The following is a 72,089-nucleotide window of genomic DNA, read 5'->3' on the forward strand; positions in this document are numbered from 1 at the left end:
AAAAAAATTAGCATCTTTAACATTACCCTTATGTTATTATTTAATTTTAAATTTTTTTTTAATTATTTATTTAGCCCGCACATCGCATGGGGTTCATATGCTAATATAAATAAACTAAATCTGTTTTTTTAATTATACCATTAAAATTATGTTTTTGCCCTCAACTCCTGCTATTTTTGTCTCTAATTCATTTCCCCAATTTATTGAGATCCCTTAAAAAAAAAATTTCCTTCAATTCCCTTGATTTCTTGCAATAATTCAATCTCGCGAACTTTATGTTGTGAACCGTTGGTCTTTTTCCTCGAAATTACAGAAAACTTGCTCGCTCCATTCGTCTAGAGTAATTTTCAATCCCTGAAATGCTCTATCATTTTGTCTAGGTCTTAGTAAATAAATTTATTGTTTAATAAGTTTTGGGAGAATTAATTTTTTTTATCAAATATTATGAAAAAAATGTCACTAATTATTAATTTTTAACAACAATTTAAAATTTTTGTTACAAGAAATGTTACTAATTATAAGTTTTAGTGACAGTTTAAAAAAATTATCACAAAAAAAATCATTAATTTTCAACTTTAAGAGACAATTTGAAAAATTCGTTACAAAAAAAGTCAGTAATTGTAAGTTTTAGCGACAATTTGTAAAAATAGTGATAAAAAAGTCACCAATTGTTAATTTTTAGCTACATGTAAAAAATCATCACAAAAAATTATTTTTAACGACTATTTTATTATGACTTATTTTCAATAAAATTTGATAAAAATTAAATCTAATTATTTGGAATTATTAATATATATATATATATATATATATTTTTCCTGGACGTGATCATGTGATATAAGTTAAACCTCTTTTATGAAACTACGTATGGATGAAAGTTGTCATGTTGCTTGCGAAATTGGTAGCCAAAAATCAATTAAATTTTGGTTTAAAAAACATCTTAATTTTGAAAGACCATTGGATCCATAAATTCAAATTAACATTTCCTTTACCCAAAGATCCACGCTCTGAAACATTATCTCCATAAGGACAAATTTCTATTAAAATGACTAAAATACCCATCCACTTTATTTTGTCTCTGTAATTTCCGTCTCTCTTTCTCTCTTTCTCGCTATGACGACCTCATATAATAATTAGTAATTAATTAATTAAAAAGATTTAAATTTTAATTATCAATTATTCTAATTTAATTTGAGATTTATAAAAATTATGAAAACTGATTCATATATGATTTTATTAAGGATTTGTTTTGGAATTAGAAATTGGAAGCCTAAATGGCTCAAGACATTATAAATTGATGAATTGAATTATTTTAATTTGAGTATCGGATCATATAGGAGTTTAATTAAATATTTGATTCAGATTTGTAAAATTAAGATTTGACTAATTGGGTCCAAAATGAAGTTAATTAAGTTATGAGGATTAGGAATTAAGATTATTATGAATTAAATTTATTTATGAGGTATTCAATTGATTATGTAATTTATTGGCGAAGATTTTGAGCTTGGTGTGAAATTGAAGGCCTTAATAATGTGAGAAGCCAAAATTGATATTGGAAATAAGTTTAATTTGATATTTGGAGCCTTTTGAAAATTTGATTAAAAATCTAATTTAGATTGTTAAATTTAAATATAATTAATTGGGCTCTAAGGGAAGTTAATTAAATTATGTGGGACTGATGATTAGTTATGATTAATTTAATTATGTGTTAATCAAGAATTATTAAGATTAAGAATTACTTAATTAAATTAATTTTAATCATAAATTGAATTGTGGAATGGTCTAGAATTGAGGGTGAATTTGGGTGTGGGCGTGGGTGTGCAGAGAAATTCTGTGTGTGCAGAGAAGTCTGTGTATGTGTGTGCATGTGGGTGTTGTGTTGGAAGCTCAAGAAGTGTGCACGTGTGCTGGTGTAGGGGCAACAAGAGAGGCATATGTGTATAGGCGTATGTAGAGTTAAGAATGTGGGATCATTCATTTGTTGTACTGGAAGAAAGGAGGAGAGAGAGAGAGAGAGAGAGAGAGAGAGAGAGTTCAAATCAGCTCCTACTTGCTGGAAATGGAGAAGAAAAATTACGGAAAAATAAGAAAGAAAAGAAAGAAGACTTAAGAATTTGTGAAAATATCGAATCATTCAACAACTCTGAGTAAGATTTCTAACTCCAATCTCGTAGAAAACCCTCCCCTACCTCTCAAATCAAAAAGAAACAGAATCTAATTGTATGTAATTTTGAATATAATGAAAAGAAAAATTAGGCTTAAGAATTAAGAAATTAATTTAAGAAATTTACTAATTGAGTATAATTTGTGTTATTTTTTCATGAATTTGGACTCCGTCTTTACATGCATCATGAATTTGGAAGGAATTTAAGTTGTCCAATTTTACACTATGAAAAAGAGAAAGAAAAAGTTCTGAAAATATTGAGTTCATGAAAAGTGTTTAATCATAAAGCTAGATGAGGTTTTGATTTTGATTTGAAACCTAAAAATTAGTTTGATTTTAATCCATAATCCATGCACGTAATGTAATATAATAGTTTTATTTAATTTAAACAAATTTTGGAATATATATTAAATTAGTTAGTTTTATTTGAATTATATACATGCAATGATTGCTAGAAAAACTGACAAGAAAATGAAAAACTGGAGCTACGTTCAAGTCTATTTAGAAATTAATTATTTTGGGTTTGATTTTGAAAGTTATAGTTAAATTAAACTTCATAAATTACATGCAAATATCTTCTAAGAGTTTTATAGATTTAATTTCATGTTTTGAAGCTCAAGAGAAAAAGAATTTAAAATCTGTGCATGAATGAATAAATAACTTAAGTTTTGACACCATTGTTGAGTTTTGGAAAATTGATCTCTAAAGGATCATGTAATAGTATTTTCCAAAGTATTTTCATGTTTTCAAGCAAGCCATGCATTACTCCAAGTCTTGGAACAAAATTTGGAAGCCAATCTATAGTTTTAAAAATCCAAAAAATTTACAGACCGCTCGAGTGATCAATTGGTGGCTCGAGCGAACCCATCTTTTGTTTGCTAGTCACTTGAGCGACTAAATGTTGGCTCCATCATACTTTCGACCCGTCCAGTATTTTTGCAGACAACACAGTCTGCTCGAGCGACTAAGTGGTGGCTCGAGCGGTCAGGCTATTTTCAGCATGTTTTGAAAAATCACACTTTGTTTATATTTTCATCTTGTCTCCTCCCAAAGCATTCTAGGCATGATTTATGGGTCATTGAAGATTAATAAGCTAACAATCAACATAAATTAGTTGGTTAAAGAATAAGTTATTAATTTAGTAGTAATTAATTAAGAAGCCAAGTAAGAAATCAGTCTACTTGAGAAAGAAGAATTTAGTAATGAAAGAATATGTGAAATGAAAACTTGATTCATTTGAATAAAGAAAGAATAAGTGTAGTAGAATTTCAGATTACTTAACCCGAAAAAGACAACAAAAGTCTAGTTTGATCAAAGAAGTGATATTGTGTTTTAATATGTTATATGTTTGTGTATGTCACGTACTATCGTCTGCCTGATCTATCTGATTTGTCAAATCTGTCTGATCTGCTTCTGGAGCTATCTATGAGGAGCGTGGACTTGGTCAACAGGATTATACGAGGAGAATTATTTCCTCCCCGCACAATTGGCGCCGTCAGTGGGAAGAACAGACAAGAACAAAAACCTCTTGACTAAGCTTCTCCTTTTTCTCGATCAATGGCACACATTGAAGAACTACCGCAGTCCGCCGTCGACGGACTAACTCCAGAAGGGGGCGCAAGGCGTGAAGGATTACCTGCTGTCCCTCCCATGGCGGACTTGGAGCCCCAAAGACATGCCTCCAGGAGGGAGGCTAGAGGGAGACGGACTCACAGCCCCCGTCAATCCCATTCTCAAAGTCCCGACAGATAAAGACGGAGGATTGACCCTCAAACTCTGGAAGATCGCGTGAAGGAACAAGATGAATTGATAAGAAAGATGGCGGCGGACATGGAGGCTTTGAAACGCCAGATGAAGGCCAAAGATGTGGCGACAGGAGAGGGGCGCAAGACGCCCCCTCGCCACTCAGAGAATCGTAGCAGGAATACTACACCCTCCCAAGGAGAGAGCAGAAGCCTCAGGACAGGCGACACTCATTCCTTATCTTCCAGGACTCGTCACTCCAGGTCTGAGAGGACGAGATCCGGAAGATCATACACTGAAGGAAGCACGTATTGGCCTTCACATTCACACCAAACCAGATCTAGACAAACAGAGCTGCCCAGGTCATCCGACTTACGAACCGTGCTCGAAGAAAAAGCACGATGCAAGGAGGATGCCAGGGCAAGGGATCCACACCGAGTCTCGGCCTTACAACGGTTGGCTCCTCGGACGCATGGAAGCGTCGAGGTTGGAATGCCAATACCGCAACCGGCCTACGAACCAACGGACAAAGCATTGGCAAGACTACAGACTTCGCCGTTTGTCCCCGCAATTGAAAACGCGCCCCTACCATCAGGCTTCCTTCAGCCGAAATTCACTACATATGAAGGGAAGACGGACCCATATTCACACTTGAGCCACTTTCGCCAAGTCATGGCTGTGTACAGGCGAAACGAGGCCTTGATGTGTATACTCTTCCCGTCAAGCCTTGGCGACTTGGGCTTGACTTGGTTCGAGAAACTCCCAGAAGGCAGCATAGCCTCCTGGGCTCAACTGGCGGAAGCATTTGTAACAAGATTTCGAACAAACACTAAAACGCCGGTGGAGATAGACCAATTACTCTCCATCGACATGGGTGAAAAAGAGACCCTCAGATCTTATAACAGTCGCTACTGGGAGACATTCAACCAGATTGGAGACTGCCCCACCAATCTAGCCATTGCGCAATATAAAAGAGGCCTACCAGTAGGGAACAGACTAAGGGACTCAATCACCATGACGCCACCCCTCACCATGGAGGCCCTGATGGAAAGAGTGCATCAGCACATCAGGGTAGAAGAAGATGGCGCACGCGCCAAAGCAAAATCTAGTTCGACCGCAGTACCGGAAAAGAAAACCTCAGCAAAGGTTAATTCAGTAGACCGGCAGAATAGAAACAGACGTGGCAAACAAGATAGTGGAGAGGACCCAGACATGAGATGGTTAAGAATCCGCACCGCTATAACAACGGTGTTCAAAAAACCAATATATCGGATTCTGAGCGAAATAAAAGACGAGCCTTTTGTCAAGTGGCCAGCCAAGCTAGGGGAAGGTCAGAAAAATTACGACGACAGATCACGGTGCACCTTCCACAAAGAAAAGGGGCACCGAACTGAGAATTGCACGCCACTGAGACAGCACTTGGAAGAATTGGTGGCAGCAGGCCACTTGGACAAATACATTGAAGGAGGAACGCAACCGGCCCCCAAGGTCATAATGACCATCCCAACAGAATGCCAATCGATGCTCCGCCTCAAGGTATTATCAATGTCATACATGGAGTTTTTGAACCTGAGCGTGTATGCGAGCTCAAGGGATCAATTAAAAAGGCTGAGCACTTTAGGGAAGTAAGAAGTGCCCAACCTGTTATCAAGAAGGGGAAGACAGAGGCAACAAACATCATGTCCTTTTCGGACAGGGACTTGGATCGAATTTATTGCCCCCATAATGATGCCTTGGTCGTCACTCTCCGAGTCAAGGATTTTGACGTCAAGCGGATTCTGATTGACCAGGGTAGTTCATGTGAGATCATGTACTACGACACATTCAAGCAACTGAAGCTGCAAGACAAAGACTTGGCGCCTGCAGTTTCTCCCCTGATTGGATTTAACTCCATACCAGAGTGGCCTGTCGGCAAAATAATCCTTCCAGTCAGAGCAGGGAGTGTGACAAAGCAAGTGGAGTTCTGGGTGTTAAAAGTCCCCTCCACCTACAACATCATCTTAGGAAGAACATGGCTGCATGCCATGCGATCGGTGGCGTCTTCCTACCACCAAGTAATGCGGTTCCCCAACGACACCGGCATAATTGAAGAAGTCTATGGAGATCAGATCATGTCAAAACAATGTTTCGCCACGGTGAATGGCAGCCGCGCTGCCAAAGGATATGTTCATTCAGTGGAAGAACCAGAAAGTAATGAACTATTCGCGGACGTCGGTAAAGAGGCTGATCAGAAAGCGGTGGAGGACTTGGTGGAGGTTAAAATAGATGAAAAGAACCCGGATAAGTTCTTCTTGCTTGGCTCATCGTTGTCCAGCACTGAGAGATTAGAGGTCTTGGAATTCTTGACCTCTAACATTGAAGTGTTTGCCTGGACACCCTACGACATGCCAGGCATTGATCCAAACTTCATCAGCCACCAACTCAATGTCCACCCATCCGCCAGACCAGTCATTCAACGCACGCGTAGATCGGCACTCCACCACGCGGAAATAGTGGCGGAAGAAGTAGGCAACCTGCTGGAGACAGGATCAATTAGAGAAGTGCACTACCCAAAATGGATCTCCAACACAGTTGTAGTGCCAAAAAAGAATGGTAAATGGCGTGTCTGCGTTGACTACAAAACAGTCAACAAGGCGTGCCCAAAAGATAGCTTTCCTCTACCAAGGATAGATCAACTGGTGGACCTAACGGCAGGGCATAACCGACTTAGCTTTCTGGATGCATACAGAGGCTACCACCAGATCGCTATGCATGAACCAGACCAGGAGGTCACATCCTTCACAACACCAAGGGGGTTATATTGTTACAAGGTCATGCCCTTTGGCCTGAAGAACGCAGGGGCGACATTCCAAAGGATGGTCACCAAGATGTTCGAACCATTGTTAGGCAGAACAATGGAGGCTTACATCGACGACATGGTAGTCAAAAGCAAGGATAAGAATGACCATCTTAAAGACCTAGGCGAAATGTTCCAAATCCTGAAGAAACACAAGTTGCGCCTTAATGCGTCCAAATGCGCATTCGGAGTCGGATCTGGCAAATTCTTGGGTTTCCTGGTGACCAACCGAGGTATAGAAGCAGACCCCTCTCAGATCAAAGCAATCCAGGAGTTGGAGAGACCAAACTCAGTCAAAGAAGTGCAGCATCTCACTGGTATGGCGGCTGCACTCAACCGGTTCATAAGCAGGTCGTCGGACAGACTCCGACCGTTCTTCCAAGCTTTAAAAGCCAAATTTGAGTGGGATGAAGAATGCGACCGAGCTCTGGAAAGCTTGAAGGAGTACATGTCTTCCCCACCACTACTTGTTACTCCAGTACCTGGTGAAGAACTCTTTTTGTACCTGGCAGTCTCTCAGCACGCAGTTAGCGCAGTGTTGGTTCGCGCAGAAGGAATACAACACTTGCCCATCTTCTATGTCAGCAAGACATTGTTGGAAGCCGAAACAAGGTACTTGCCCTTGGAGAAACTAGCATTAGCATTAATGATGGCATCCAGAAAATTGGCACACTACTTTCACGCCCACACTATAGTCGTCCTCACAGCCTTTCCATTAAAAGCTCTGTTTGAAAGGGCGAACTTTAGTGGACGAATTTTGAAGTGGGCAGTAGAGTTGGGACAATTCGACATCAAGTTCCAACCCAAGACCGCAATAAAAGCCCAATCTTTGGCAGACTTCGTCGCAGAGTTTACTCCTGGAAGTCATCATATCTGCCCAGTCGACCTGACTGACACAACCGAACTAGGGACAGAAGTTGACGCCGGAATAGCGCAACCCCTAGTAGAAGGTAGTCAATCAAGCACCAAGGCAGACCGTACTAAGGACAACTAGGAAGAGACAAACAAAGGCTCACCAACAGTTCAAACAGAGGACGAAGGACAGATAGCCAACATGGACCATGAAGAAGACACCATTCTTAACCCCACGGCATCATCTGATCCTTCCACTTGCTGGAAGTTATTCGTTGGAGAGATGTGGAAGCTCTTTGTGGATGGAGCATCCAACCGGCATGGTGCAGGACTGGGCATAGTCCTCATCTCTCCAGACGGCCTGGTTGTAGAGCAAGCAATCAACCTTGGCTTCCCAGCATCCAACAATGAAGCGGAGTATGAGGCGCTTCTCGCAGGACTCAAGTCAGCACACTTCATGAAGGCAACCGAACTAATGGTATACAGTGACTCTCTGCTGGTGGTAAATCAAATTTCTGGCGAATACGAAGCGAAGGATGACAGAATGGCCAAATACCAAGAGTTAGTCAGAACAGAGATCAAGAAGTTTGATGTGGTAAGGATAGAACAAATTGGCAGGGAGGAAAACAGCCGAGCGGACGAGCTAGCAGGCCTTGCCTCAATGGTAGATACATCAATCCCTCATCCATTACTCATCGACTTCTTACCAAGACCAAGCATAGAAGACCCCGAAGCAGAAGAAGTATGTTGCACAGAATTAGGCCCTTCTTGGATGGATCCCATCATCCTATTCCTAAAAGACGGCATCCTACCAGAAGAGAAAAAAGAAGCCAACAGAATAAGGGCAAAGTCGCAGCGATTTTGGCTATCTCCATCTTTGGCATTATACAAGAAGTCGTTCTCTGGGCCTTATCTCAAGTGCGTTCATCCCAGCAAAGTAGAAGCATTCCTGTTCGAAATACACGAAGGGGTGTGTGGAAGTCATCAAGGGGGAAGGTCGCTCGCTTACAGGGCTATTTCGCAAGGATATTGGTGGCCATATAGGCAAGCAGACTCAGAGAAATATGTGAAGAAGTGTGAAAAATACCAGAAATTCGCACACCAAATACATCAACCAGCAAGAGAACTCCTACCCTTAACTAGCCCATGGCCTTTCGCAATGTGCGGCTTGGACATAGTAGGACCACTTCCAACAGCACCCGGCGGCAGAAAATTCTTTCTTGCAGCAACAGACTACTTCACAAAGTGGGTGGAAGCAGAAGCATTGGCGTCAATCAAAGAAAAAGATGTGAAGAAGTTTGTTTGGCAGAATATCATCACTCGGTTTGGCATACCAAAAGCACTAATCTCAGACAATGGTACTCAGTTCGACGGCAGAATCTTTAGAAGCTTTTGTGAAGAGTACAAGATAGAGTTTTACAATTCTACACCGGCATATCCTCAAGCAAATGGGCAAGCTGAAGCATCAAATAAAGTCATCTTGGATGGACTAAAGAAAAGGCTAGAGAAAGCAAAAGGCAAATGGGCAGATGAACTTCCTCACGTCTTATGGGCTTACCGCACCACGCCTCGGCGATCAACTGGAGAAACACCATTCTCCTTAGCCTATGGAATAGAAGCAGTAATCCCACTCGAAGTTGGCCTCCCCACAATTCGAAGCGAAAATTTTGATCCAGACTTAAATGGAGAGGCCATAGCCTTAGAACTCGACCTTGCAGAAGAAAGAAGAGAAAGAGCACTAGTCCACATCGCCTCATACCAACAAGAGTTAATCAGAAAATACAGCAAAAAGGTGCATCTAAGACAATTCAAGATTGGGGATTGGGTACTACGCAAAGTAATGGGAAACACCTTGATCCCAGGAGACGGCAAGTTAGGCCCAAATTGGGAAGGTCCTTACAAGGTGGTTGGGTTAGCAGGCAAATGGGGCATACCACCTAGAAGACAAGGATGGCAAGGCAATCCCTAGGCCATGGAATACGGCCAATCTCAAGTTATTTTACTTTTAGCTTTTCTCTTTCCAACATATGTAATTTTTTCTTCCTTCAATAAAACAAGCGATTCTTTTTTAGCACAAGTTATTCTTTGTAAGAGTTAGCCTTGGTATAGATTAGGTTTAGTGCAGGCATTTTATTCTAAGTTAGCTGGAAAAACTAACTTAGAGGTTGGCTGGAATAAACCAACACTTGTTACTCTTCAGCCGAAGTAAGTGCATGACTGAAGAGTGGTTGGCTGGAATAAACCAACTCTTGTTACTCTTCAGCCGAAGTAAGGGTATGGCTGAAGAGTGGTTGGCTGGAATAAACCAACTCTTGTTACTCTTCAGCCGAAGTAAGTGTATGGCTGAAGAGTGGTTGGCTGGAATAAACCAACACTTGTTACTCTTCAGCCGAAGTAAGGGTATGGCTGAAGAGTGGTTGGCTGGAATAAACCAACTCTTATTACTCTTCAACCGAAGTAAGTGCATGGCTGAAGAGTGGTTGGCTGGAATAAACCAACACTTGTTACTCTTCAGCCGAAGTAAGTGTATGGCTGAAGAGTGGTTGGCTGGAATAAACCAACACTTGTTACTCTTCAGCCGAAGTAAGGGCATGGCTGAAGAGTGGTTGGCTGGAATAAACCAACTCTTGTTACTCTTCAGCCGAAGTAAGTGTATGGCTGAAGAGTGGTTGGCTGGAATAAACCAACACTTGTTACTCTTCAGTCGAAATAAGTGTATGGCTAAAGAGTGGTTGGCTGGAATAAACCAACACTTGTTACTCTTCAGCCGAAGTAAGGGTATGGCTGAAGAATGGTTGGCTGGAATAAACCAACTCTTGTTACTCTTCAGCCGAAGTAAGTGTATGGCTAAAGAGTGGTTGGCTGGAATAAACCAACACTTGTTACTCTTCAGCCGAAGTAAGGGTATGGCTGAAGAGTGGTTGGCTGGAATAAACCAACTCTTGTTACTCTTCAGCCGAAGTAAGTGTATGGCTAAAGAGTGGTTGGCTGGAATAAACCAACACTTGTTACTCTTCAGCCGAAGTAAGGGTATGGCTGAAGAGTGGTTGGCTGGAATAAACCAACTCTTGTTACTCTTCAGCCGAAGTAAGTGTATGGCTAAAGAGTGGTTGGCTGGAATAAACCAACACTTGTTACTCTTCAGCCGAAGTAAGGGTATGGCTGAAGAGTGGTTGGTTGGAATAAACCAACTCTTGTTACTCTTCAGCCGAAGTAAGGGTATGGCTGAAGAGTGGTTGGCTAGTAAGTATAGTTTAACCAGCCAAAACCGAAATAACAGTTGGAGTAATAGAAGACATTACAAAATACAGGCATACATATCACAACCGGAATAAGAGTTGAAGCAAATTTTTCATTCATTGCAAAACCATTACAAGGGAAGGGGCATAGCCCGGTTATAAAGAAAAGACAACAACAAAAGAGAAAGTACAAAATCAAGAAAAAAGATCTTCGATTTCGGCGTCGAAGGCAGCATCGGCGTCGACCTGAAGACCGGTTCCAGGCGCAAGGACGTTTTCGGTAGGAAGAATGGTTTCGGCCGGAGCCACGGTTTCACTTGGTTGATCAATAGTTAAATCTTCCACCATGGGCTCCGACCGAACTACTTGATCTGCATTCACAACCGGAGTATCCTCAGGGGCAGAGTCTTCGTCAGAGTCTTCATCGTCTGAGCCCTCAAGAAACTCCTGTTGCTTGGCATTCGCATACTCCAAGAGGGAGTTCGGTATGAAGTAGGCTGGAGGGTTGAAAATCTCGGTCTGAGGATCGTGACCGAGGTGCTCAACGGCCCCCCTCCAGCCGCACTTAAAGAAGAGATCTTTGGCGGCCTCACATTGCTTGGCATAAGCATCTTCGGCCTTCTTGTAACCTTGCTTATACCCCTCCTTTTCGGCTTCCTCCGCGCTCTTTTTGAGTTAGCTTATTTCGGTATCTTTTCTCTTCTCTAGCTTTACCAGCTCACGCAGATATTTGTCTTTCATTGCAATGGCCGCTTTCTGCCTTTCTGCCTCGGCCGAACTAACCAGATCGGCAAGACGGCCGTTCTCCGCTTGTAGCTCGGCCATTCTCTTTTCGGCCTCTTCTAGTTCGGCCTCCTTTGCTTCGGCTTCAGCCATTGCTTGCCTTGTGGTTTTTCTTAGTTCTTGGACTTTCTTGTATGTGATGTTGTTCTTCTGTAAGGCCTGGCAAAACAAAGATTTCTTTTGAGCCGAAGTAAAAGTTGGAAAATTTAGGCAGAAGAAGCGGATAGAGTTACTTACCAAAATCATGGACTTGGATGCAGACCGAATTGACTTCATTTCGGTGTTCAATTGCTTTAAGTGGTGCTCCATGTCCCTGGGGAGGCACACACTTTTGGCCAGGTTAAAGGCCAACTGGTGATCTTTTTCGGCCACAACCGAGTCAGTGGCTTTGATGTCTCGGTCGTTGAAGGTCAGCGGCGGAGCCCACTTCGGAGAGTCAGCCCGGTTAGTTTGCTCCGGTTGGGGGGAAGGTTGAGGACTTTGGGGGATGGATTCAACCTCATCGACAAGTTACTGTTCGGTCGATGTAGATCGGGCGCGTTTGGAAGGGCGAGATGAAGAAGGCTGCTGAGAAGGGAGGGCCACAACGGCAGGCTGCGCCTCGATGGATGGCTGTACTTCGGCTCTGGTTGCTGCAGTCAGAAGGGCCCTAACTCTGCTCTTCTTTGCCATCTCTTCTTCAGCAGTTAATGGGACAAGTCTTATTTCGGACAAGTTTGGGTCCGGTTCAGGGGCTTCCTCGAGAAGGAAATCGGTCACTCGAGCCTTCCGTCGACCGCTATATCGGTAGGTCGGTTCAAAGTTTAGAAGCTTAGCCCAACTCCTTTCTTGACACCGTAGTGCGGCTCGCAAAATCGCAAGGTTGGGATAGCTATATAGGGAACGGAGGTGGGCGAAATCTGCAAAAAAGAGAAGTGTTAGTTCGGCCAATAGACTAAAAAAACCGAAATAAAATACAAGGAAGAAGACTGAAGTTAAATTACCAGGCTCTCCCTTTTTCCAATTTATAGGTCGGCCAGGAATTTGGGCTTGAAAATCCTCAAAGTTCCCAGAGACCCAGAAGAAATCATCGTCATTAAGATCTTTGTCCGGTGTATGTTTAACTATCTTCTCTCGGCGGCGGCGGATCCTAAGGTAATAGACCCACCCAGTATCTTTTGAGCCGATGGAGTATTGATGGAATATTTCGGCAAGGCCAAGGTTTAAACCGGTTTGGTGGTTTAGTGCGGCTATTCCCATAATAATGCGGTATGTATTGGTGGACAGTTGGGTGGGGCATAACCTAGTCTGCCTAAGAAATTCGCAGATCAACGGTTGTACAGGAAACCGTAGTCCGGTTTCTATTATGGATTGAAGGGTAAAAGGGACGAAGCCTTCATTTTCCTAAGGAATAACATCTTTTTTGGCCAACGTCAAATGGAAGTCATCAGGAATTTGGTAATCTTTCCTAAATTCGGCCATGCCACCCGGGGTCTCAACTAGATACCTATACTTACCCATCTGATGAATAATTTACTTATAAATTATATCGGTGCAAAAATCGTGCTCAGTAGCTCGGTTGAGCGCACGCAGGAGTGCCTGGGTAACCTAAGTCTGCAAAGTAAAAAACAGAGGGGGTTAAAGCACTGATCAATGGACCGTGCTACAATTTAAAAGCAAGGTATAAGAGCCCTACTTCGGCCTAAAAAAAACTGGTTCTATCTCGGTTCATCAAAAGGGTGGTAGCTCGGTTTGAGCAGTTTGCTCGGTAGACCGGTTTAACGTCTAGGGGCAGCATTCTAAGTCCGGTTTAAAAAACTAAGAAAGATGGTTTAGCCCCAAGGCCTGAATCGGTTGCAGTGTGAATAGAATTACCTCGGTTAAGCCTCTAGGGGCGGCTTTCTGAGTTCGGTTTTTGAACCAAGAAAGCCGGCTTGGCCCCAAAAGCTTAGTTCGGTTGACAACCGAGGTTCCTAGTTTGCTATATTCAAAACTTGGTGATCTTATTTCGGCTAAAGTGAGTCAGGCTCTGGTAACCCTTTGAAACTTTCAAGTTCTAGTTTGGTTATTGACTACAGTGATCTACCTATTTGGGGCAAACAGGATCCTAGTTCGGTTGCTATCTAATTTTGGATCTATGACAAGTTTTTTACAGGAGTTCATACACGTACAAGTTCTATGGTTTTTTTTTTCATGAAAATACAGAAGCAAACCAGAAATGGACAAAATGTTTGCAAAAAACATACGAGACAAGATATACAGATGCATAAAACAAATATGAAAGCAAAAAACATGAAGGGAAAGTGGATTAGCTTACCAGGTTAAAGGAGAAGGGACTGAAGTTAAAAATCTGTTGCAGTAAAAGGAAGAACATGAGCCGCAAGAGAGCGGAGAGAGAAGATGAAGGAATAGCAAAAGTGAAGGGACCCTAGCCTCAGGGATTGTTTTTGTTAGAAAGCCCAAAATTTGGGCGGGACTGTTCAAAATTCACGAAGTACGAAAAACGGCGTGACAGCCGTCCTCAGCCTATCAGAATCTGCCACGTGTCATTGGAAAGGGAAGCGTTACAGTCGCTGTGATTGAAGAGACGTTTTGACCGGACATAGTGAAGCCCGAAGTAAAATTAGCTCGGTTGGAGAGCCCGAGGGTTTTTCGCTCGGCTGGAGAGGCTAAAGGGTTTTTAGCTCGGCTGAAAAGGCTTAATAAACTCTAGCTCGGCCAGTAGACTGGTAATCCCAATCATGTTGCGCAGATGGAATTAAGGGGCAATTGAGAGGGTAATTTTTGGGAAAAATTGGGCCGAGCTGCGAGTTGGGCTTTGAGGCCCAAAATGCGAAGGACTAAGTAAAAAGGGCGTAATGGATACTCCGGCCCAGGAGAGCAGGGTTACTCCGGCCCTGGAGAGACAAAGTTACTCCGGCCCAAGGAGGTGAAATTACTTCGGCTCACAAATGATAGAGTTACTTCGGTTAAAGGATTGTAAATGTACTTCGGTCTGGGAGCAACTTGAAGTTAGACCGGCCTTGAAGTTATACCGACCTTAGAGGTATACCAGTTTGGGAATTATACTGGTCAAGAGTCGTTGGTTCGGTCCAAACACACCATGGGTTGAACAGATGAGAAACCGATATTAGGAAGAGTAAAGGGAAGGGCTGAACTAAGGATAGTTCGGCCTACTTTACCTCGGTCAAATGGTAGTTCGGCCATGGAGAAAACCATCCCACTTGGTTTAAGCAGTGGGGGAGGGTGTAAAAGGATAAGCATTATCCTTAGGAGTATGAATCCTAGGAGGACTCTGCAAGTAGAAATACAAGTCCTACTAGGATTGTGCCACGGGAAACTTATAAAAGCCCACAAACATCACCTTGGTGGAGGTAATTAAACACAATTCTTTCTGAGAACATAAAACTTTGTCTATTTGTCAAGCTTACTGACTTAGGCATCGGAGAGGTTTCCGGCACACACCCGCCGGCTAGCTCACGTTTGTGTTTTCAGGTGCTAAAGCGACGTCGCACGGAGGAGCGTGGACTTGGTCAACAGGATTATACGAGGAGAATTATTTCCTCCCCGTACAAGTAATAACTCTGTAAAATTATGTTTAACTTTAATTATTTTCTAATGATATGAAACGATCAGTTTTTCTAAAATTCTATGTTTTGCATGAATGAATGATTATCCAAGTTTTTAAAAATGTATTCGTGGCATCCTTAGCATCATGTGATATCTTGCGTCCTTTATGGTCATTAGAAACGTCTTTGTTCACATCGGTCATCAGTATGCCTTTATGGCCATCCCAATTATGCGTCATCGAATTTACTAGCGCTAATGGATGTACCATGTATGACTATTTGTGAATTATGATTTCTGAATATGAATATGAATATGAATCTGTTTCTGAATCTGGTATGGACATTATTCATTAAAATCCTTTACTCAGTTATTATTCACTAGGCTCTAACTCACTGTATTATTTGTATGTAGGTGATCAGGTGTGTGACGAGGCTTAGAGAATCTGTTTGGAATATGTTTTTGTCAGCCAACCTATGTGCCTCCCGTGAAGGTTCCAGATATGTCAAGTGGATATGGCTATGTAATTAAAGTTTAAGTTTTGTTTTCTTGTTTGGTTAAATAAGCCTTTATTTATTTTATGAATAGGGCTAAGTCTCATTTTGTCTTATTTCTATATATAATGACGTTGGAAATGATGTGATGATATATGTATATGAAAAGTATTAATTTTTTTTTTGTCTCATCTAAGTCTGCACAGCTCAATGGATATTGTATATTTGTTATTTGCTTCCGCTAGCTCCCTAATAATTTGATTTTTGTTTAAGAGGCCTTCGGTAATCTACGGATTACTGGCGGGTTACAATGCTAAACCTATAGGGGCAGGTTTGGGTCATGACACTCATGGCCACCGCCGTAGAAGGTCCATTTCCCTCTCTCTCTCTCTCTCTCTCTCTTTCTCTCTCTCTCGGTTTTGTTGAAAAATAAAATTTTTTGACAACTTTAACTCGCAATTAAAGTGGGACCCAACCGCCAGTTGAGATGGGTTTGAGTGGTTTTGTATTCTCTCAAGTGAGATGATTACAATATAAAAATGATAGACCAAAACCATTGAGTCATGAATAAGAATTGTCTCATAAAGTGGGCATCAATAAAAGTTGGGCTTAGATTTGAAATTAGTCTTAGTTTGGACTAGGCCTAGACTTGTGTTTGTGTTAGTGCTTGTGCATATGTTGGGTTTGGTCTTGGACTTGGACTCAGACTTAATCTTGAGCTTGGGCAAAGCTATATTGTGTTAGGCTTAGTTTGTGCATGTGTTTGAAAATTAGGCGTGGATCGGGTTATGACCCAACATTAGTATCCATTTTATGACCTATCTAATTGGTTTATTCAAACATCATTATATACATATTTATTTGTACATATTAAGCACATGGGAGGTTTAGACCTTTGTAACTCTCATCTTTTGATGATGGAGTTGATGACCATTGTAACGCCTCAAAATAAATACGATAAACCCATCTTATAAGCAAAAGTATAATTAACGTCATGCTTTCATGAATCCGAGTTTGATATACATTTCCTAGATGATAACAAAAGAAAGCTATACAATTAGTCATATGCCTTGGTGACTTACATCTTTCCAAGTCACTACCTGGATACAACAAAAGTGAGTTTTAAGCTCAAAACAAATAAAGCTCGAGGCTTATACAAACAATTGAAAAGAAAAATAAACAAGATGAGAACGGTCCTCCCAAGCTAAGCCTTTGGCAGAGGCATATCACCAACACTTGAAAATGGTTTTCCCATATAGGGTGAGCCAAAACCCAGTAGAAATAATCCAATACAACATATGAAACTTAACAAAGATATAAGGATAATATGCAAGCACAATGCCATTGATAAATCGTGTCATAATTCTTTTGCAAAACCATGCAGTACCAACTGTGTATTTCAATTCATGAAATCAGTTCAATTTCATTCAGACCACCAAACTGAGAACACAACTCAATAGGTTTCTAACCAATAAAACCATCATACAATCACTTATATTTGCCATGTTGCAGATATTTCATCCACGGGAATCGGCACCCATGTATACACGTGGTTTTCAAGACTTTCACACTAGACACACAGGCCAACTTAATTGTCACGACCCAAACCCGCCCCTATAGGTTTAGTGTCGTAATTGGCCATGTAACGCCCTCAGAATAATACATAAAACCCAACAATTAAACATGCATTGATAAAAGAGAAATCAACCATTTCTATTCATCAGAGTAGTTCTTTCTACAGTATTACATGTTAACAACAAATGCAAATGCCCTACGGGCTTACAGCTTTCCAAGTCAACACTTGGTTACACAAAAGAAGAGTACTAACTCTATACAAAAGAAGCCCTTGGCTTGATGTACATGTAATACAAACAAATAAACAAAAAAGAGTCTTCGACCCTCATCATCATCCAAGCTATGTCCTTGGAGGTGGCATGCTACATGTACCTGAAAATAATGTCCCATATAGGGTGAGCCAACGCCCAGTAGAGATATGCTAAACACAGTATGAGCAATAACTAAGACGTTAGCAATTGATAAATGTTTAATTTTCATAAATCAATTCATAACCCATTTCCATCCAATTTCCCATTTACAACAACGACTCAGAACCTGGCCAACAATTTCCATGAGACAGTGACTCATATTGAACGTTTCCTATTTTACAATAGATAAACATACTAGTTGTATCAACATCTCAACAGATAAGTATACAAGCTGTATCCACATTTCAATAGATAAGCATATTAACTATATCAACACTTCCAAAGATAAGCATATGAGCTGTATCAGTGGAGTCCATCCCCTATCTCCTCCCAAACAACATTCGGTTTAGAGGTCCATCCCCTATCTTCCCCTAAACCGTGGAGTACATCCCCTATCTCCTCACACACACACAATGTATATACACATAGGTCATATACACCATCCAGCAATACATAACATTAATGTATTCTATCAACCGTCATACTCTATGACATAACCAATTGATTAGTTTTTGTTTGCCTAATCACCATGCATTGTCTACAACAATCAAAACTACCCTCCACCGGTAGCCCAAGCAATTATTTCTAAACAGATAATAAAAGCTCCAACAGATAAAATATCAATGTTTTCAAAAGTGAGTGATTGACAAATCTAACTCCACCATTCTACCATATAATGAGCCAATTTCATTATTTCCAACTCAATTCCAAATACCAACACTTTTCCCAAATTAATTATACCCATTAATTTATACAACAAATTAGGGTTCTTACCCCCTCTTTCCAATATTGACCCCATGGTCCATATATCAACAACCAACATGAATAACCTCATTTTGAAACCCAAAATACACATTTTAGAATCAAAATAACAAAACACACTTTTAGTATTTTGAAACCCTAAGTCCCAAAATTTCCCAACTTCAACATTTTATCAAAATCACCAAAAATCCATGTCAAAGCCCATAAGGGTGAGTAGGAATCCCTACCTCAAATTCGGAGCCCAAGAGAAGAAGATGAAGAAAACCAAAATGCTCCAAACTCCAAGATCCACGGGTCAAAACGAAGCCCTCGACGATCAACACAACTTTTACAAAGGGTAAAGGGAAGGAAAGCACTCTAACTAGACCAAACCCTAGAGAGAAGGGAGTTTCTAGAGAGAGAGGCTCTCAAAATATCCTTTTTAGAAAGTAAGAGAGAGAGAGAAAGTGTAGAAAGTGATTCAAAAGTGCCCAGCTGCCCTCTGTTATACGACATTCCCGCTCGAGCGGAAAACACGACGCTCGAGCGTCAAGCACAAAAATCTGGACACGCTCGAGCGCAAGAAGGCCTGCTCGAGCGCCAAGACACAGGAATATAGTACACCCGCTCGAGCGAGAAAACCAGTCCGCTCGAGCGTAGATTCTCCCTTCCTAGAACTTACACCAAAACAGAGCTACCCGCTCGAGCGCCAACAATCCCGCTCGAGCGTTACCCGCTCGAGTGCAAGAAACCCGCTCGAGTGTAGAAAACACATCTGCAGAAGTTTTGCAGGGACACGAAATACTGAGAGTGTGCAATCTCCGCTCAAGCGTCAGAACACCCGCTCAAGCGGTAAACTAGAAACCAAACTCCGCTCGAGCGCAGAATGACCCGCTCGAGCACAACACCAAAAACCTGGGCAACAAGGATTTAGACCAAGGCTTAACCCACCTGTTCAACACGAGCCCAACACATCCTAAAACTCAAAAAGATTTAAAGGATAGCATCAAGATAGATACAACTACCAACTCCACGGAACCGAGTCCGGAATACAACAGAACAGTAAAGGGACAACCGGGATCGCTATAGGCCAGTAATCCGTGATTACCGAAGGCCTGTTTAAACAATAATGACAATAATATAATATAAAGGGGCTGGCAGAAGCCAATCAATAATAATCTACATCGTCCAATGAGCTGTGAAGACCTGAATAGAAAAAGAACTTTCGCACATATAGCCATATTCGCAAACACTTATAATAACAATGCAAATACAAAATAGGGGCATAACCCCATCATCCAAAACTGTACAATCAAAGGTCTTAGACATTCTTTACACTTAGCAAAATGGTGAATAATATCATCCAAAAAGCCTTGGCTCATGTAGGTTTGGAACCTTGCTATGAGGCACAGCGGCTGACTTGACAAAACGTGAACTTGGGTCGACACGTCTAACTTTGATCCGGTGCCTGGCCGCCTATATATATATATATATAATAAACTGTGAGCTAAAGCCCAGTGAATAACGAATGTGTAAAGGGGTTAAGAATGAATGTCCTTTTAGTAATTAAAACAGTCAATTGCATCTGTAGATCAGTTATTCAATCAATGTCTCATATTTCATGTCATATCAGTCATTTAGAAATCATAGTAGTCATACGTGGTACATCCAATAGCAGAATAGTATAGTAGGTCGTAATAGACCGAACAATCAGTTGATGGTCATCAATATAGTAACATTAGTTCCAAGGATAGGAACTGACAGAGATCTCTGTAACAGTAGCAGTAACAGTAACAGTAATAGTAACAGTAGCAGTAACGGCCAGTTGCTATGGATGCCACGAGTGCAGTTCATAAAATATGACAAACATTCGTTCAGTAAACAATATCATTTCAGAAAGCATTGCGGTTAATTATTCAGAAAATAATGATAATTGAACATAGCTTTACAACATTGTTACTCACAAATAACAGGGTCGTAAGCAGGCTATTCAGTTTCCTTGGGTGCGAAACCTACACAATTGCAAAATGAACGCACACTAAATTATACACCTGGAATTGATAACTTAGTTCTTTCTACTTGTGTTGGTGTGGTTCTACCTCATTATCCTTATTATGATGTCTGAATCATGGCCTAGGAATGCCTAAGATGAAATGAGGATGCAAAAATGTACTTAAAAATATTTTTCAAAACTTACTAAAAATAGGGGTCTCGCTCGAGCGTAGCTTTCTTCGCTCGAGTGAACATACTGAATGTGAGTGGTTGCTTGAGCGCACACTCCTTCGCTCGAGCGGTTTGCGAAATATGAAAAAATTCTGGTTGGGTGCAATCTCCGCTCGACGGTCGCTCGACGGTCGCTCGAGCGTGAGACACAGGTCCTCACTCGAGCGCAAGTCTTGTCGCTCAAGCGTGCTTTAAAACACGCAACTTCTGAGAGCATGCAATTTACACTCGAGCGAAAGTGTGAAAATGAAGGTGGTCGCTCGAGCGTAGAATCCTTCGCTCGAGCGTGGAAGCAAAATTCTAGGTTTTCCAGATTTTCTCCCAAATCTTCATACTCTCTCCCTCTCTCACGTTTGCTCATCAAATTAGGGAGAAAATAGGCATAAAGTTGAACTAGTGGGGTTAATAAAATGACTCATTACGTAGTAGATTACAAGGTTAATCACATGACGTTAAATTAATCCAATTTAATCATTCCGAATCGAGTTTCAATTAAATCTATCATAAAATTCGATAAATTCTAATTAGCGTATAAAACAAGTCAATGTCTGAATTGGTTGCCGATAAGGCTTTCAATTCGCAAATCGAAATTAAAACATGAACAGATCTTTCTATATCAAACAGATAAAAATGCATTTAAAGCAACACACTCATGTAATTAATTTAGGATTTCGTCTTAATCATTTACTTAGCATGCTTAATCATGAATTAGCGTTAATCATGAGTCGAGGTTGTCACAGTCTTCCCCCCTTAAAGGAGTTTGGTCCTTCAAACTCGAATTATCTTCATTTTGGAAGAACATCGGATTCAAAGGAAACAATTCCGGATATCTTTTCATCATGTCGTCTTTCCTTTCCTAAGTTGCGTAAACGGCACCATGGTTTTGCCAATCCACTTTGACTAACGGGATTTCTTTATTTCTCAACTTCTTGATTCGTTGGTTTACAATCTGAATAGGCCGTTCTTTATAAGTGTAGTCGTCACTCAATACCACATGGGTAGGCTCAATAACGTGAAAAGGATTCCGGAGGTAGTCCCGCAACATCGACACATGAAAGACATTATGCATATGTTCCATCTCGGGAGGGAGTGCTACTTGGTATGCCACTGGATTAATCCTTTCAATGATTTCATACGGCCCAACATACATTGGTGCTAGCTTGCCCTTAGTTTCAAAGCGAGTCTGTCCCTTCATTGGTGTTACTTTAATAAAATATGATCCCCCACTTTATATTCCCTGTCTCATCTTCATACGTCCGCATAGCTTTTTTGTCGACTCTGTGCAGTTTTCAATCTTTGTTGAATTAATTTCACATTTTCTGTTGTTTCATGCACCATCTCAAGCCCAAGTAAAGGTCCATCTCCAACTTCTGCCCAACAAATAGGTGACCGACATTTTCTGCCATATAAGGCCTCAAAAGGCGCCATACCAATACTCGAATGAAAACTATTGTTGTAGGCAAATTCAGCTAAAGGCAAGTGACTTTCCCAATTCCCTTGGAAATCAAGCACACACATACGCAATAAGTCCTCTAGAGTTTGGATTGTTCTTTTTGATTGGCCATCTGTCTGAGGATGGTATGCACTACTCAATCTCAATTCGGTACCCAAGGTCACGTAGTAGTTCTTTTTGCCCGGTGAGTAAGCAAGCCAAATTCCCAATTGATTTCTGACTAAGTGCATCAGCAACGGTGTTAGCTTTCCCCGGATGGTACAAAATTTGCAAGTCATAGTCTTTTATCAATTCTAACCATCTCTGCTGTCTTATGTTCAACTCTTTCTGTGTAAAGAAATATTTTAAGTTCTTGTGGTCTGTGTACACTTCACATGTCGCCCCATACAAGTAGTGGCGCCAAATTTTCAATGCAAATAATACTACAGCAAGCTCCAAATCATGAGTTGGATAATTCTTTTCATGTGGCCTCAGTTGTCGGGAAGCATATGCAATGACTTTACCATTCTGCATCAATACACATCCCAAACCCTTATAAGAAGCATCACTAAAAATAGTGAATCCATCCGTACCTGAGGGTAAGGTGAGAATCGGTGCAGTCACAAGTCGGGTCTTCAATTCTTGAAAGGCTGATTCCCTTTGGTTGGTCCAGTCAAATGGTACCCCTTTCTGTGTCAACTGAGTCAAAGGCAAAGCAATTTTGGAGAAATCTTTCACAAATCTCCTGTAGTACCCGGCTAAACCCAAGAAACTTCGAACTTCAGTAACATTAGTCGGTTTAGGCTAATTCACCACTGCTTCAATCTTTTGTGGATCAACTGAAATGCCATCTTTACTAATCACATGCCCCAAAAACATAACACTATCAAGCCAAAATTCACGCTTTATTAGTTTTGCATATAGTTTCTTTTCTCTCAAGGTCTGCAAAGCGATTCTCAAATGATGTTCATGTTCCTCCTTACTCTTGGAATAAATCAAGATATCATCTATAAAAACAACCACAAATTCATCGAGGAACGGTTTGAAAATTCTGTTCATAAGATCCATAAATGCAGCAGGCGCATTAGTAACTCCGAAAGGCATAACAAGAAATTCATAATGTCCGTACCTTGTTCGAAAAGCAGTCTTTTCAATGTCTTCAACTTTGACTTTTAATTGGTGGTATCCAGATCTAAGGTCAATTTTGGAAAAGACTTGAGCACCTTGCAGTTGGTCAAATAAGTCATCAATGCGAGGCAATGGGTACTTATTTTTCACTGTCACTTTGTTCAGTTCATGGTAGTCAATACAAAGCCGTAAGGAACCATCCTTCTTTTTCACAAATAAAACTGGAGCACCCCACGGTGATGTACTAGGCCTGATACACTTTTTGTCCAACAACTCTTTCAACTGGGTTTTCAACTCTTTCAGTTCAGTAGGTGTTATTCTGTACAGAGCCTTGGAAATTGGTTGTGTACCCGGTATCACCTCAATAGTGAACTCAATCTCCCTGTCAATCAGATCCCCTGGCAAATCATCTGGAAAAACATCTGGGAATTCTCTGACTATAGGAATACTATTCACATTAGCTTTAGCATCAGCAGGCACAGTCAGTACACAACATAGATACCCCTTACATCTCTTTTTATTAATTTAAATGCTTTCATAGATGAAATCAAGTATAGCGGAGGTATAACACCAACTCCATTAAACATAAATTCAGGCAATCCAGGTGGACGAAAGATAACTTGCTTTGTTACATAGTCAATGAAGGCATGATATTTTGTTAACCAGTCCATTCCCAAAATTACATCAAAATGATCAAGATTTAGAGGTAGCAAATCAACATATAAAAGCACATCCCCAATAACAATCTCACACGCAGGATACATATACGCACAAGTCATAGATCCCTTAGCAGGTGAAGATATAGCTAATAAATAGTTTATGGGTTCCAGTGGTCTATTTAATTTTCGTGAAAAAGAATGCGAGACAAATGAGTGTGTAGACCTCGAATCAATCAGAATATAAGCATTTTGAGCACAAATTGAGAGTATACCTGACACAACTGCATCAGTATTCTGCACGTCTCCTGGTACAAGTGCAAACACCCAGCCTTGCCTCAAAGATTCCTTTCCGGTAGCTTTGGGATTGGGTTTTGGTGTAACAGTTGATGCTGCAGCACTGGCTACGGGCCTACTAGTGCCTCGAGATGTGAGTGGGCAATCTTTGACCATGTGGCCCACCTTGCCACACCTGTAACATGCCCCAGAAATTTTGTAGCAAACCCCTTTATGTCTTCTGCCACATTCTGGACAAGGTGATATTGAATTGTTTCCTTGACTGGAGCTACTTGTTGATCCTGTATTTTGCTTTTTATTTAAGCAGTTGTTCCGGCCCTTTTTGAAACTGAGATTTTGTCTCTTGCCCCGCCATTCAGTCACCAGTGCCTTAGTCTGTTTCAATGCTGCAACATTTGCCTCAGCTATAATTGCTCGATAAAGAGCATCCACATACTTGAGTAGTTTCAAGACATTAATTCAGTCGAGTATTTCCACATTAAGCCCACCTTCAAACTTCCTAGCCTTTTTATAGTCGGTATCCACCATGTGTGGTGCATATCGGGCGAGCTCAGTGAACTTAGATTCATATTCAGCTACTGACATGGTGCCCTATTTCAGTTGTTCAAATTCAGTCACTTTACGGTCCCGGACACACTGAGGGAAGTATTTCTCATAAAAAGCTTCTTTAAACTGGGTCCAAGTCATAGCATTGTTTGTATCACGAATAAGCATCCACCACCGTCTAGCCTCTTCTTGTAAAGTAAAAGTAGCCAATAACACTTTATGTGCTTTTGAACATGGAAATACTTCAAACAACTTCTCAGTTTCTAAGACCCACGCTTCGGCCTTCAGTGGCTCAAGACCTCCCTGGAATGTTGGTGGCTTCATCTTGTTAATCTTTTGTGTCAAAGCAATCACATCATCATTGGCATTTGGTTCTGGCTGCATTGGAGGGGGTGAGAGCTATTGGTTCTGTTGTTGTCTTAGTGCCTCGGTCAATAATTCGACCATTCTTTCCAATCTTGCAATTCTCATTTCAGATGATTCAGATTCATCAGTATTTCTTGCATTCTTCATTGCACTATATACAATACAGTAATAATAAACATAGGAAAGATGGTTTCATATTCATATATGTTTATTCATATGCATATATCACACCCACACACACTTATGTATGCTTATGAAATGCCCTATTATTTTTCTAAGACACCCTATAGCTCATTTGGACACGTGTGTGCAGTATAACTCGTGCTCTGATACCACTCTGTCACGAGCCAAACCTGCCCCTATAAGTTTAGTGTCTTAACCAGCCAGTAATCCGTGATTACCGAAGGCCTGTTTAAACAATAATGACAATAATATAATATAAAGGGGCTGGCAGAAGCCAATCAATAATAATCTACATCGTCCAATGAGCTGTGAAGACCTGAATAGAAAAAGAACTTTCGCACATATAGCCATATTCGCAAACACTTATAATAATAATGCAAATACAAAATAGGGGCATAACCCCATCATCCAAAACTGTACAATCAAAGGTCTTAGACATTCTTTACACTTAGCAAAATGGTGAATAATATCATCCAAAAAGCCTTGGCTCATGTAGGTTTGGAACCTTGCTATGAGGCACAGCGGCTGACTTGACAAAACGTGAACTTGGGTCGACACGTCTAGCTTTGATCCGGTGCCTGGCCGCCTATATATATATAATAAACTGTGAGCTAAAGCCCAGTGAATAACGAATGTGTAAATGGATTAAGAATGAATGTCCTTTCAGTAATTAAAATAGTCAATTGCATCTGTAGATCAGTTATTCAATCAATGTTTCATATTTCATGTCATATCAGTCATTTAGAAATCATAGCAGTCATACGTGGTACATCCAATAGCAGAACAGTACAGTTGGTCATAATAGACCGAACAGTCAGTTGATGGTCATTAATACAGTAGCAGTAGTTCCTAGGATAGGAACTGACAGAGATCTCTGTAACAGTAGCAGTAACGGTCAGTTGCTATGGATGTCACGAGTACAGTTCATAAAATAGGACAAACATTCGTTCAGTAAACAATATCATTTCAAAAAGGAGTGCAGTTAATTATTCAGAAAATAATGATAATTGAACATAGCTTTACAACATTGTTACTCACAAATAATAGGGCCGTAAACAGGCTATTCAGCTTTCTTGGGTGCGAAACCTACACAGTAGCAGAACGAATGCACACTAAATTATACTCCCGGAATTGATAACTTAGTCCTTTCTCCTTGTGTTGGTGTGGTTCTACCTTATTATCCTCATTATGATGTCTTAATCATGGCCTAGGAATGCCTAGGATGAAATGAGGATGCAAAAATGTACTTAAAAATATTTTTCAAAACTTGCTGAGAGCAGGGGTCTTGCTCGAGCGTAGCTTTCTTCGCTCAAGCGAACATACTAAATGTGAGTGGTCGCTCGAGCGCACACTCCTTCGCTCGAGCGGTTTGCAAAATATGAAAAAATTCTGGTTGGGTGCAATCTCCGCTCGACGGTCGCTCTAGCATGAGACACAGGTCCTCACTCGAACGCAAGTCTTGTCGCTCGAGCGTGCTTTAAAACACGCAACTTCTGAGAGCATGCAACTTGCGCTCGAGTGAAAGTGTGAAAATGAAGGTGGTCGCTCGAGCGTGGAAGCAAAATTCTAGGTTTTCCAGATTTTCTCCCAAAGTTCAAACCATGAATTCAACATTCCAAAACTCATCCTTTTGGGCCGAAATTCTGGAAAACACTTAAAAACTCATAACACATCATGTTTTAAAGATCATTTCATAAAATCAAAGCCTAAAAGCATGACAATTATACACAAATTCAACTTAAACTTTATGAATGTTTCAAGAATGTAACATGCATGAATTCTCTTGAACTCCATCACTTCAAAACATGATCAAACTTGACAAATTGATAGAAAACATGATGATTTCCTACAATTAAGCTCAGTGTATGACATACATAAGAGAATTCTTAGCAAACATGGTCCAAATGTAATGAAATGAACATGCATGCATGGATTAATCTTCCTTCCTACCTCTTAAGCTTAATTCTTACATCTCATAGCTCAATTCACTTGAATTCATAGATGAATCAACTTAAATTCAAGACTAGAAACTTGACTTCTTACCTTGGATGTTCAATTTGGACCTTAGGTGATAAATTCTTGAGCTAGATGATCAAATGCCCAAGGTTTCTTCTTCTCTCCTAGCAACTCCTCTTATTTGAACTCAATTCTCAAGTCTAGGGCCCAAATCTTCCTACTCTCTCCCTCTCTCACGTTTGGTCATCAAATTAGGGAGAAAATAGGCATAAAGTTGAACTAGTGGGGTTAATAAAATGACTCACTACGTAGTAGATTACAAGATTAATCAAATGACGTTAAATTAATCCAATTTAATCGTTCCGAATCGAGTTTCAATTAAACCTATCATAAAATTTTATAAATTCTAATTAGCGTATAAAACAAGTCAATTTCTGAATTGGTTGCTGATAAGGCTTTCAATTCGCAAATCAAAATTAAAATATGAACAGATCTTTCTATATCAAACAGATAAAAATGCATTTAAAGCAACACACTCATGTAATTAATGTAGGATTTCGTCTTAATCATTTACTTAGCATGCTTAATCATGAATTAGCGTTAATCATGAGTCGGGGTTGTCACATTAATTCAATGGAGTATATCCCTTTTTTTCTCCCAAAACATCATACATTTACAATGTATTAAAGACGTGGTCATATTCAATGACAACGGATGAGAGATTAGTTTCAATTCACCTAATCCTTATACAATTCTACAACAGTCATAGCTATCTTTCACCAATAGCCCAAAACACATATTTCTTAACAGATATATAATCTCTAAAAAAAAATAGATAAACTATCCAAATTTTCATAGGTGAGAGATAATACATATCCCACTCCACCATTTATATAAACATCCAACCAATTTCACATTTCCAAAACCAATACCATTTATTTATAATAAAAAAAATATTTGAGACATTTTAAGGCAAACTCCATTTTCTTCCAAAATCCAACCCAAGCATCAAAATCAACTATTTTATTACAACATAACCTCATATTCACTCCCATAACCATTTTCAATATATTCATTTGTAAACCCCTCTTTTGATTTAAAATCAAAACCCTAAGTTTGTTCAAAATCCTCCAAAATTGCAATAGTGTTTATACAAAACAAATAACTAAATTAAAAGTCATATAGGAGTATAGAAAATCCCTACCTCAAAGCTGGAAGACGAGCAAAGCAAGGAAGAAATCCAACTCTATTTGGATGAAAATGTAACCCTTAAGATGCCCTACCTTTTTAACAAAGGCACACGGGTAGAGAAACCAATAAATCTAGGTGAAAATGTAGAGAGAGGGTGAGTTTTAGAGAGAGAAGCTCTAGATCTAGGGTTTTGAAAAGTTTTAGAGAGAGAGAAAGATGAAAAAGTGATGTAAAAAGTGACTTTTACGAACTGTTATACGTACAGTCTGCTCGAGCGCAAGAGTTGATGCTCGAGCATCAGACACAAAAATGATTACCGCTCGAGCGCAAGAAGTGAGGCTTGAGCACCAAGACATAATGAAAAAGAGCATTATCACTTGAGCGGAAGAAGTGACGCTCGAGCGTAGAATATACACTTCCAGCAGTTTTGCAGACAGAAGCCCATCACTACAACAAATTTGGGATTTAAAGATGAAACAAATTTGTCCCAAAATGTATATATTTCGTCACCCAAACTAATTACGACGAACATTTTTCGTCACCCATTTTGTCTCCAAAGGGTCGTCGCTAAAGGGTCTTAGAGACGAAAAAAAAAAATTCGTCATTGAAAATGATAAATTTGTGACGAATTTTTTTGTCTCCAATACACTTTGTTGGGAACATACTTGTAAGTAATTAGCGACAAAATATTTTGTCATTAAAGAAGAAATTAGAGACAAAAGTATTTCGTCATAAATATAAGAAATAGAGACGAAATAATTTTGTCACGTTTAATAAAAACGAAGACGAAAATTTTTTGTCAAAGAAGCTACCAATAGAGACAAAAACAAATTCATCATTAAAAATGATAAATTTGTGACGAATTTTTTTGTCTCCAATACACTCTGTTGGGAACATACTTGCAAGTAATTAGCGACAAAATATTTTGTCATTAAAGAAGAAATTAGAGACAAAAGTATTTTGTCATAAATATAAGAAATAGAGACGAAATAATTTTGTCACGTTTAATATAAACGAAGACAAAAAAAATTTGTCAAAGAAGCTACCAATAGAGACAAAAACAAATTCATCATTAAAAATGATAAATTTGTGACGAATTTTTTTTGTCTCCAATACACTCTGTTGGGAACATACTTATAAGTAATTAGCGACAAAATATTTTGTCATTAAAGGAGAAATTAGAGACAAAAGTATTTTGTCATAAATATAAGAAATGGAGACAAAATAATTTTGTCACATTTAATATAAACGAAGACGAAAATTTTTTGTCAAAGAAGCTACCAATAGAGATAAAAACAAATTCATCATTAAAAATGATGAAATAATGTCAAAAAAAATTCGTCACACATTGAGGGTAATAGTGACAAAATGTGACAATATTTTTTGTCATGAAAAATTCATTTAGCGACGAAATAAAGAATTTATGACAAAATTAATCATCCACCTAAGCCAAACAAGAGACAAAAAAACCTTCTTTAGGGATGAAAAATTTTGTCAATAATTTCATAATATTTTTTTCCACATTATATACCTATTTTATCAAAATTTAAATTTTAGTTCAACAAATATGACCCTGTTCATGTTGAAACCTGTTGAATATAACAATTCCATCACAACTTAACCTAACTTGTTATCAACACATTTACGAATTAACAAAATGAAAATATACATTCATCATTACAAATAATTTCATCCTGATATAATAAAATAGTGAAATATCCACAAAATATCCAAAAGTTATAACTTGTTCAATTCCACCAAAAATCCAACAATAAGTAGTGTAACTGTATGTGTATCCTTATCAAACAAAAATGAACATTCAAACAAATTACATCATTGTTGCACGTCAAAAATGCCACCCCAATCCAATCTGCAAAAAAATAAATTAAAAGTTTTAGTAATAAATCAATTATACAAAAGATTAAAAACATTAGTAACTCATCAATTTACAATTAGATCAATTATACAATTTATCCCTGTAACAGACTTTTTTTTAGATTATGAGAACAAAAAATTAATTTTAAGGCTAATTCACAAATGGTGCATCCCATTAATGTGCCGTAAGTTCATACAACTTATATTGGTCCCTCCTAAGGTGTTTCTATTGGTTCTTGTACAAATCTGTAATTGTGTGACAATTTAGCATTTCGACAGCCTTTTTTCAAGCTTTAAGTATAGAGAAAAAAATATATTTTTTAGACTAATTCACAATTTATACATCATGTGCACCTGTACAAATTGGATGTCATATGCTTGTTTCCATTACTTCCTAATTCTTCAAACATGTATTCTTTTATAAAATTTGTTATATTAAAGTTAATATACTTTACCAAGAAGTATGTCTACTTGTGGATGAGTTCCCTCCACTTCCAAAGTGTCCAGTGAATCCTTTGGTCCTCAAAAAGTTGACAACATCAGCCATTATCTCCCCTTGCTTCTTCTTACCCTCTTCAAGATCTTCTATTTTATTGTTCTGCATTTGTATTTGTTCCTTTTGTGTCTCTATTTGCATCTCATGGTCAGTACCTAAGAGAAGGGTTGTTTCACGCTTGGGCTTGGGGAATGGGTAGGAAGAACCTTCTTTGGGGTGAATAATCAGAGCACCGTAGACTGTGGCTCTCAGCCACGAGCATTGGGCATGCCACCAGAGTGTCCCTTCCTGGCCTTGAATTGTGAACAGATAAGTGTAGCTCTTTCCAAGTCTAATTGGGCACTGAGTCACAAATTCTGGGCCGTCAGCCCATCCTATTCTCATTTGCCGAACACCACGCCTGAAGAAGAATAGAGTTAGTAAGTAGCATGGTTTTAAATGGTGGTATCAAGACATGTAATAGTATCGGTCACACTGTAATAATATCGAGAGTATCAAACAATATATAAAAGGAATATGATGACATAGCCCTGAATCTCTTAAAATCATAAAGAAACTCTCTAAAACTTAATGATGTGTGTTTTAAAACTGGCTACATATAGGAACATGAACACATGTCTCATGCACACAAGGTACCACATGTATTATTCTTCTTTTTTTCTCCTTTTAATTATGTCATTTAGGACCTGTTTTGATGCAGTTCTTTTATAAGTTAAGAAAATGGTAATCAAAAAGTGTAAATTAAAAACATTCATTTCTCTTTTTTAATTTATTTAAGTTATTCCTGTCAAATAAAATAAAATTATACATTGATTTAAATATATATATATATATATATATAAGCCGCTTAAGTCATAAATAAACTGCTCCAACCAAGATTTTTGAATAGGAAATTGATTAGATTAGATTAGATTAGATTAAAAACATTCATTTTTTTCTTTTTTGAAAAGAAAGATTAGACAAATGTAAAAAAATCCAGTTCTTTTAAATCAATTTTCATCACATCACATGTATTCTTTCTTTCTTTTTTTCTTTTTTTTTTTCTTTTTTTAATTGTAGTACTAGAAAGCCAAGAAGTCATTTATAGAAGTTCAGTACTTCACTTGTGTAAGAGGTATAAAATTGCAAGCAAATGTAACTTTTTTTAGTAAGCCAAGTTGAACCAAATCTAACAATGCTGCTAAATGAAACCTCATGAAAATTTTAAACGTTGACTTGACATGTGTACTTCAAGGTTCAGTCATATACTTGATGATTAAGTAGCATTTGTCCTATTATTTTTTACTTAGTTGTGCTTAGGCCAAAGGTAAACATGTTCAAAGACCTATAGTGTTACACCAAGCTTCATGATGCACTAGGAATCAACTCAAACTTTTGCAAAGGACTTTCAAGTTCAAGTACACATGAGGTAACAGCAAAACCAATGTAGGACCGTTTAGATATAGAAATTCAAAAGACATAAATTTAGATGTATGCCTGTATGAATAAATAAGGTATATAGTATGGATATTGCAATCACACGTTCAAATTTTATAGATTTCTATCACCTAGATTTGAATTGTTTTTGGATCTCCGAAATGTGAATGCATTGAGGTTGTTTTAGATTGATTGGTCAGTTATTTATTCATACACTTTCTTGTTTTGATGCCAATTCAGTTATTCCAAATATTGAAGATCCAATTTTTGAAGCGTCAATGTATTTTGATTTTGATGAGCATGATTTTAATTCCATGTTGGAAGTAAGAAAGTTGGGATATTGTTTGTAATGGAAGTGAAACTTTTGGTGGGTTTTGACAGATTTTAGTTTATTCAATCAAAGGAGCTTTGGGTGTTGAAATCTAAGGTCAGCAATGGATGATGAAAATAAGAAGAAGTAAAACAAAGAAAAAGAAGAACAAGTAGAGTAAAACAACAGGTGATGTCACTGATGGCATTGGAGAATCAGCTAATGCAGATCAGAATCATGCCATTGAGCAGAATCATCGCAATCAAATTTTGGAGAGTGCAGATGTTCAAAATGATATGCAAAAAACAGATGTGGATCTGGATAGCTGTCATGCCAATGGTACTGAAGGAGTAAGTTTGGGTTAACTAAAATTACTTATTTCTCTAAACTCTGTTGAGTATCTTTTTGTTATGGCTCTCTGTTTTGGGGTTCTTTTTGTCATCATCTAGTAGCTGTTAATCTTTGGTTCCTTCTGCTAACTTTTGGTACTGGTATTAGCTGAAGCAGACAGAGAGGCAAGGGTATATAGTATGGATATTGCAATCACACCTAAAATACAGGCATACATAAATAAAAATCAATAAAATAGGTTTGCTAATTTTGAAGTAGAACACCAAAATTCAAAAGACATAAATTTAGATGTACATACAGAGTCGAATATATTATGCATAGATATATAAAACAATTAAGAATCAAATAGAATAAAAATACTTGATCAATTCACAAATGAAAAGGTTCGATTCAGATGTATTTATAGAGTGAGAGAGAGAGAGAGAGACAGAGAGATTCATGTGACACCTACTTCTGCTCCATGGCCTTGCAGAACTCAGCCTCCTACTGTGCCACTTACTTCTGCTCCACGGCCTTGGAGAACTCAGCCCTATACAATAAGTGCATGATCGCAACGTCATCGAGAATGAAGTTGAAATCCTTAGCACGACGAACCAAGCCCTGGCGAACCAATGTAGAGACGCTGGGACACTCGGTGAGGAGCTGATCGGCGTTGAATTGAACGACAACGGCCTTGAGGACTTCGTTGCCGATCGAAGGAAGGACTTTATCGTCGTATTCGAGGCCTAGGGTTTGGAAGATTCGGGGGAGTTGAGAGAACTCGGGGCGAGAGAGGACACGGAGGGTTAGGTTAACCATTTGGAGGTCCTTGGTGTCGGAGATGGAGGAGAAGATGTGGGGGCAAGTTTGGATGTCGAAGATGAAAGGGTTTTGGAGCCATGGGATGAGGGTTTGAGAGATTGAAAGAGAGAGGGATTTGTGAATAGCACGGATAATTATAAATATTTATATTTTTTTTAGATTTTTTTTAATATATAAATTATGTTTTTTTAAGATTTTTTATAAAAATAATTTAACAATCTTATCACTAATCATAATGTATGAGAAAAGTTGAAAAAAGTACTGCAGTAACTATACACAGATTGTATCTATAATTATTTGTATGAGGGGATTTTGAATGCTAATCAAGGGATTTTGACCAAATCAATAAATGCAGGCATGTGAATAGACATGTGGATTGAAAAAAGTTAATAAATGCTGATCAGGAAATTTTGACCAAATCAATAAATGTTGTGTTTTTTTTTAATAAAAAATTTAGAAAATTCAAATTGGGATTATTTAGAGCCATTGAACAAACTACAATCACATTTTTTTTTTGTGAGTTAACTTCAATTATATTAAAAAATCAAATTATAAACAAAAGGAAATAATTTTAATCATACAAATCACAATTTTTTTAATGCTATCTAACTACAATGACATTTTTCTCATAATAAAAAAAATAATTGAAAAAAATAACCATTAAAATAGTAAATAAAAAAGATTATTTAAAACCATTGAACAAACTACAATCACATTTTTCTTTTTTGTGAGTGTTTATGTTTATCTAACTTCAATCATATTATAAAATAAAATTATAAACAAAAGGAAATAATTTCAATTATACAAATCACAATTTTTTTAATGCTATCTAATCATCATCAATAATTAAAACAACACAATAATTTATTTTTCAAAAAACATATAGTGAGTTAAAAAGATCAATTACAATTTTTTTTTGGGTCAAAATAGTATCTAATTATCATCAATAATTGGTACATGATGTGACCTTAATGAGTATAATCCATTTTGTTTTTCAAAAAACACAGTGTGTTAAAAATCAAATCACAAATTAAGTGAATTGATAGTTAAAAAAACACAATAATTTTTTTTCAAAAAACACAATGAGTTAAAAAAATCAATACAATTTTTTTTTTCAAAATACAATCTAATCATTATCAATAATTGGTACTTTAAAAATCAAATCAGAAAAAAATTAAATCAAATCACAAATATATTTATTCTATCTAACTAAAATCATATTTTTTTCATAAAAAATTGTCAAGAAAAACCATTAAAACAGTAAATAAAATATTAAATCACATTAGAAAAAAAAAAGAACCATTGAACAAACTACAATCACATTACATTTTTTTCATAATAAAAAAAATAAATAAATGATAAAAAGAACCATTGACTAACTAAAATCACATTAAAAAAAAAAAGCCATTGAACTAACTACAATCACATTTTTTTCTTTGTGAGTGTTTATGTTTATCTAACTTCAATCATATTAAAAATAAAAATAAAATAGTAAATAAAAAGATTAAATAACATTAAAAAAAAACCATTGAATTAACTACAACAATTATATTAAAAAAAAGAGCCATTGAACAAACTACAATCACATCACATTACAATCACATTTTTTTCTTTGTGAGTGTTTATGTTTATTTAACTTCAATCATATTAAAAATAAAATTAAAAAAGTAAATAAAAAGATTAAATAACATTTAAGAAAAAAACCATTGAACTAACTATAACAATCATATTAAAAAAAAGAGCTATTGAACAAACTACAATCACATTACATTTTTTCCATAATAAAATAAATAAATGAAAAAAAAACTATTAAACTAACTACAATCACATTTAAAAAAAAAATCATTCAACTAATTATAATCACATTTTTCTCTTTGTGAGGGTTTATACAGAAGTGAGAAATCAAGCAGAAGAAAATAAAAAGGAGACTCACTGTTTGCAATACGTATGTGAAAAGTTAAAAAGAGTATGTAAATTGGAGAAGTTAAAAAGACTTAGAAGAATTTAATAAGTGCTAAGTTTTTTTTTTCAAAAAAAAAAAAAATATTAAGAAATTAATGTTCAGATATTGAAACTCCCACAAAACTTATGGATTAGAGATAGATATAAATAAATAGATAGATATAGATATAGATATTTATATTTGTTTCAAATTTTTTTTAATATACAAATTATTTGTTTTGGAAAAGGTACTATAGTAATTATGAGAGAAGTCAAAAAAGTCTTGTGGGTTGAGAGAAGTTAATAAATGCTGAAGTTAATTTTTTTTTTAAAAAAAAAACAAAACGTTAGAACATTAGGATTGGCATATTGGAGCTCCCACAGGCCTTGGGGGTTAGAAACCCCCTTTTACTTAATATATAGTATAGATTTTTTTTAATATACAAATTATTTGTTTTGGAAAAGGTACTGTAGTAATTATGAGAGAAGTCAAAAAAGTCTTGTGGGTTCAGAGAAGTTAATAAATGCTGAAGTTAATTTTTTTTTTTTAAAAAAACAAAAAATTAGAACATTGGGATTGGCATATTGGAGCTCCCACAGGCCTTGAGGGTTAGAAACCTCCTTTTTCTCTTAGGTACTGACCATTTGTTCCTTTTTTAATATTTTTTTATAAAAATAATTTAACAATCTCATCACTAGCCATAGTGTATGGGAGAAGTTAAAAACGGCGTAGGAGTAGATATAGGAGAAGTCAAAAAGTGGGTTGGGAGAAGTCAATAAATGCTGAGTTTTAAATCAAAAAATCAGGAAATTTAGATTGAGATATTGGAGCTCCCACAAAGCTTGGGGGTTAGAAACCCCCTTTTCCTTAATATAGAGATACTAGTGGTAACCCGTGCTATGTACGAGATTTTATAAATTAAAAAAAATTATTATAAATATATTGAACTAATTTAATATTTTATCTTGTGATATACATGAAATTTATAAATTAATTTTTATGTTTATAACTTTTTAAATTATTAGTTTAAAAAAATTTAATATATATATATATAAATCTATTTAGTGCAATTTTGATAATTTGTAATAAAAAAAGAAATAAGCCTAATTAAATGAGGTTACATTAGTTATGATATACCTCTTCTTGTTATGAAAATATACCAATTTAAAAGTTATAATTAAGGCAAATATACAATTTATTATTAAATATGAAGTAAAGTGATATTTAACAATAATTGATATGATATTTCTGTTATTAATTCAATAATTTAAGTTACATTTCTTTTGGTTTTAATTCCATAACTAAAAATACAATATGAATATAATAATGGAAAAAAAAACAATTGTAATGGAAAGCAAATTTTAATTTTCTTTTGGAATTCGATGAGAGAAATTACAATGGAGAGATTATGAAATATTTTTGTTATCTTTCTATTTGAAATCCATTTATTAAGGGATAATTATTATTTACAGAATAATTAAATAGGTATGAGAGAAGTTGAAAAGGGGGGATAATTATTATTTTTAAAATAATTAAATAGGTATGAGAGAAATTAAAAAGGATATCTATGGAAGAAGTCAAAAAGACTTGGAAGAAATTACTATGTTTTGAGTTTTTTTATTTTTATTTTTTTAAATCAAAAAATTAAGACAAATATACAATTTATTATTAAATATGAAGTGAAGTGAGGGCACTTTTTTATAAATCTCTTTTCAGCTACTTGTGTTCCATTTAGTCACATTATTTTCTTATATTTCAATAAATCTTATGAATGATATAGTTACCCAAATATAGTTATCAAAAAATGCTAACGTTATTTATTTTTTTAAATCAAAAAATTAGAAAATTAGGATTGGGATATTGAAGCTCCCTCAAAACTTGTGGGTTAGAAACCCCCTTTTCTTTATATAATATATAGATATAGATAATAATAATAATAATAATAATAATAATAATAATAATAATAATAATAATAATAATAATAATAATAATAAAATTGTGATTATCTGTATATGTGAATTGCCAATGTAATATATTGATGTAAATGTTAATACCGTCAATGTAAATATTTATATCACCAATGTAAATATTCGCACGAGTTGTGTTTACAATTATCTATATATGTGAATTGTGATTTTTAAATGTCTTTTTTTTTAAATGTTTTTTTTTCTTTTTTATATTATATTAAAGTTTAATATTTTGATAATAATCATATGTGTTGGACTTTTCAAGGAATTAAATGTCTTCTTTTTTTATGTATTAAAGTTTAATATTTTGATAACAATCATATGTGTTGGATTTTTCAAGGAATTTTTTTTTATGCTTGTTCTTAATGTATTAAAGTGTTATTATGAGGGATAATAATCATATGTGTTGGGACTTTTCAAGGAATTCATGTGTTGGACTTTTCAATGATTTTTTTTTTTATACTTGTTCTTAATTCATTAAAGTATTATTAGGAGGGTAAGGCTTGAGGTTGGGAGAAGTTAATAGATGTTAAGGGTGTTTTTTTTTTAAAAAAAAAAATAGGAAATTTAGATTGGGATATTGGAGCTTCCATAAGGCTTGGGGGGTTAGAAACCCCCTTTTCCTTAATATATATACTAGCCTATCACCCGTGCTATGCACGGGATAATTATAGATATTTATATTTGTTTTAGATTTTTTTAATATATAAATTATGTTTTTTAAGATTTTTTATAAAAATAATTTAACAATCTTATCACTAACCATAGTGTACGAGAGAAGTTGAAAAAGGTATTGCAGTAACTATCCACAGATTGTATCTATAATTATTTGTATGAGGGGATTAAATGCTGATTAGGGGATTTTGGCCAAATCAATAAATGCAGGCATGTGCAAAGACATGTGGATTGAAAAAAGTTAATAAATGCTGATCAGGAAATTTTGACCAAATTAATAAATGCTGAGTTTTTTTTTTTAATAAAAAATTTAAAAAATTCAGATTGAGATATTGAAGCTCCCAGAAGGCTTGGGGTTAACAATCCCCTTTTGCTTAATATATAGTATAGATATAGATATAGATAGATAGATGTAGATATAGATATAGATAATATAATATAGATAGATAGATGTGTTGAAATTTTCAAGGAATATTTTTTATGCTGGTCTTTAATGCATTAAAGTTTAATTATGAGGGGGTTTTGACCAAATCTCCCAAAAGGCATGGGGATTGGAAGAAATTAACAAATGCTGAGTTTTTTTTTTTTTTAATCAAAAAATTAGAAAATTAGTATTAAGATATTAGAGCTCCCACAAGGCTTGTAGGTTAAAAACCCCATTTTCTTTAGATAATTGTGTTTACAATTATCTATATATGTGAATTGCGATTTTTAAATGTCTTCTTTTTTTTTTTTAGATGTCTTTTTTTTGCCTTTTTTATATTATATTAAAGTTTAATATTTTGATAATAATCATATGTGTTAGACTTTTCAAGGAATTAAATGTCTTTTTTTATTATATTATATTAAATTTAATATTTTGATAATAATCGTATGTGTTGGACTTTTCAAGAAATTTTTTTTTATGCTTGTTCTTAATGCATTAAAGTGTTATTATGAGGAATAATAATCATATATGTTGGGACTTTTCAAGGAATTCATATGTGTTGGATTTTAAAGAATTTTTTTTTATACTTGTTCTTAATGCATTAAAGTGTTATTATGAGAGTAAGACTTGGGGGTTGGGAGAAGTTAATAAATGTTAAGGTTTTTTTTTTTTTAAATCAAAAAATCAGAAAATTTAGATTGGGAGATTGGAGCTCCCACAAGGCTTGTGGTTAAAAACCCCCTTTTGCTTAATATATAGTATAGATGCGATTTTTAAATGTCTTCTTTTTTTTTTTTTAGATGTCTTTTTTTTTCCCTTTTTTATATTATATTAAAGTTTAATATTTTGATAATAATCATATGTGTTAGACTTTTCAAGGAATTAAATGTCTTTTTTTATTATATTATATTAAATTTAATATTTTGATAATAATCATACTAGCATATCACTCGTGCTATGCATGAGATTAAATTTAAAAAAAAAAACTATTTATATTATGTCAAACATATTTATAAATTGTTAGCATAAAATATATGTAATTTTAAAAGAAAATATTGACATTGTATAATTAAAGTAATAAAAATAAGAATTTATTACATTTGTTCGAAATTCACTGAATAAGCAAAACAAAAAAATAACTAAAATCTAAATTGTTGTGAGTATTCCATCAGCATTCCTGCATTGTCAACATGATGGTTAGGTTGTGTTTGATTATCATATTTGGTTAAATAATCACAAAAAGACAAAAAAAATTCAAAAAATCACAGAAAGTCAAAAATCACAAAAAGACCCAAAAAAAATCCACTATTCCAAAGCTAAAAAGCCAAAAATCCAATCAAGAATACCAAACAAACAAAAAAGTCTCAGGCTAAAAAAGTCAAAAAAGCCAAAAATCCAACTAAAAAAGTCATTGCCAAACAAAGGCTTAGTATTATAATTAATGAACAATACATATATTATGTATTTATAAAATGTTATAAAGTAAAAATGTTATACTTACATTTTTTTTTTTTAACCTTCTGAAATGTATAGACATTCTTCTGACCAATCCACATTTAAAAAAAATAACCGTTGAACTAACTACAATCACATTTTTATCTTTGTGAGTGTTTATATTTATCTAACTTCAATCATATTAAAAAATCAAATTATAATTTTTTTTGGCTAGACCAAATACAAATAAAAAAAAAAATGAGATAACTTCAATCATACAAATCACAAATATTTTTATGCTATCTAACTATAATCATATTTTTTTTCATAATAAAAAAGTAATTATAAAGAAGAACCATTAAAGCAGTAAATAAAACGATTCAATCACGTTAAAAAAAAAAATCATTGAACAAACTACAATCACATCACATTTTTCTCATAATAAAAAAAATAAATGAAAAAAAAGAACCATTGAACTAACTACAATACAATCACATTAAAAAAAAAAAAATCATTGAACAAACTACAATCACATCACATTTTTCCCATAATAAAAAAATATAAATGAAAAAAAAAGAACCATTAAACTAATTACAATACAATCACATTAAAAAAAAAGAACCATTGAACTAACTATAATCATATTAAAAAAAAGAACCGTTAAACTAACTACAATCACATTTTTCTCTTTGTGAGTGTTTATATTTATCTAACTTCAATCATATTAAAAAATCAAATTATAATTTTTTTTTAGCTAGACCAAATATAAATAAAAAAAGGAGATAACTTCAATCATACAAATCACAAATATTTTTATACTATCTAACTACAATCATATTTTTTTCATAATAAAAAAAAATAATTGTAAAGAAGAACCATTAAAACAGTAAATAAAACAATTAAATCACATTAAAAAAATATTGAACAAACTACAATCGCATCAAATTTTTCTCATAATAAAAAAAAGTAAATGAAAAAAAAGGAACCATTGAACTAACTATAATACAATCACATTAAAAAATAGAACTATTGAACAAACTACAATCACATCACATTTTTCTCATAATAAAAAAAAAACAAATGAAAAAAAAGAACCATAAAACTAATCACAATACAATCTCATTAAAAAAAAGAATTATTGAACTAACTACAATCACATTAAAAAAAAAACTGTTGAACTAATTACAATCACATTTTTCTCTTTGTGAGTATTTATATTTATCTAATTTCAATCATATTAAAAAATCAAATTATAAATTTTTTTTTTTAAAAATCACAAAAGGAGATAATTTCAATCAAAAGAACCATTAAAAGAACTATTAAAATAGTACACAAAAGAAGAAATTGCTAAACCAAATACAAATTATAATTTTTTTTTTGGTTAGACCAAATACATCAAAAAATGAGATAACTTCAATCATACAAATCACAAATATTTTTATGTTATCTAATTACAATCGTATTTTTTTCATAATAAAAAAAATAATTGTAAAGAAGAACCATTAAAATAGTAGATAAAACGATTAAATAATTATGAAGGGCTTTTAACCAAATCTCCCAAAAGGCATGGGGATTGAGAGAAATTAATAAATACTGAGTTTTTTTTTTAAATCAAAAAATTAGAAAATAAGGATTGAGATATTGGAGCTCATACAAGACTTATGGGTTAAAAATCTCCTTTTGCTTAATATATAGTATAGATAGATAGATAGATATATAGATATAGATAGATAGATGATATATAGATATAGATAATATAAAATAGATAGATAGATGTGTTGAAATTTTCAAGGAATTTTGTTTATGCTGGTCTTTAATGCATTAAAGTTTAATTATGAGGGAGTTTTGACCAAATCTCCCAAAAGGCATAGGGATTGGAAGGAATTAATAAATACTGAGTTTTTTTTTTTTAAATCAAAAAATTAGAAAATTAGGATTGGGATATTGGAGCTCCCACAAAGCTTGTGGGTTAAAAACCCTCTTTTGCTTAATATATAGTATAGATGTGTTGGACTTTTCAAGAAATTTTTTTTTTATGCTTGTTCTTAATGCATTAAAGTGTTATTATGAGGGATAATAATCATATATGTTGGGACTTTTCAAGGAATTCATATGTGTTGGATTTTAAAGATTTTTTTTTTATACTTGTTCTTAATGCATTAAAGTGTTATTATGAGAGTAAGACTTGGGGGTTGGGAGAAGTTAATAAATGTTAAGGTTTTTTTTTTTTTTAAATCAAAAAATCAGAAAATTTAGATTGGGAGATTGGAGCTCCCACAAGGCTTAGGGTCAAAAACCCCATTTTGCTTAATATATAGTATAGATATATATATATATAGATATAGATCGATAGATAGATATAGATATAGATAGATAGATATAGATCGATAAATAGATAGATAGATAGATATAGATATGGCACATACCATTTATATGACACAAGGACCAAAGTACCGGGACAACTGCTGCAATTTGCTCTCATCTAAATTAAAGGGATTTAAAAAGTTAAAAAAAAAAAAAAGAACAAAATGTTATAATATTAAAAAATGTTCACTAAAAAAATATAGATTAAAAATTAAAAATAAATTATTGAAAACTCCATACTAAACAAGGTAATGTTTTCTATTAATTTGAAAATTAAAAAATTATTATTAATTTTTCCTCTGTTTTTTTTTTCTCACAAAAAAAAAATAACTACATTAATTATCTTCTTCTTCTTCTTCTTCTTTTTTTTTTTTTTTTTTTTTTGTGGAGAGGGGTTTTGACCTGCGATTTTTCTAAAATGGGTGTTCTAGACGGAAAGGGTAAAGTTGGTTCAGACAATAAGAAAAAGTGCTTATGCAAGAGGCGCCTTCACTATGAGCAAGAATAGTCGGTTTTGCATAGGGTGCCTTCTTGTATAATAGCTTCAATACTGGTATGCATGAAGGGCTTAAGTGTGAGACGTATGAGAGGGGCTTTAGTGCGAAAATAGAAGAAATGGTTTACAGAGTGTCTTCTTGCTTCACGACTTCAATACTTGTGAAAGAGGAGTAGGCTCAAGTGCGAGAGAGAAATGAGGGTTTGTAGGAAGTGTCTTCTTAGGTCACGACTTGAGTGTCCGTGCACATGAAAATGAGTGATAAGGGTCAGAGTATGTCTCTTGGGGTCACGGTTTTAGTGCTCCGAAACACAAAACCATAGCATATTAATAAAGAGAAATAATTAGTGAAAAAATATTTTTGTCTTCTTAAATACAAGAACAGAGAATTTATTATTGGTGATGAAATATTTTTGTCTTCCACAACATAACCTTATGAGACGAAAAATATATTCGTTGTGCAATCAATTAGAATTTATTAGTGACTAAATATTTTCATCTCCCACAACTTATTCTTCCAAGACAAAAATATATTTGTTGCCCATTTAATAGTAAGATGAAACGACATCGTTTGCATGATGGAGTGTTTATTGGTGACGAAATATATTCATCTTCCATAACTTCTCATTCCTAGACAGAAATATATTTGTTGCCTAATAAATGGAAATATGCAACGACATCGTTTAATAGGTTAGAAATTTATTGGTGACGAATTACGTTCGTCGCAAAAAATATATATATTGTGACAAAAATGTTCGTCTCCAATCAGCTAAAATAATTCGCGCCAAAGCAAATGAAATTGGCGCCTAAATTTTGCAGATGAATTTTGTTTTCGTCTCCTATACGTTTGAGAAAAATAAAACAAACGACAAAATTAATATTTTATCATCTTTGGGTTAAATTTTAAGACAAAAAAAAATTTCGTCACCAAATTTTGTGACAATAGCCTAGATTTCTTGTATTTTGTTTCCTTGTTTAATTATTATTATTATTATTTTCATATTGTGGTCAGGGGTTTACTATGAGAAAGAATAATAGCTTTGCACAAAATGTCTTCTTGAATAATAATGTTTGCATGCACAAACGGCGAGAATAGAGGAGCTTCAGTGCGAAATAGAATAGATGGTTTATAGAGATTGTTTTCTTGAGTCACAGCTTCAATACTTGTGAGAGAGGAGACTCAAGTGCGAGATAGAAATGAGGGTTTGTAGAGGGTGTCTTTTCGGGTCACGATTTTAGTATTTGTGTGTGTGTGAAAGTAAGTGATTAAGGTGAGAGTGATCTCTTAGTTTCTAACGACATTTTAATAAAGAGAAATAATTAGTGATAAAATATTTTCGTCTCAAACTCATATGTTCGTTGCCTAATCAACAAAAATACAAAAACAACGTTGTGTGGGGATGAAGAATTTATTGGTGATGAAATATTTTTGTCTCCTTCAACTTAACCTTATGAGACGAAAATATATTCATCGCACAATCACTCAAAATGCAACACGACACATGAAGAATTTATTAACAACGAAATATTTTCGTCTCCCAAAACATATCCTTCCGAGACAAAAATATGTTTGTCGCCTAATTAACAAAAAGATAAAATGAGCATGAAGAGTTTATTGGTGACGAAAATATTTTTGTCTCCCATAACTTATCCTTCCCAGCCAAAAAATATATTTGTCACCAAATAAATAAGAAAACGAAACGACATCGTCTAATAAGTTTCGAATTTAATGGTGACGAATTCCTTTTGTCTCAAAAAACTTTAAAATTTGTGACAAAAATGTTTGTCTCCAATGAGCTAAAATAATTGGCGCCAACAAGAAAAAAAATTGGAGCCTCTTTTTTTTTCTGATGAATTTATTTTTTCGTCTCCTACAGTTTTGAGAAGAATTAAAAGAAACGAAAAAAGTAATATTTGGTCATGTTTGGGTTACATTCTAAAACGAAAATAAATTTTATCACCAAATTTTAAAAATTAATTATTGAAAACTCCATACTAAACAAGATAATGTTTTCTATTAATTTTGAAAATTACAAATTTTTTATTATTTGTTTCTCTGTATTTTTTCTCACAAAAAAAATAGCTACATTAATTATCTTTCTTTTTTTTTTTTTTTGTGGAGAGAGGTTTTGACCTTTGATTTTTCAGAAATGGGTGTTCTAGACCGAAAGGGTAGAGTTGGTTCAGACAATGAGAAAAAGTGCTTGCATACATAGGGTGCCTTATTGGATAATAGCTTCAATGCTGGCATGCACGAAGGGCTTAAGTGTGAGACAGAAGAGAGGGGCTTTTGCACGAAATAGAAGAAATGGTTTATAGAGTGTCTTCTTGAGTCACAACTTCAATACTTGTGAGAGAGGAGTAGACTCAAGTGCGAGAGAGAAATGAGGGTTTGTAGAAAGTGTCTTCTTGGGTCATGACTTCAAGGTCCGTGTACATGAAAATGAGTGATAAGCGTCAGAGTGTATCTCTTGGGGTCACCGTTTCAATGCTTCGAAACACAAAACCATGGCATTTTAATAAAGAGAAATGATTAGTGATAAAATATTTTTGTATCCTTCAATACCAGAACAAAGAATTTATTATTGGTGATGAAATATTTTTGTCTTCCACAACTTAACTTTATGAGATGAAAAATATATTTGTCACGCAATCAATTAGAATTTATTAGTGACGAAATATTTTCGTCTCCCACAACTTATTCTTCTGAAACAAAAATATATTTGTCGCCTATTTAATAGAAAGATGAAATGATATTGTCTGCATGATGGAGTGTTTATTGGTGACGAAATATTTTCGTCTTCCTTAACTTATCATTCCCAGGCAAAAATATATTTGTCGCCTAATAAATGGAAATATGCAACGACATCTTTTAATAGGTATGGAATTTATTGGCGACGAATTACGTTCGTCACAAAAAAAAAATATATTTTGTGACAAAAATGTTCGTCTCTAATGAGCTAAAATAATTTGCGCCAATGCAAATGAAATTGGCGCCTCATTTTTGCACACGAAATTTTGTTTTCGTCTCCTATACTTTTGAGAAAAATTAAAACAAACGACAAAATTAATATTTCGTCATCTTTGGCTTAAATTTTAAGATAAAAAAAAATTCGTCACCAAATTTTGTCACAATAGCCTAGATTTCTTGTATTTTTTTATTGATTTTAAGCATTTGGTGACGAAATTTGGTTTTCCTCTCTAAAAATAATACATTTGGAGACGAAATTATTTCCTCTCTAAATTTTTTTACAATGGTGATGACAAATTTCATCTCCAAAATGGCGCCAAATCTTCCACCAAATTTTCGAAGGGCGGGAAATTGTTTTGTGACAAAAAATAAAATTTAGAGACGAATAAAATTTTCGTCACCTATTGTTTTATTTGATTTTAAGCATTTGGTGACAAAATTTGGTTTTCGTCTCTAAAAATAGTACAATTGGAGGCGAAATCTTATTTTCATCACTAAAACATGTATATTTGGAGACGAACTATTTTTTCGTCACGCGTTTTTGTCACCATAGACCTTTATTGTTGTAGTGCATCCCTCGAGCTCAAGAATGGCTGCTCGAGCGCACGATAGCTTGAGCGTGGGAAACACCGTACGAGTGCAAAATACATTCTCTCAGTAGTTTTGCAGACATGTAAAAGTACTGAAAATTCACAAAGCCTGCTCGAGCACAAGAATGGCCGCTCAAGTGGAGGAGTAAAATCCTTGGCAACAAAAGTCTAAAAACCAAGCTACCAACCTATTCCAAACGCAATCAATACAACCCGATAGCCACACTCAAGAAAGCATAGGGGAAAGAGACATGAATAACAATACGAAGCCATGAAATCCGAGTCTAGAATAACGAATGGGTTGGGTCTGAACCAGAACTGCTATAACCATATTAGTGGCCATAGGCTTTCAACCTTTGTAACTCTAGTCCTAATGACTAGAGTTGATGGCCTTGGTTAATGGCATTTGATAGCCCTACTGATGTATAGCCTTCATGGCTAGGGATTCTCCTACTTGTATAAATAGAGGCCTTTCTCCTCCAACTTGGGAGAATAATTTTGGAGAGATGTTTGATGGAAAAAGGAGATGATGTTTTGAGATAAAAAGTTGGAGATAGTTTTTTACACCAATTTTTTTTTCCTATCTTTTTTTGGTTGCCTCTTCTTGGTTCTTGTTAGAGAGAGTATGTCCATTGTCAAGTTCACCGAAGCTATTCAGAATGTGCTTCTGTATTAGCTGGTTTTGACCATCATATCCTGGGAGACAGAGGTCAACGTACCTCCAGCATCTATTGGGCGGTGAATCTGTTTTAAGGAAACTGTCTAGTGTAGGCTTCGGTTTCTTTTTTTCTTATCATTTGTTCTTAAATTTTTCAATATTTAGTTTACAAAGATGAGTTCTAATCTTTAGTTCTCCATATTAATAATTTGTTCTATTAGTAATGCAATCTAATTATCTTTTAAAATTGCCCAATGTTGAACGGAAGATGAAAGCAATACATATATGCGTTGTACCACACCAAAAAAAGTTTTGCCTTCAGAGCAAGAGTTGGCCATATCACAAAGCACAAGGTTAAGACTATGACAACCACACAGCGTATAGAATGCTCTAGGATTTACTTGAAGTACTCTTGGTTGAACACCTTTGTTTTTGCCTTTCATGTTAGAGCCATTGTCATATCCTTGCCCTCTTAAGTCACCAATATCAAGTTGAAGGTTAACTAATGCTTCTTGAAGTTTATCAAAAAGTCCCATCCCCGATGTATCATCCACATTCAAGAATTCGAAAAAAAACTCTTTCACTTTAATTGGACTTGTTGAAACATCCACGCATCACACAACAAGAGACATTTGTTCTTGATGGCTTATATCCGGTGTACAATCAAGTATGACCGAAAAGTATTTTGCTAGTCTGATTATCGACAAAATTGCACTTTTGACTTCCCTGGCCAACATTTGTATCACCTCATTTTGAATTTTGTGACTCAAATAATGGTAATGAATCTCACCCTTTTCTATCTGCCGCAAGTGTTGTTCCATCGTTGGATCAAACTCGCGAATTATTTCAATTATGCTTAAAAAAAGTCCATTGCTCTCTTCATAAATCTTCTCATGGCTTCCACGAAAAGGCAAATTATTCTTGGCAAGTGTTTTCACAACTACAATTATCATCAATAAAACCCATCTCAAGTGCTCTCTTTCTTTGTTATCTTGTTCTTGTATACTTTTATCTATTGTTTGATGCTTTCCCAATCTTTCCTCCAACTCAATCCATTTGCTCATGCAAGTAATGTGCTCGTTACCACTTTCATGGCCTTTAAGTCTCTCACCAATATTTCTCCAGTCTTTAAATCCTTCGGTAGCCAATTGAGTCTTATTTTCCTCTAGCTTAAACAACTTACAACAAAAGCAAAATACTCTATCTAAAAGTTTCGAGTATATCAACCATGTCCTATCAAATTTTTCTCCATTTGGTAAATGCCAAATGTAATGAACAGGTGAGAAATGCCTATGCCTAGAAGAATCATCCATAGGGAAGTTGAACTCACAATTTCTTCTCACAAGACCTTTTTCGACTAAAAAATCTCATAAATTCTGGTCAATTATTTTCCAAGTCCCTGGATCATCTATATTTGAATGCTCACATTCCGTATTCATCTCATCATCTTGATTGGCTTCTATACTTCCAAATTCCCCATTTCTTTCTTCATCGACCAAATTTTCATTCTCGTTATCCACCAAATTTTCATTCTCATTATTCACCAAAGTTTCAAATTCTTCAATATTCAAGTCTTCAACTGATTGTTCTATTTGTTTGTCACTTGTAAAGAATTTATCAATAGCTCCTCTTTGACACTTGACTAATTTTTCGACTCTTTGCTTCTTTTTCCTTTTTGTGAATCTAGATAGATAATTTCTTTTAAGAGTCATAATGAGCTGAGATCAAAATATTTTTTTAAATCAAAATTCAAAACAAGAGCACCACCACTTAACAAAATAAAAAAAATTTAAATTATGTGATGTGAACTATTAAACTTAAACAAATTCTTCTGGATGATGTAAATACCAATATTATAATAGCAATTAATTGTGCAAAAGACAAGACAAATATTTAATTAATTGAATAGAAAAAAAAAATTTACCCGTGCTTGCTGTGCTGAGATCAAAATATTTTACTTATTTGGGAACTCTTATTTTTCATGCTGCCAAACCAAGACAAAACAAGCAAAACCATTCCAATAGATGCATATGTACAAAAAAATATCAAATGGATAATCTAACAAGTATGAGAATTAAAGCTAGGAAACACCAAATCAAAGAAATAGATGAAAATCTATATTCATCTCTTGGGGAATAAGAGTAAATTAATACTCAAATCCGTGCTATTAATTACAAAGAGTAGATTGCTATCATTTCAAAAGGAAAGTCCTACAAAGTTTGTGAAAGCTCCATAGGACTTCTAAGAAAATAGGAAGGGGGAAGGGGGAAGGGGGAAGGGGGAAGGGGGGGAATACATATAACTCATCAAAAGTAGTTAAAGACTCATCTTCTTACTCATGAAATATGTATGTAAAATTCATTTACATGTTCAAAATTGGTCGAGAAAAGAGTTTTTAACACTTTTAATGAGGAAGTATTTATAACTTCAATTACATATTTATATCACATATTCTAAATATCACATATTTAATAAAGAAAATACAAGAAAATAAATGAGAAGAAATCTAAGGAACAATTTCCACAACCTAAGTATCACATATTTAATAAAGAAAGTACAATAAAATAAATAAGAAGAAATCTAAGGAACAGATGCTCAGCTTTCCACTTCCACTTCTACAACCTAAATATCACATATTTAATAAAGAAAATACAAGAAAATAAATAAGAAGAAATCTAAGGAACAGAGGCTCAACCTTCCACTTCCACAATCTAAATATCACACATTTAAAACAATAAAGAAAATACAAGAAAATAAATGAGAATATTGCAAAAATTCACCTTTAGAGGAAATGGTAAATTTTCTGATTAACAAACTTTCTTCTTTACACCATCACGATTATGGCGTATGCTTTGAAATTTCAGCGAGATGTTTCAAGTTCTAGCTTTAATGGAATTTTGGATGGTTGAAAAGGCTCTCTTGCTTTCAAAATAACTTAAGGTTTTTTAAAATCAATTTCTCTCCCTCAAGATTTTTGAAACAAAAATTCCCTTAGCCAAAATTTTCTTCCTTTTTTTTGAAACAAAATTTTATTTCTCAAAATTTCCCCCCTTTTCTTTTCTCCTTCAAACAACAAAATGAGAGATATTTGTAGACTTACAAAACACCCAAAACACATGGCTAGCCATGTGGTATTTTCAAAAACACATGGCTTGCCATGTGGTAACTCCAAACCATGTGGCTTACCATGTGGTATAAGAGCCAATTTTTCAAAACTGTTAAATTTTTCGGACAAGAAAAAATTCAAAAAAAAAATATTTTTGAATATGATTAAAATAATGTGGCCAAAACGGGTGTAAGGTTGGAATTAAAGTTTAAACCCGAATTTTCTATTGAAAAATTCATAAAATAACACATTTCAATTTTCATCATCGAGTGTTTGGAAGAAAGTACCCAAGTCTTAAAGCCAGTCAAAATGAGGTGTCAACAATTACGGATTCCAGATTTACATCCTGAGAGTTTGTGCTTGCCTCTGGAGCTTTTTACTTGTTTCTCAGGAGTTAAGTTAATTACATCAAGGGGGTTGTTTGATCATTCTATTCAAGAAGAGTTTGATCAGTGGATTCTGAAGGTTTGAGCGTGAAAGCTTTGAAGGAGTTTGAAGTTGTTCATTGTCGTGGATTTGATGTGGGTGTTGTGGATTCAATATCAGGCTAATCAATTCCGAGACGGAGGCGTTGGTGACGAAGGCGTTGGTGATGAAGGCACAACTAATGGAAGACAATTTTACAGCATGTTGGGTAAATTGTTTAGTACTCTTGTGTATTTTTATTCTTCATAGTGGATTGGTTAGTGGCGTTTCGCTTGTGGTTTTTTTTTTCTCACAATTGAAAATGCTCCAACTGTGATTTTTTTTTTTCCACCTAAAAATCGTTTGTATCGATTTATTAATTGTGAAACAACAATCTAAATTACTTTCATACGGGTTAAATAATTTAGATTGTTAATTTTGATTGTTTGGGAATGTTGCAATTCAATCTATCTTGAATCACAAATCACATAGGCTTTTCAGGTTTTTTATATTTCCAGCTTTGTTGCTAGTCCAAAAGAGAATTAGCTTTCGTTTGGAATGTGGATTGACTTTTTAAATTTTTGACTATTTTAGCCTAGGGCTAAAAGGCCTAGTTTGATATGGACTTTTTTGGCATTTTTGACTTTTGTGAGAGAAAAAATAAAATGATTATGATTTGAATGCGACATTTTATCTTATTGATTTTTTAGTTTATTTTATTTATTTTAAAAAAAAAAACTAAAATAGCCCCAAAATAACATGTCAAACATAGCCTTAATCAGCTCGAAACCACCCAAAAGACCTTTTCCCTAGACCTTTTCCATCGTAGTTAATTATTATCGGCATCATGACGCCATTATTTCATATTTTGATTGAACAAAGCAATTTTTAATTGAGTGAGCAAAGAGAGAAACAAGAAAATGTAAGAATACATGCTAACAAGCCCGGTCCTGAGATTTTAATGGTCCAAAGCTGATAATCAACTGCTAAATTTTTGGGCCCTTCACATTTTTTTTTATTGAATGAAAAAAGAAATTTAAGGTAAAGGACAAAAGATTTGTATTAAAATCACAAAAAATACTTAGCATTACATTATAACAACTAATAAGTATCACTTGATCCTCGCTCTTCTTGCATTTTTAGAAGCAAATAAATCAATCATACTTGCATAATCTAGTTTTTTTGTGAAATCATTTTCAATGGATAACAATGCTAATCCATTCAATCTTTCTTGTGACATGGTTGATCGAAGGTAATTTTTGATGATTTTTAACTTTGAAAAGCTTCTTTCCCCCGATGCAACTATAATAGAAATAGTCAAAAGTATCCTATAAGCAATCCATGAATTTGGGAAACAATTTGCCATCAACTGCAGATGATTGAGCACTTCAATTGGTTTATTGACTTCTTTTGGCAATCTCTCTTTCAAAACTTTTAGCTCCATTAATAAATCTCTTCCATAAATATCGGAAATCTCACCATGTTTTAAAAATTCTTCAAGGTTCACACACCCCGCCTTCAACCATTCATCGCTGCACTTTTTCAAGTCAAACAAAAAGCCAAAGTTTGCCTCATATACTTTGAATTGTTCGAACCTATTTTTGAGTGAACAAAGGGCTTGATCAACAAAATAAAGAAAGTAACCAACTCTAAATGATTCTTCAGTTGACTGGGTCACCTCTTCGCTAACATTCTCATCAAATTGTTTCTTTCTAAAAATGATGCGCTTTTCAACAAATGTAGGTTCAATTCCCAATTCACTTGCCAGTTCTTTAGCTTCAACCATAGCCTCCGTGAAACCAATTATTAACATGGACATTAAATAAGTGACGATGTCTCGGCCATAAGATACTGCAAGATGATCTAATAGTCTTTTTCCTTTTCTTTTTTCAAATGCTAGAAACTTTAAAAATTCTATCAAAAATTCTATCATATGTCTCAAATGGGTATGAGACCCATATTGTGCGGGTCCCACACCTATGTAAGATATTTGGTAGAATTTTTGGAATCTCTAACAATATACATATATATATATATATTTTTAATCAGTAAAAGGAAAGTTGCATTGATGAAAAATGGTACATAGTAATCTACGTAAAATAATATGCTTTTACTTAAATGTTTATATCCTTTCAATTTTAAAAGACCATACCTAATTAGTTAAAGGGGAAATTTTAATCTTGTGTAAAAATTACAGCTAAATGATAAATTTTATATACATTAATAATTAAAATTATAATTTTTTTCATAATTTTTTGGTACCCCCGCTGACTAGTAATATCCCCTTATCTCTAGGATATCGAATAAATGCAGCATTTATTATCACACAAGAATAGTCTTTGTAAATGAATCTACTAGTGTGTTTTCTCAAATTTTGGGAAAATTTTAACAAATATAATGGTAGGGACTGAGGCTATCAAACAAACGAGAAAAATTTTGAAAATGTGATTGAACTTTTTTCATGTTAAGATGTCAATATAAGAAAAGTTGAGGAGCTCGTAGGGCCTACCATATGTATTGTTTTGATATTTTGAATTATTCATTTTATAGAACTCTTAATTTATATAATTCAAGAAAAAATTTAGATTAATTCGGTACTTGTAATTTTTTATTTTATTTTGTCATATTTGTCTCCAAAAAAATGAATGATCTATTTAAAAAATTATATTTGTCACCTTTTTTTGGAGACAAATACAATTAAATGAAAAGTTACAATTATTGAATTGAACTATTTTTTTAATGAATAATATACATTAAATGAATAGTCCAAATCATTGAAACAGAACCCATGAAGGGCCCTCTAAGCCCCTCAAATTCTCTCAATATGAGAGAAATCTAACCCAAAATAATAATTGTAAATTAATATGGTAAAGGTGAAATTTTTGTTTCGGTGCCAGTAAAATTAGTGCAAATTAGCACACTTGTAAGTTGCACTCCTACTAATTTGCAATTGTTTTTTTCTTTTTTTAATTTCATTGATATTTTCTTGGGCAGTCGGTTTATAAATCGAGTGTTCGGACGAAAAGTCCAAATTTAAATTTATTTTGGTCAAAGGTTCACGCACTAAACTTTTCTGTCGATGAGGACAAATTTAAACAAAATGATCAAAATATCCATCTATATACCACTTGCATGGGCCAATACAGATCAGTCGTGATTCTCTCTCTCTATTTCTCTCCAAACACCCTCTCTCTAAACCATTCGAACAGATCACCGTGTCACCTACCATCTGTACACCTCGACACTGCGATTCGTTGTAGATCTGAAATCATCTCTCTCTCTCTCTCTCTGACTCTCCCGATCTCCGTCACCGCACGACAAATCGTGGTTTTGAGATATATAGCTTCAGATCTGAGATCTTTGGCTTCGGATTGTCGTTGCCATTGAGAATCAGCCTTCTCCATGTCATTGGATTCCTCCATCTTCCTCTGTGACCGGAGCTACCAGATCTACTCCACCGCCCTGGGATCTGGACTCCTCAACATGGAAACTTCCTCTCCCCTTTTTCTTTTTTTTCTTTTTTTTTTTTCCTTAGTTATTCTACAAAGGTAATTAAGATATATATATATATATACTAGCAAATACCCGTGCCTGAAGGTACGGTGTAAATAATGTTGGGATTAGAATATAATTGTAATCTCAATACTATTTAATAGATTATCAATTATCAATTATTAATTTAATATAATTGTAATCCCAATCCTTCTTGTCTTAAAAATAAAATGGCAAGAAAATTATGCCTTCCATCTGAAAATCCCTATTTCTATACCAAGAAAATGGCATAGGCAAACAACCATTGTTGAGCTTTGGTGACCCACCATAAAACAAACTCAAAAACATCTATCTAAGTTCATAGAAGCTGTGGAAGTTTTGAATCAAATGAAGGGATTTAAAATTAAACTTTATAAGAACATAGGTGAGTTTTCAAATAAAATTCAATTAACGCCCAAATAGTTTTATTTTAGTTTAATTATGTGTTTATGCGATCTTTAAGTTGATGTTATGTTATTTCATTTACAGTCAACAATAAAGCAAAAAGTTTTGCGAGCAGGTAAAGAACAAAGTTTTCCAACAATCAAAGCAAATGCAAACTCAATGTTTGAACTTTCAAGGAAAGAGAAAAAATGAAGCTTGAAAACAAAAACCTATTTGGTAAATTTTTGACAAATTTTCTACAGGCTTAAAAGCCTAGAAATAAAACGTCCACTGTTTAATTGAGATTGAGATGGGCTCAACTCCAAAATACATTATTATTAACTCCAAAATTGGACATATCTCTATAAAGTTACATGTCAAATAGAAGGCTGACTATTGCAAAAGGGAGGCACTGTGTGCTGTACATGAAATCTTAAAAATAATACAAAATATTATCAACCAACAAATCCAAACAACAAATCCTTCAAGATTCAGAATTCAAACAATAAATCCAAACAACATAATTAACCAACAACAGCGATCAAGAGCAGAGAAAGGGAAATTCAATAGACAATGTAAAATATCTCTATTTTGGTGTTGAACGATGGGTCTTGAAGCCACTGTTGGGAAATTAAAAAACATTAAAAAAAAATTGAGTTATTGACATAGAATGGCAAAGTTAAAGGAGTCTCAAGAAGGTCTATTAGTGTGTCCCCAATCTGGGAGTCCTTTGCATTATATATAGGACAATCAGTAGTGATGGGTCATCACTCATATCCATCTATGTTGGGATGTTGGGATGGTAAACCCCAATGACAACATTTTGAGATTAATGTTGAGATGACAATTGCTATAAAATTGATGTTCCCAATATCTCCAAACATTTTGTCCCAAGATTAATCCCAAGATTAAAGTTGGGATGACAGTGTATACCCGTAATAAAATTAGATAGAAGAAGATTGAACAGGAGAAGATTATTTCTCCTTTATTTTGTACTTTTTGTAAGAAGCCATCAATTACATTAACTAAGACAATTTTAAAAATGAAATTGTTGCCCTAAAAATTGGCCAAAGTTAAAAGGATTTGAAAGTCGTTCAATAGCCATTCTAATATGGATACCTGAAATTAAAAAAAAATAAAAATTAAATTTGAAAAATAATAATAAAGTTAGATTAGGTGGATTAAAGTAAAAATGTCTAATGTTCAGATGGGCCGTTGTGCCATTGCTCTCCATTTCTTGAAACATTAACTAATAGACCCACACAACACTTCCATGCATTGTCTAACTTGAATTTTTCAAGTCTAATCAAAACAAACTAAAACATCTTGTTTTTGAAAAACAATAAAATCAAACATAAAGGCATTCTAAACAATTCTAATTTTTAAAATTACAGTAAAAATTATCACAATGATTATTGTCAAAATAGTATGAAATTCAAAAATTAAAATAGAAGACCCAAATTATTAGCATAAAAAAATCAAGTACTCGCTCTTCTTGGTTCTTGCTTCTCTACCATCTCTGCATCTAGCTAATAATCCAAAAGATAGCCAACATATAAAATGAAGCCTAGCTAGTAAAAATTTAAGATTCTTAATTTTCACAACATGTAAAATGAAGCCAAGTTAAACAATAAATAAGCAACAAATTATTGACAAATTACCTAATCAACCATTGTAGCAAACAAAGCCATAACAACTTTTTATGAGCTAATGAAACACACCTTCAAGCCAAGGCATATGTACCTAAAGCAAAAGGAAGAATAAAAAATATAAGCAAGCAAGCTCCATTATCCATTATCTAAAATCAACTCCCAAAAAATTGCCCACTGTTTATTATTAAAAATAAGATCCAACTCCCATTGATTGATTCACCAATTTGAATATACCTATATTTTTGTTAACCTTACCAAATATCCAAGGCATGTATCATTCACTATTTGGGGGGAATGTAGAAAATAAACTATGATGGATTCAGTCACTATTTTTGTGTGGGGGGGGGGGGAATGTAGAATAAACTATAAGATAACTTTGATCAATTAGGAAATTTCACATTACCAGCACTAAGTGCATTCAAGCATGGTTAATCAAACTCTCTGTAGGAAAGGTTGTTTAGTCATTTACTTGGCTTGATAGATTCACTCACTATTTGAACAACAAAAAAGTATAATTATATAAGAAAGTAAACTATTTTAATTGAGGCATTTTACAGAACATCCAAAATTTGACCATAAAAAACAACCGCCACAACTTTCTAGCAAAATTTGCAATTAGTTACCTGATCAAAGGTAATGTTGAAGAAGAAAACCAACAATTCTGTAGCAAAATTGAATTTATAGGTGTTAGAAAAATGAATCTGAAAGGTATAGAATTTAGAAAAGTGAATCTAAAAGGTTAAGCTAAATGCAAGTAAAGAAATGATGTCTATTCCTAACAAAGAAAAAATATATACAACATCATTGTAACTTAAGCCTAAACTTAGAAAACCCACATAGAAAAATCGCAAAAAAATAACAAAACACAGACCCAGAAGAATAATATTGGTAGTTGGATGATTCCCATTATCCAAAAGCAAGTTAAAAAATTATTGGGATGATTCCCATTTCTCCACAAAATCAAACCGAAAACAAAAATATGAGAGAAGATACCATTGAAACATAGTAGGAAGGCCCATTTGTTGCATAAAATTATATGATAGTGATTCTCCTCATCTTTGTTGCATAACACACAACAAATATGAAGGCCCATTTGGGAACATTATTGTTTGTTGCCCCTATATATCATGTTTGGATTGAAAGGAACTCCAAAATTTTTTGGAGGAATGAATAGGCATGATTGTAACCTATGGGAATTTCTTTTAAGGTTCTGTTTGTCTTTATTGCTTTGATTAGATGGTTTCTACTCGTGTTCTTGTCTTGATTGCTTTTAAGGTTCTTTGAGACAGTTGTTTCTTTGTTTGCTATGGGGTATGCCTTGTTTTGTTGTTTTTTTGCAATAAAACTTATAAAAGTAGTTTACCAAATAAAAATAATCCATTGTAATTAAGTTTTACCTTGTTGAAGTAAAATTTGTAAAAAATTTAATTGACTATTCTCAGAAACTCCACAATGATTCTCAGAAACCCTATAGAGTTCAACAAGCCAATAGATAGCTTGTCACACCCTCAAAATAATAACATTAAACCCATCCATATAGGGACATGCATTGATACATAAAGGTCCACATTCATCTATTCATCAGGGTATTTCATTACAACAGTGTTACATATTTACAACACAAAGGCAAATGCCCTACGGGCTTACAGCTTTCCAAGTTAACACTTGGTTACAAAAGAGAGTGCTAACTCAATTACACCTTAAGCTCTTGGCTTGAAACTATATGTAATACAATCAAGGAAAATAAGACAGCCAAAGTATGTCCGCCTCTAGCCTCCCAAGCTATGTCCTTAGAGGTGGCATGCTACCTGTACCTGAAAATGATGTTCCCATATAGGGTGAGCCACAGCCCAGCAGAGATATACTAAACCAACTATAAACAATGCCTAAAAGATTAGCAACTGATAGATGGTCGATACTTACACATTCATTTACATCTTATTACAATTCCATGACGGTCAAGTCTATGTTACAATTCACTTTCCAATTCTTATTCAACTTTGAGTTTGAAAACAAGGCTCAGCACTCTGGCCAAAACATTTGATGAGATTATAGTTCATCTCTAGAACATTTTCGAAATTCAAGGTGGATACACATTTTGGTGTTGTATCAATAACACATAAGCTACTTCCATACTTCACAAACGATGATGATATACATGTTAGTGCTATATCAAATCAAACAAACTTTTCAATAGATAAGCATATGAGCTACATCAATACTACAACAGATAAGCATATGAGCTACATCAATACCACAACAGATAAGCATATGAGCTATATCAACACTTCAATGACAAGCATATGAGCTGTATCAACACTTCAATGACAAGCATATGAGCTGTACCAACACTTCAATGGGAGAGCATATGAGCTGCATCCCTGGGTCCATCCCCCATCTTCCCTTAACCATTAACCATTAACCGGTTTAGAGGTACATCCCCCCCCATCTTCCCCTAAACCGTGGAGTACATCCCCCATCTCCTCCCATACACAAGTAATGCATATAAACACAGAATCACATACGCAATCAATCGATACATAAAGTTAATGTATTCTATCAACTGTCTACACATAATGCATATAAACACATTGGCCATATGCACTATCAACCAACACATAAAGTTAATGCGTTCTATCAACCGTCATGCTCTATGACACATCCAATTGATTAGTTTTAGTTTACCTAATCATCATACATTGTCTACAACAATCAATACTACCCTCCACCGGTAGCCCAAAGCAATTATTTCTAAACAGGAAATAGATGCACAAATGGATAATATATCAACATTCCAATTAGGTGAGCAATAAATGATTTAACTACACCCTTTAGTTCCATACATTCCCAATTTCAACATTTCCAATTCAATTCCTTATTTCCTTTAATCAATTATATACATTAATTAAATTAAACAATTAGGGCAAATTACCTTAATTAAGAAAACAACTCTAAGGTTCCACTTTCATCCACAATCCATCATCCAACTTGCACATAGGTTTATTCCAAACAAAGCCCCAAATTTTTGTATAATTACACAAAAGGCCCAAACTTTCTCAAATCTACCCAACAACACCCAACATATCAAAATGCTAAAATTTAAAGACAAAATCCATAAGGAGGAGTAGGATATCCCTACCTCAAAAGATGGCTCTCAACGGAGAAGACGAAGAAACTCAACGTGCTCCAAAGCTCAATATTTTCGGATCAAATGATAGCCCTCGACGATCAACCCAACTTTTAAAAAGACCAAAGGTAATGAGAACACTCTAGCTAGATCAAACCCTAGAGAGAAGGGAGATTCTAGAGAGAGGAGCTCTCAAAAATGGGTTTTAGAAAAGTAAGAGAGAGTGTGTGGATGTAAAAAGTGATTTAAAATAGCCTAGCTGTCAACTGATATACGACTCTCCCGCTCGAGCGGAGAACACAACGCTCGAGCGTCAAGAACAAAAACTAGGTCCGCTCGAGCGCAAAAAGGCCCGCTCGAGCGCCAAGACACAAGAATAAAGCACATCCACTCGAGCGTGAAAACCAGTCCGCTCGAGCGTAGATTTCCCCCTCCCAGAACTTACACCAAAAAGGTACTACCCGCTCGAGCGCTACCAATCCCGCTCGAGCGCGACCCGCTCGAGCACAAGAAACCAGCTCGAGCGCAGAAAGCACATCTGCAGAAGTTTTGCAGAGGCACAAAATACTGAAACTGTGAAAACCCCGCTCGAGCGCAAGAAGACCCGCTCGAGCGGACCATTCAAAAACTGGGCAACAACAATGGGAGCTAAAGCTCTAACAACCTGAAACAACCGAGCCCAACACATTCTAAAACTCGAACAAAAGAGTTTAAAACACGATAGGTACAACTGCCAACTCCACGGAACTGCGTCCGGAAAATAACAGAACAGTAAAAGGATAACCGGGATCGCTATATAGCTTTAAGTAATGCAGGGAAAAAAATGACCGACCTCATAAAAATCAACAAAAAAAATGTGTGAAAACCCCGCCATAAACCACACCTGCAAGGGGAAAAAGCTAATCATTAAATAGAATTACATCTAGAAAGTCTATTTTTCTAAAAATAGAAAGGAAACAATAGACAAATAAAGTAGAAAATGCAGTTTTAATCGAAGGATATAGCGAAGGAATTCTTTTACAAAATTGGATCACTAATTGCACCATGAAAAATAAATCGAACTATCAAAGGCACTGCAAACTTGATGCCCTCAAGCAGCTTTTTTCATGTTATTCTGTGGAGTCCTGAGCTAGTGTACATACTTTGTGAACCAAATTTTCGATATTATGTAAGTTCCATCTACCTATCCATATGCATCAGGTTAAAAACAAAAAATGGATAGTATAAAAGAAAAATATCAAAAATTAAGAATAAACAACATGCATGTCCAAGTAAGAATAAACACTCAGAAATGTTCTGCATTATCAAAAAATGCAGAACATTCTTCTTATTTCCAATAATTCCTACTAAATCAATATGAGAGAAGATACCAAGAATGGGTTTCGAACATTTTTGGTAACAACCATTCAATAGAAAAGATACAAAATTAAAGTAAAGTAAAGTAAAATGCACCCAAAATTAACAAAACCCATAAAAGTGCACCCAAAATTAAAGAAAAACAATACTCGAGAAAAAAAAACAAAGAAAAATATGATCTTTGTGGCTGAACAAAGAAAAAATTAGGAGTTGATGAATATTAGATGAATTCATATGATCTTTTCTTTTTCATGCACTTTTGTTGATATTGACAACCTTATGAATAATAATAAAATGTAAGAGGACAAAAAATAAGGCTTAAAAAAAAACAAATAATCATGATTCATATCAGACTATTATACTTACAGGTATTTGGTAATGACATTATGATAGGCTTTGCTCACTCACTCAAACGGTGGTGGGCAATGACATTATACCAAAAAAAACTTGCAATAGAAAGTACACAACAGAACACATGGGGGACCTTATCAGATATTTCAACAGATTTATTGAACCTTCTCAACTTAATTTTCAAAAAAAAAAGAAAAAAAAAAGGACAAAAACAAAAACAAAACGCGGGAAAATACCCAAATCATTATTCACTTTAGTCCCATCAGTTGCTTTTTATTTTTTGAAAAAAAAGAAAGAAAAAAGAAGATATTTCAATAGATTTATTTAAACTTACAAACTTTCAAAGTGATGCACCAAAGCTATGAATCTGGTTTAGCATGATTATCCGGTAGGTTTGAATTTTTTTTAAAAAAATGATTTTGAAAAAATTAGGAGTTGATGAATATTAGATGAATTCATATGATCTTTTCTTTTTCATGCACTTTTGCTGATATTGACAACCTTATGAATAATAATAAAATGTAAGAGGACAAAAAATAAGGCTTAAAAAAAACAAATAATCATGATTCATATCAGACTATTATACTTACAAGTATTTGGTAATGACATTATGATAGGCTTTGCTCACTCACTCAAACGGTGGTGGGCAATGACATTATACCAAAAAAAACTTGCAATAGAAAGTACACAACAGAACACATGGGGGACCTTATCAGATATTTCAACAGATTTATTGAACCTTCTCAACTTAATTTTCAAAAAAAAAAGAAAAAAAAGGACAAAAACAAAAACAAAACGCGGGAAAATACCCAAATCATTATTCACTTTAGTCCCATCAGTTGCTTTTTATTTTTTGAAAAAAAAGAAAGAAAAAAGAAGATATTTCAATAGATTTATTTAAACTTACAAACTTTCAAAGTGATGCACCAAAGCTATGAATCTGGTTTAGCATGATTATCCGGTAGGTTTGAATTTTTTTTAAAATATCAGGCAGACCAAACACACAAACAAAAAGGGAAAGGCCTCGTTGTGTTGGTTCTTAAAAATTTTAAAAAAAAAAGGGGGGGGGGGGGGGGGGAGGTAAGAAGAAAATAAGAAAGGGAAGAGAACACACACCTAGCCCAAACACCAAACTTCCATTATTGTAGCCTTCAAGAATTAATGCTGCAAAAGAAAATACTAACAATAGAAAGAGAACAGTGTAAAAAAAAGTGCATTCATTCTTTTGTGTCATTTGCAAATTCACTTTTGAACATGTTAGAATGCACATCCCAAAGTAGCCCCAATTTTGGTCAAAAAGAGCTAATGCTGAGAGTACCGATAAAAGAAAACTCATCAACAGCACCCATCTATAGAGACCCCAAAAAAAGTCAACTAACTCACAAGGTCAAATGAGTCAATTTGTACATAATGAAATAAAAACCAAATAAAAATATGTCCTCCACTGGAACTCACCTCCACAAATAACATTATCTCCTTAAAATTATAAAATGACATACTATTTGTTACCTTCTCTTGGCTGCGTTGTATTCTGTCAATTGATTGTAGGGGAAGGCAGGTCAAATATTATTTCCATCTCTCTGCTCTTCGGCAAATATTAATCAATCCATCCATCCATCTGATCAGCATGGTGTCCACACTGTAATAATGGATGCAGTTTCAAGCAAATTTTAATAATCTTCTATTACATCAGCAGCAGCAGAATCAGCTTCTTCTTCCACCTCACCATTGGGATGGGGCCAAAAGCCCACCCCCATAGGCTCTCGAGTAAAACTGAAAGGAGTTCAAAAGGCAGAGGTAAAAGTTTTTTCATGAAGTGGTAATTGTATCAAGAGCAATATCGGCAGGATCTCCAATCCATGGCCTCCCCTCTCTCCACTGAAATTTAATTCTTAACTTGCCATTAGCATCTACACCAACCACCTGGCCTTTGCCATTAGCATCTACACCAACCACCTGTCATTAAGTTGAGAAGGTTCAATAAATTTGTTGAAATATCTGATAAGGTCCCCCATGTTCTGTTGTGTACTTTCTATTGCAAGTTTTTTTTGGTATAATGTCATTGCCCACCACCGTTTGAGTGAGTGAGCAAAGCCTATGAGTGGCTGATTTTTAAATTCTTGAATGAAGTTTTTCTCTTAAGGTGGTGAATGAAAACAGTTTTCAATTCTTGAAAATTTCCCCAAATTTCCACAAATCAAACCGTAATCAACAGTTATTAATTATTCAAAATCAAAGAAAAATCAAACCGTAATCAACAGTTAAACCGTAATCAACAAATCAACAGTTATTAATTATTCAAAATCAAAGAAAAAAAACAAAGAAAAATCTGTGCAACCAACATATCAATATATATACACACAAAGAAAACCTTACAAAAAAAAAAAAAAACAGTCAAGATTTTGGAGAACCTTATGAGGAATGGTATGTGAAAACCTTACAAAGGGGTCGAAACCTCATGAGGAATGAACAGACTCTAGCAAGGCTAGCACCCAACAACCTCTTTATCTGTGAAGTCGCCGATCTGCTCTTGAATGAGAGAGAGAGAGAGAGAGAGAGAGAGAGAGAGAGAGATGGATGGAAGGGAAGAAGAAACACCGATTTGTTGCCGCGATGTCACTGATTTGGACCCACCGATCTAGCAAGGCTAGCACCCAACAAACTCTCTATCTGCGAAGTCGCCGATCTGCTCTTGAATGAGAGAGAGAGAGAGAGATGGATGGAAGGGAAGAAGAAACACCGTAGGATTGAATCTGCTCTTGAAAATGAAAATGTATGCCGATCTGCTCTTGAAGAAACACCATTGAAATATATTGAAAATGTATGCCGATCTGCTCTCGAAGAAACACCATTGAAAATGTAATTGAATCTCTTGGACACCGTAGGATTGAAATATATGTCTCTTAGACATTTTTTAGCTGTTGGATTGAATCGATCCAACGGTTCATATTTTGACAAAGAGACAACAATCCCATCAAAATTCAAAAACCACTCTCCCTTATTATATAGATATATATATATATATATATATATATATATGTATATATATACATGAACATACACAAGAAAATGTGTTTATTTATACACATTTTCTCATTTATTTCTCTTTTCATAGATAAATATGAGTTTATATATATATATATATATATATGTAGATAGATCCATATGTATGTATAGGTATATATGTGGCTTTTGAAAATAGTGATAACATCAATGAGTTCAAACTAAGACATTATTGAAAGAGAATTAGAGAGAGAGAGAGAGAGAGAGAGAGAGAGCAGTTGGAATTAACTGACCTAAAGTAGTATTCGCTAATCTAGAGCAGGAATTGCACAAGTGTTCGATTCACCGATCGTCTCTCTAGGGCTTCTAAAGAAGAACAAGTACTTGTTTTCGTTTGTCAAAAAATAATATGAAAGAATTATTATTTTTTATTTCTTATTTCTTATTTTTATTGAGTATTATAATTGTTTAATGAATTTTTTTGACTCAATGTTTCACCAATTCTTTTATGAAATTCAAATATTGATCCATTTGTATGTATAGGTATTGTTGAGGTTATGTGTGTATTTCAACTGTTTAATGATTTATATTTCAATGGATAAAAATGTGATGATGATGATGAAACATATAAGATACATGTATATGATTTTTGTATGTACAAACCAAATTTTTGCAACTAAAACTTGTACAGATAAAAGGTTGTCTTCGATCTATCAAAATTAAGTAGAGATTTTTTTTCAAGAGAAAGACAGATAGAGAGAGAAAAGAGAAGTGAATAGAGGAATAGATAAACAGAAAAAGTTTGAAAATGGTTTTAATTTGAACAAATAGAAAAAATAGATTATAAAAATTCAATAGATATGTTAAAAAAAATTGAAAAGATAGAAATAAATTTGAACAGATATTTAAAAAAAGTCAACAGATAAATTCATGGGTATAATTGGAAATAAAATATCCTCTCAAAACAATAAAATGACTTCTCACCAAATTATTTCACAAAAGTGTGTAATGCCCCGAAATAAATGCCATAAATTGACTCCCAACAACAAATACACGGTGACATAAACAAAATAGTAATCTTTCATTAATCAATATTGATATACAAAAGGTGACACATGTCTTATACATTCATAAATGATTCATCTTGAATCTACAACATGTGTTACAAGTAGTAATAGGAAATGAAAGTTTAAAAAAAAAATCATATGCCCTAAAGGCTTATATCTTTCCAAGGCTGTGCCTGGTTACAACAAAAGTGGATACGAACCCAATACATGTAAAGCCCTTGGCTTAAATCAAAACGATAACACAATATACAAAAGAAGCTTTCAGCTCCAATTCCTCCCAAGTTATTGTTTTAGCGGAGACATATCACCAACATCTGAAAATAGTTTTCCCAAATAGGATGAGCCAAAGCCTAGTAGAAGCAATCTAACACAATATATGAATCTTAACAAAGATATCAGTATAAGATGCATGTCCAATGCCCATGATAAACCGTTTACGACTTTTTGCAAAACCATGCCATGCCAAGCTTTATATCACAATTCATTTTGTCTCAATTCATTTTATCTCAATTCATGAGTCAATTCCATTCATTTCAAACAACCAAACTGAGAACATAGCTCAGTGTGTTTCAAACCAACATAACTATCATACAAATACTTCTATTTACCATTTTACAGAAATTTCGTCCGCGGGAATCGACACCCATGTATACGCGCAGTTTTCGAGACTTTTACCTTGGACACACATGCCAACTTAATTTAATGGAGTCCATCCCCTTTATTCTCCCAAACATGGAGTACATCTCATTTCTTCTCCCAAATATCATACATATACAATGTATACACATCATAATCATATTCAATGATAACGATCAAAAGATTAGTTTCAATTCGCCTAATCCTCTTGCAATTTGTACAATCAAGGCTATCCTTCACCGATAGCCCAAAACAGATATTTCTAAATAGATATACAATCTTTATAATAGATCAATTGTTCAAATTTTCATAGGTACGAGATAATGCATATCTGATTCCATCATTTATATAAACGTCCATCCAATTTCATATTCTCAATACCAATTCCATTATTTACTCAAAATAATTATTCAAGACATTTTAGGACAAAACTCTATTTTTCCCAATCTCATCCCAAATACCAAAATCAATCATTTTAACATAACACAAGCCCATATCTACTCTCATAACCATTTTCAATACGTTCAATCGAAAACCTCTCTTTTGATTTTAACCCAAAACCTTAGGTTTGTTCAAAATCACAACAAGTCCCAATATTTCTTACCCATCAACAAATAACTAAGTTAAAACTCATAGAAAAGTATAGAAAGTCCCTACCTCAAGCTTAGAAGACCAAGGGAGAAGTGGAGAAACTCCAAAGATGCCGAAAACAAGATTTATTCGGGTCAAAACATAGCTCTTGAAGTACTTTACCTTTTTAACAAAGGCACAAGGGTGGAGAAATCACTAGATCTAGATGAAAAAGTAGAGAGAATGTAGGTTTTAGAGAGAGAGAGAGAGGGTCTCAACTTTAGGGTTTGAAGAGAAATGGATCTTAAAAAGTGATGTAGAAGGAGGTTGTTGCGAACTGATATACACACAGTCCGCTCGAGTGCAAGAAGTGACACTCGAGCGTCAGACACAACATTTTGTTCCGCTCGAGCATAGAATACACATATCCAGTAGTTTTGCAGATAGAAGAACATCGCTCGAGTACAGGAATGGCCGCTTGAGCGTAAAATACACTCTCACAGTAGTTTTGCAAACCTGTAAAATCACTGAGAGTTTACAAAGCCCGCTTGAGCGCAAGATGTGCCGCTCAAGCGGCGGATCAAAATTCTGGGCAATAAGAGTTTGGAAACTAAGCAACCAACCTGTCCCAAATGCAACAACAACAATCCCATAGGAAAATTTAAGAAGATACAAGGGAAGCAAGACGTAAACAATAATATAAAACCATTAAACCCGAGTCCGGGATACAACAAGAGTCGGGTCAAATCCGAAATCGCTATAAAGTGGACTTTTCACTAACAAAAAATATCTATTGAACTTAATGCCTTATACTCTTTTTAAATTGGATTTATCATAAATTTTCTCTTATAAATCCAATTTTGAATTCTTTTCGTCAAAGGTCCACACTCTAAAAATACTTTGTCCGTAAGGACAGCACTACAAAAATTTTAGTTTTTTGCGTCGGCAAAATGCTGTCACTAATACTTCTAATGCCATCTCAAAAAAATTTTAGCAACAGCAAATGACTTTTAGCAACAGCAAAGGGAGGGTCATAACAGAGGGTGTTGCTAAAACATTTTAGCGACGGCATTTGTGACGGCAAATGTTGCCTTTTATGACGGCATTTTACTATCGCCTATAATATGTAAAGAATTGAGACCTTTTGCAACAGTAATGTTGTACCGTCGCTAAAAGTTTTATTTGAGACCGAAAAAAAATGCTATCGCGAAATATTTTTTTTGTTGTGATGGCATGACCTCCGTCGCCAATTTCTTTTGTGACAGCATTGCCTATGTCGCCAAAAAAATACATTTTAGTTCTAATGTTTTTTGCGATCGTGTGGTCCAAAAAAAAAATTGCAATAAAATTATTAAAAATATTAGAGTTACCTGTATTAAATTAAAAAAATTGAAAAAGAAACCAATAATTGCATTATAATATAAAAATTCCTGTATAGAAATAACAATTTCTCCATAATAAAAATATTCTTGCATTCATAATTACACATTAGCAAAATTACCCCAATACATAATGTTCCATAATACATATATAATATTTAAATATATACTCCATCCGTCTCAAAATAATGGTCCCTTTTGAGGAATCCAACATTTTTTGGTAGTACAATTATTGCATTTAAAAAAAGTTGATTTTCCAAAATTACCCTTTTGATAGTACATTTTTTGGGAATATCAATGTCATAATTGTACTTTTTATATTGTTTATTAATTTAAAAGAAGGGCAAAATAGGAAATTTACATTATTTTTGTACTTGATTTTTGAAGAGGGTCTAATATTTTGGGACAATGAAAAATGGAATAAGGGACTAATATTTTGGGACAGAGGGAGTAATATTGTTCACAATTCAAAATAACATAAACCAAAAACAAAAGTTTTCCTCATCTTTCTCCGTGGGTAACAAAAACAAAAGTTAGTCGCATTCTTCACATGCATGCATTCCACAAGAAGCAAACTCCTACTCAGAAAATATCTGAAAACAAAAAACAAAAATAATTAATGACAATATAATTATGTGTTAATATGCTAATTACAAAAAAAAAATCATAAAAATTTAACTACTATATAATTACAAAGATAATTAAGTAAATAATTTTACCTAGACCGAAATCCGACTCTAACTCCCAAACCGGGAACCCGATTCTAGTCCCGTCTTCTCCCAAAAGTCTCTCGTGCCTAAGCGGTCGTGTGTGCCAAGTTTCGTGCTAATCCAATGTCGTTTGGTGATTTTGGGGCGTCAAAATCTCGAATTCTAAGTTTCTTAAGGAACTAGTTTGCCTAGACCGAAATCCATCTCTAACTCCCAAACCAGGAACCCGATTCGAGTCCCGTCTTCTCCCACAAGTATCTCGTGCCTAGGCGGTCGTGTGTGCCAAGTTTCATGCGAATCCGACGCCGTTTGGTGATTTTGGGGCGTCAACGCCTTGAATTCTAAGTTTCTTAAAGAACTAGTTTGCCTAGACCGAAATCCGGATCTAATTTCCAAACCGAGAACCCGATTCAAGTCTCATCTTCTCTCACAAGTCTCTCATGCCTAGGTGGTTATGTGTGCCAAGTTTCGTGCTAATCTGACGTCGTTTGGTAATTTTGGGGTGTCAACACCTAGAATTATAAGTTTCTTAAGAAACTAGTTTACTTAGACCGAAATCCGACTCTAACTCCCAAATCGGGAACCCAATTCGAGTCTCATCTTCTCCCACAAGTCTCTCGTACCAAGGCGGTCGTGTGTGCCAAGTTTCATGCTAATCCGATGTCGTTTGGTGATTTTGGGGCGTCAACACCTCAAATTCTAAGTTTCTTAAGGAACTAATTTTCTAGACTGAAATCCGATTCTAACTCCCAAACCGAAAACCCGATTCGAATCATGTCTTCTCCTACAAGTCTCCCGTGCCTAGGTGGTCGTATGTGCCATGTTTCGTGCTAATTCGACGGCGTTTGGTGATTTTGGGGTGCCAACACCTCGAATTCTAAATTTCTTAAGAAACTAGTTTGCCTAGACCGAAATCCGGCTCTAACTCCCAAGCCAGGAACCCGATTCGAGTCCCTTCTTCCCCCACAAGTCTCTTGTGCCAAGGTGATCGTGTGTGCCAAGTTTCATGCTAATCCGACGCCGTTTGGTGATTTTGGGGCGTCAATACCTTGAATTTTAAGTTTCATAAGGAACTAGTCTACCTAGACCAAAATCCAGCTCTAACTCCCAAACCGGGGACCTAATTCGAGTCCCGTCTTCTCCTACAAGTCTCTCGTGCCTAGGCGGTCGTGTGTGCCAAGTTTCGTGCTAATCCGACGGTGTTTGGTGATTTTGGAGCGTTAACACCTCGAATTTTAAGTTTCTTAAGGAACTAGTTTGCCTAGACCAAAATCCGGCTCTAACTCCCAAACCGAGAACCCGATTTGAGTCTCGTCTTCTCCCAAAAGTCTCTCGTGCCTAGGCGGTCGTGTGTGCCAAGTTTCGTGCTAATCCAATGCCGTTTGGTGGTTTTGGGGCGCCAACACCTCGAATTCTAGTATTTAACACTTGACTTAATGGAAAATTATCATGGAAGATTGGATTTCAGTAATTTTTAGTTGTTGCATCATCTAGGCTGAAGTGTCATTTCACTAAGATGTAAAGTATAATGAGATTTTGCAAATAAAAGGACCAACATGTTGACTATCCAAGACAACAAAAGCTCTATCATGTCAATGACCATGGTCATGAATGTAAATATTCATAAAGTATTTGAGGCATTAATGAATGTAAATACATGTATATCTCTACACAAAATAGTCATTCATGATTAAAATAATTGTTAAAAAGATTCTAAAAGTCTTATTGAACATGAATGAGAGAGTAAAAGACAGACTTACACATCATTCAAGGATAGATATAGGTTTACTGAATATTCAAGGCAAAAGAATCATAGTAATCAGTCATTAACAGTTATTCAATGACTAGAAACAATTGAAAGATCCTAAATATGAATTTTAAATATTCAACAGCAATGATAATGCAACATTGCAATCTCTCCTCTCTTACCACCAAACCACACAGAGGCAGGAAGATAGAAGAAGACATTGATGCATTTATGTATATTTTCATATATGCATACATGTACACGAAATTCTTAAACATCATCACCTTGGACTTACATTAAAGAATGTTGACGACTCTTGCACCATCCCAAAATCTCTGGTGACCATCAGAACTTGGCGTATAGGCAAGGTTAACATCAACTCTATAGAAAACTTTTGATTAATCCTTCACTACTCTAAATTTCTTCCCTCAAGACAAAAGGTTCATAAAATTGCTTTTTTAGAACACTTAAAACTCCAATTTCCTAATATTAGGAAGGCAAAACTAATAATAGTTGTCAAATTTTCAGTAGGTATTTGGGTTACATACAATGATAGCCACAGAGCGGATGCAAGCAAGGCTACTATTTGCAAAACCATAGTTTACATCCAATTGAAAGTAGCATTCCCCTTTGAGTGGCCAATTCATTGACTCATCAATTAGAAATACAATAATAACTAATTTCAAATTTTTGTGGCAATAAATCCCAACATCTAAATATAATAGTTATAAATGAAGAGGCCACATAAAAACATGTCTAAATCTCAATCATGACATTCTCATAGTAACTAAATCTGCAGGTGTTACAAGACCCGTTGAGAACACTATAAATTGCCTTTACATGAAATCAAAAAAATTTCTTTGAGGTACTTCAATGAAAAGGTGTCAAACTATTTAACAAGCTTGTGACAAGTAGAGGATGCTAATATATTTATATAGTAAAGCAAAAGCAGCATTAGTATGAATGTTAAGCGCAAATCCATTCCATAGCAAACACAGGCTTTGGAACAGATCCATTCCATCTACCAAGGTTCTTTTTGTTTTTTTCCTTACAAATTTCTACTTTCTCCATAACCCATTTTATGCTCCATTTGCTTGCTTGCAAAGAAGACGGAAGGAAAGAGGAAAATAAAATATGCAGTCTCACAACTGTATTGGTTGGAATCATTATGATAGCTTTCAGTATTTTCTTTCCACAATCTGTACATCAACCTACTAGTGCATCATTTATAAACAAATGAAAATGAATCTTCGAAGCAAATTTTCCTAAAAGACCTTGAAGTGCAGATAAATTTCAAAGAAAGACCTTGAAGTGTAGATAAATTTCAAAGAAATTAGACGATGTATCCCATTAAAGAACCACAAATTTAAAAATTAAGTTCAGAACAGAAAGCTATAGGTGTGATGTAGCCTTCTTCAATTACCTAATATCAATGGCCATAACCTCAGGATTGCTGCTCTTTGGTGGAAGAATGTAATTTGGAGAATAGACCTATTAAGAAATGGAAATACAACATTACTCTTCAAGTTGTTGCATATACTCAACATTCATGTAAACCTTTAGAAAAATAAGGAAGCTGCAAAGTTCCAACCTGAATGCAAATTTCACAGGTGATATCACCTTTCTTGTTGCACCATCTTTGAATGCACTTCCTATGAGCAAACTACATGGCAGAGACAAAAACCTCAGAAGACATTCATAAATCTCAAACCTAACAACTAAATCCAGAACGCCCATATATCTTTTGATAATGTAGATCAGAAAATTATATGACTCATCCAAATGTTGAAATAAAAAATGCAAGATTAAAACTCACTAACCGAATTACAAGAATATATTAATACACACACACATATATTGAAACATGTAAACAAGGAAAATACCAAGAGAAGCACCATTGATAACTATATAATTAACATGAACTGAAAGAA

The 72,089-nt window shown here is 34.8% G+C and overlaps 1 protein-coding gene, 2 long non-coding RNA genes and 1 pseudogene across 4 annotated transcripts; all 4 read right to left on the minus strand.

Annotated features, from left to right (window-relative positions):
- Positions 1-21,854: 21,854 nt before the first annotated feature.
- Positions 21,855-25,049, minus strand: LOC145819228 (uncharacterized; annotated as a pseudogene).
- A 4,961-nt stretch (positions 25,050-30,010) lies between these two features.
- Positions 30,011-33,751, minus strand: LOC145820445 (uncharacterized). The gene is made up of 3 exons (XR_014362008.1): positions 33,261-33,751; positions 30,692-31,132; positions 30,011-30,231 (listed from the first exon to the last, which is right to left on the minus strand). It is a non-coding gene; the product is annotated as an uncharacterized LOC145820445 (long non-coding RNA).
- Positions 33,752-47,748: 13,997 nt separating this feature from the next.
- LOC145819229 (uncharacterized) lies at positions 47,749-48,447 on the minus strand. The gene has a single exon (XM_082913191.1). The coding sequence runs from the start codon at positions 48,445-48,447 to the stop codon at positions 47,749-47,751; it is 699 nt and encodes a 232-aa protein (XP_082769317.1).
- Positions 48,448-57,761: 9,314 nt separating this feature from the next.
- On the minus strand, positions 57,762-63,748 carry LOC114304646 (uncharacterized). Of its 2 annotated transcripts, none has more exons than XR_003644098.2 (4): positions 63,488-63,748; positions 62,163-63,002; positions 59,352-60,222; positions 57,762-58,026 (listed from the first exon to the last, which is right to left on the minus strand). It is a non-coding gene; the product is annotated as an uncharacterized LOC114304646 (long non-coding RNA). The 2 variants fall into 2 exon arrangements; XR_014362006.1 differs by having other exon boundaries at positions 62,556-63,002; positions 63,488-63,740.
- Between the last annotated feature and the right edge of the window lie 8,341 nt (positions 63,749-72,089).

Source organism: Camellia sinensis, chromosome 2, assembly GCF_055761805.1.
Source record: "Camellia sinensis isolate YWXY chromosome 2, ASM5576180v1, whole genome shotgun sequence".
Classification (NCBI taxonomy): Eukaryota; Viridiplantae; Streptophyta; class Magnoliopsida; order Ericales; family Theaceae; genus Camellia; species Camellia sinensis.

Bases quoted from the DNA above. Each gene is read 5' to 3' on its own strand.
- LOC145819229 (XM_082913191.1), bottom strand. From the start codon at position 48,447: ATGGATGATTCTTCTAGGCATAGGCATTTCTCACCTGTTCATTACATT.